Source organism: Oncorhynchus mykiss, chromosome 5, assembly GCF_057628025.1.
Source record: "Oncorhynchus mykiss isolate SJ-2025 chromosome 5, ASM5762802v1, whole genome shotgun sequence".
NCBI lineage: Eukaryota > Metazoa > Chordata > Actinopteri > Salmoniformes > Salmonidae > Oncorhynchus > Oncorhynchus mykiss.
Window position 1 is genome coordinate 42,742,277 of NC_143026.1, and position 60,948 is coordinate 42,803,224.

Consider the following 60,948-nt stretch of genomic DNA (forward strand, 5'->3'; position numbering starts at 1 on the left):
CTCCTTCCCAGTTCCCAACCCCTCTCTCCCACCTATGTATGTTTATGTATTTATTTCTCCCTCCCCCCATCATGGTCTGCTATGCTCTGCTGAGTTCTAGCTGTGAGATGTTGAGCTGCAGGGGAGCTCAGTCTGACTGGGGGCAGCTGAGCCGTGGAGTCTGCACACAGACAGACAGATTAAGAGTAAGGGGAGAAAGAGAGTAAACATTTGAGGGGTTTGTGGTGTTACCGTTTCCCTCTGATCATGTTCAGTTCCTACAGTACGTGTGCAGCCTGTCCCATCCTAGTCGTCCATCCTCCCTCCACTGGGAGCTCTGGACACACAGTACAGCATGGGGTTCACAAGGGCAGCACATAGGCATGGACCGTGTGTGAGTCTGCGTCTGTGTGTGTGTGTGTGTGTGCGCACGCGGATGCGTGCTGGGGGAGCCAGGCAGGCTGGCAGACCCATTATAAATGCAGCGCTGGGGAGCAGGCCAGGGATTCACAGTAATTAGATGACAAAACGGTGTCGGCTGGAGATGAGAGAGAGGGGGTCATACACACACACACACACACACACACACAGCTTCCACCGCAGGGCAATCTGTAAGTGTCAATCACCAGACTACCGCGGGAAAAGAGAGGGAGAGGGAGGGCAAGAGAGGGGAAGAGGGAGCCAGAGAAAGAGAACGTGAGTGGGACAGAAAGGGGAGAGAAAGTGAGGGGGAGGGAAGAGAGCAGGGGTGAAAGACAGAGGCAAAGAGGGGGGAGGCGGGGGGGTAGTAGGGAGTAAAAAAAAAGGTGAGAGAGGAGAGATGGAGAGAGAAAGAGGAGCATGGATGTAGAGTAAAGTTTAAGGCAGAGACAAAACGAGAAGACAGAACATAGATGTGGTGAAATCAGATAAGGAAACAGAGCTGAAGCCTGTACTAGTCAAGAATCAGGCCTTGTAATGTATTCTGCTTGTTTACTGTAGGATCACAATACAACACATAAAGCCATGCAGCATTACATCATCGTAATAATCATCATTGTCGTAATCACCATTGTTCCAAAGTTAGAATTCGCTTTCAAGATACCCAAGGACACCCAAAATATAAGAAAATAACAAATTATAAACATGACATCACTACAGCAAGTTCAAAAAGTAAATTACACAAGGAAAAATGATCACGCATACAGCAGGACAAAGAAATGATACCACCACCACCACCACATATAGTACTACTACTACCACTACTATTATCTACTTTCTAGGTCTAAATACATGTGGATACATTATGGTCACGTATGTGTTGGTGATGAAAGGTGAAGTGTGCTCCATTCCATCAGGTGATGGGAGAGGATCCTCAAAGTCTACCCACACAAACACAGTGAGGATATAATAATAATATGAAGGATATATTTAAGTGATAATACCCTCGAAGCCGGTGTTCGGCGGATATATTGGCACGGGTGTCGTTAGGCCTGAGATGAAGTCGTGGGGCGGCAAACCGTGCCAATATATCCTCCAAACAGCAGCTTCGAGGGCATTATCATTTTTATACAACGGGTTACCAACATATTCAAATAATGATTGACATATTTTCATTCAATGTTCCATTGCCATACTGGCTGGCAACGTTCTTATCCCTTGCTTGCTAGCTACGCAACTACGGCTACCTTACAGCCACATCAAAAAGTGCAGCAAGATTAACAGCAAAGTAGCTGCATTTGCCTTTAAGCGGTTTTCTAGTGACATTAATTTGGATACATCCATAACAATGGGATAATGAGGCGAGATTCCGCCTGGCATAGAATATGTGCTCATTCGTCAGGACACTGTAGTTCAGAGGAGCTAGCCAACAACACAGCTAACACAATTACTTCAAACTGAAGCTGGAAAGGCTGCAAACTAGCTGCACTTTGTTTCGTGGTGCGTTTTTTTTCAATTGGCATGTGTGTGTGTATATATATATATATCCATAAAAATGCTAGCTGATTCATAATTTCGATTGGCTGAGAAATGCTGCCTGTCTGTCTCCTCCCCCGATACGTTCACTACTATGGGACAGCTGGAGACGAATTTGAATATTGAAACAATGTTGCAAAAGTCTGCGAGACAGACCGTAAGGTTTATACAAATCTCCGCTGTTGAAAACTAAATGTTAGTCTAAAAGAAATGTGCGATAACGTCGAGATGCTTTTTATAGTGGAGATCACGTTTATAAACTACCTGGCTGGGCTGATGAGACAGTGGATTGCGCAGTCAGATGGAACATAGTAAATAGGCATTTTAACGTCATCGATTTAGCCGGTGGTAACTTGTGGAAGACACACCAATCAGCATTAGACCCACCCGGTGTATAAATGAAGGACATATTTCAGCCCATGTTTAGATTGTTGCTCGTTTTGTGAGTTGTAAGACTGAGTCTTGTTTTTCCTTTCCCCCAATTGTTTTCTCATTATCTGGGTTTACTGTTGGCCTTGTATATTTATTATGTTTTTTTACATTGTTGGCCTTGTAAATGTATTAGTCCATGATTGTTTTGTACACACCACGCAAGCACTCATGCACAGCTCAAACCAGAAGTAAAATAGGACTTGCAATAGCTCCTCCCTTATGATAAGAAACCTTCCTTTACATGATGTGTTTTCTTTTCACAATAGCAATGGCCGTTTCTTGTTACTTTTTGATAATGAGGCAAACAACTCCAGCCACAAAACATTCTATACATCATTTGAAGAGGCTGGTCCTTGGTCCTCTCTTCAGCCTCCTGTTGTTTAGCATCTGGCAACACATATAAAAGAGATATATTTAACAGACAGATAAGATGCAGTGCATCCTCATCAATCTACACACAATACAAATGACAAATAATAAAGAGTAATACCTTATTTACATAAATATTCAGACCCTTTGCTTTGAGACTCGAAATTGAGCTCAAGTGCATCCTGTTTCCATTGATCATCCTTAAGATGTTTCTACAACTTTAATAGAGTCCACCGGTGGTAAATTCAATTGATTGGACATGATTTGGAAAGGCTCACACCTGTCTATATATGGTCCCACAGTTGACAGTGCATGTCAGAGCAAAAACCAAGCCATGAGGTCAGAATTGTCCATAGAGCTCCAAGTCAGATTTGTGTCAAGACACAGATCTGGGAGTAAGGGTACCAAAAAAATTTGTGCAGCATTGAAGGTCCCCAAGAACACAGTTTGGAACCAAAAGTTTGGAACCACCAAGACTCTTCCTAGAGCTGGACGTCAAACCAAACTGAGCAATCAGGGAAGGGCTTTGGTGAGGGAGGTGACCAAGAACCTGTTGGTCACTCTGACAGAGCGCCAGAGTTCCCAGGTGGCGCAGCAGTCTAAGGAACTGCATCTCAGTGCTAGAGGCGTCACTACAGACCCTTGTTCAATTCCAGGCTGTATCACAACCGGCTATGATTGGGAAGGTCGTCTGGTTTAGGGTTTGGCCGGGGTAGGCCGTCATTGTAAATAAGAATGTTTTTAATTAACTTGCCTAGTAAAACAAAGGTTAAAAAAAACAATTTAAAAATAAATGGGAGAACCTTCCAGACTCTTTGACCTGAATGCTAAGTGTCACGTCTGGATCAAACCTGGCATCATCCCAACGGTGAAGCATGGTGATGGCAGTATCATGCTGTGAGGATGTTTTTCAGCGGCAGGAACTGGGAGACTAGTGAGGATCGAGGAAGACAAACGGAGCAAAGTACAGAGGATCTTTGATGAAAGCGCTCTGGAACAGGTTTAGGACGTCAGACTGGGGTGAAAGTTCACCTAACAGGACAACAACCCTAAGCACACAGCCAAGACGACGCAGGAATGGTTTCGGGACAAATCTCTGATTGTCCTCAAGTGGCCCAGCCAGAGCCCGGACTTGAAACCGATCGAACATCTCAGGAGAGACCTGAAAATAGCTACGCAGCGACGCTCCCCATCCAACCTGACAGAGCTTGAGAGGATCTGCAGAGAACTGGAGAAACTCCCCAAATACAGGTGTGCCAAACTTGTTGCTTAAAACCCAAGAAGACTTGAGGCTGAAAGATTTATGAGGAGATTTGAAGGAAAACAACTATTTAATAAATTTTAGAATAAGGCTGTCATGTACCAAAATGTAGAAAATTACAAAGGGTCTGAATACTTTCCGAAAGCACTGTAGATAGATAGAATTAGCAGAAACACACACACTAGACGTACTTTGCTGCAGGCGGTCAATGAACGGACTTGCTAACAGGACACCCAGCAGGGCGAACAAGGTCGTCAACACACTCAAGGTCGTCATTCTTTACTACAGCACATAGAAAACACAATTTTCATTCATTATCAATAAGACAGTGAATATTCAGATTTCAGATTCAGGCACCTGCCACATATCAGGTGGAGTAGACTATAGTTAAATTAAAAGGCAAACTTACCTCAAGAGTTTGAGGATGGAGGTTTCGGTTGATAGCTGACTAGGATGGAGTTTCTGAACCTTTACGGAGACCAAGTTGGATGTCTTCTACTTTATATAGTGGGGTTTCATCCTCCCTATCTGCAGCCAACTGCCACACCCCTTACACACACACACACACACACACACACACACCTCACGCTCGCTGTGTGTACTTACCTATACAAATATGTACTCAGGCTCATCATGTTGCATGCATCTTGTTATTTTTATTACAGTTGAAGGGAAAAACCGAACACTAGCATATATTTGTCATGTCTCCCATTGACATTTATGAATGATTAACATGAAAGTCAAGAGTTGTGCACGCTAATGTCAACTCTGAAGCGGCCCTTTAGGACCACATATCTGACCCAAACTAAATAACATGACTTGTTATTCTTGCCATAAAGGCCCAGTGCCATCAAACATATGATTTGCCCGTGTTTTATATATTTCCATACTATGAGGTTGGAATAAGACTGAAATTGTGAAAATTATGATAATGACATTTTAATGTACGAGCTGTTTGAAAAGACAGCCTGAAATTTCAGCGGGATGGAGTTTTGGCCTGCCTGGTGACATCCCCAGTTAGTTAATAGTTCCAAAACCTCGGCCAATAACAGCTAGTTTTCTGTTTTCCCCTCCCGGAACACCCCAGACAGTCCTAGCAAATTTCTTGCTTGAGAAATTGCTATTTTCTAAGAAGCTATTTTTGTTTATTATTGACAATTTTAATTGAAACCAAACCACAGTAAGGTACTTGATTGTTACCCAGAAATAATTTGATATTGAGATAAGACCTTCCTCTAACATGAACCCTAAATGAAACCATATGACAACCAAAGATTGACAGTCATGTCAATTATGTTATGACATTTTTTCAAATGTAGGCCAAAGTATCTTATGAAAAGAGCAAAATGTCAATAATGTGAAAGAAATCACAAGATCAGGTTTTGGTTCAACTTGCTCAACCAGTGGAGACTGCTCAGACAAAGGGGAGGACCATCCTCAGAGAATTTCATAAAAATATTGCGAAACATTAAAAAAGATAAAACAAAACAGCACTCTGTAGGGTAGCACCATGTTGTAGCCAGAGGACAGCTAGCTTCCGTCCTCCTCTTGGTACATTGACGTCAATACAAAACCTAGGAGGCTCATGGTTATCACCCCTTACATAGACTTACACAGTAATTCTAACAACTTCCGGAGGACGAGTCTCTATAATGCTCTTGCATTATAAACTGACATGTTGACCACCCATTCAAAGTAAATAAATCTGGTACTGAAAGCATAAGCTACAGTTAGCTAGCACTGCAGTGCAGTGCATAAAAATGTGGTGAGTAGACTCAAAGATAGACAATAGTTGAACAGTTTAAGAAATTAAGGAGAAGCGAGAGAGAGAGAGAGATCTAACTTTCACTTAGCTAGTGAATGCAGCTAGCTAGTTTAGCCTACTCAAACACAGGGATGCCATGTTAGCTAGCTGCCTATGGCTATCCAGCACTGGAACTTTTCTAAGTCAAGGTAAGCTTTGGTTTTATTCATTTATTGCCATCAGGGCCCGCCGGTGTAACTGCTAAACTGCTTGCTGTACACTGTACTGTATGATTGTAGAGGGTTTAGTAACGCATTAGTTCTAGTAGCTATGTTAACCATGACATCAGCTAATATGGTGACAATGATGTAGGCTGTGTGTAGCGGTTAGGGGTTATGATACGAAGGTTTGGCTTGGAAAGGTTCTCACCTGGTCAGACAGCTGATGTGTTGTGCACTGAAGTCCACAAGCGAAAGGAAAAATGGTGAGAGGAGAGCGCATAGATGCTAGAAGGAATTAATGAGCAAAGTGATCACAATGCTTATATGTGGCTGCTATGAAAGTGAACTGTGTTTGCGTGTGATCATGGGTGTGTTCATTCTGTCGATTCTGTTGAAAAACGTGTCTTAAAAAGGAGGCAAACGGAACAGTGAAAAACTTACCCGAGTTTGTCCTATAGCAACTTTTGTTTGCAATTGTTGGACTAATGATTACAGCCTAGATCAGCTAGTTGCCTTGTGCACCTACGTTGTAAACGTCCATTCATAGGCTAGGTTGTAGCAACGTTATGATGGGTTTAGGGAAAATGTTAGTATCATGTAGTAGCCTAAACCTATCGATATTACATTGAGCTGGATGAACAGAATATGAATGACTAATAGAAATAAGGCCAAGACCACAACAACAACAAAAAACAATCGTCCTCCCTCATCTTCAAATGGCACAGACCGCCACTGTGCTCAACATTTCTAAATATAAGAAAAGATTTAAAGATAAAAACAGTCGATCAGGTGAGTCTTCTCCTCTAACACAGGAGAAAATAAACAGAAACAGTTCCTGGTAGAGATCCCATCCCGTCAGGCTGTTCACCTATCAACCTCCTCCCAGATCCCCCTTGGCATGGAATAAGCCTACCAAATGGAAACGCGGAAGGAGTAATGGGTCCACAGTTTTCGATAACAATTAGATGTGACAATAAGTCAGTCAGCAGGAATGTGCAGTATTTTAGTCTGTTGGCTGTTCAGTATCCACACAGTGTAGAACCTGTATCGGATGCTTGAGGCCTGGGGCTGCATCTGAAATGGCACCCCTGCAGTATATAGTACACTACCTTTGTCCAGAACCCCATAGGCTCTGATCCAAAGTAGTGCACTATACTCCCTATGCATTGTATATGGACAGTGAAACATTTGTTAATTTGGCTCTATACTCCAGCATTTTGGATTTAAGATTTTTTTAAATTCATACGAGGCAACAGTACAGAATGACACTTTATTTACAGATATTTTTTTATACCCATCTGTTTTACTGCCTAGAAACGAAAGCACTTGATGTATCATGACATACGTAGGAAGACGTGTGCTGAAAGATTGGGGGGGAGGGGGGGGGGGGGGGGGGGGGGGGGGGGAAATAGGATACTAAATGTCAATTTTATTCCAAACCCCAATTTACAGCACTTCTGTAGAATGGCCCATAATAGGGAATAGTGTGCCATTTAGGACGCAGACGTAGGTATTCAAATACTACAGTGCCACCTGTTGATAAACGCATGACTAAGCAAAACTGGAAGTTAGGATTTTGCCCCAGAGTGATGTACCATGGGAGGAGGCCTGATACTGTAGGGGGCCCCGAGGGTTGGATCTCTACCAGGATCTCTAACAGTTGATTTTTTTCTTTGTTTGTGAGGAAACCTGATCTACCGTTTGTCTTCAAGTATTTAATTGTTAGGTGAAAAGCTAAAAAAAAAAAAATAAAAAAAAAAATAAAACTCTTGTTCTTACCCACAGTGTCTTCAAGAAGTAATCGTCCACCTTGATTTTTCCCACATTCTGTGTTACAAAGTGAGATTCACATTGTAGTATTCAATCCCCTGAGTCAACACATGTTAGAACCACCTTTGGCAGCAATTACAGCTGTGAGTATTTCAGAACTTTGCAAACCTGGATTGTACAATATTTGCCCATTATTTTTGAAATTCTTCAAGTTGGTTGTTGACCATTGCTAGAAAGCCATTTTCTAGTCTTGCCAGATATTTTCAAACTGATTCAAGTCAAAACTGTAACTAGGCCACTTAGGAACATACATGTCATCTTGGTAAGTAACTCCAGTGTATATTTGGCCTTGTGTTTTAGGTTATTGTCCTGCTAAAAGGTGGATTTGTCTCCCAGTGTGTTTGGAAACCAGACTGAAACAGGGTTTCCTCTGGGAAACCTTGCTGATGACAAGCATACCCATATTGCAGCCACCACCAAACTTGAACATTTTATTAAGAGTGGTACTCAGTGATGTTGTGTTGGATTTTCCTCAAACACAAAGTTTTGTATTCAGGACATAGTGTTAATTTCTTTGCCACATTTTTTGCAGTATTACTTTAGTGCCTTATTGCAAACAGGAGGCATGTTCTGGAATATTTGCATTCTGTACATGCTTCCTTCATTTAGGTTAGTATCGTGGAGTAACTTATGTTGTTGATCCATCCTCAACTTTCTTTCACAGTCATTTAACTCTAACTGGTTTAAAATCACTATTAGCCTCATGGTGAAATCTCTGAGAAGTTTCCTTCCTCTCCGGCAACTGAGTTACGAAGGACGCCTATATCTTTCTGAATACTTTCCGAAGGCCCTGTACCTTTTATAAAATAATCAAATGACCCATGTACTGTATATTGATTTCCAAAGTAGCGATTCTAACTAGTGGGTTTCTGCATGCATCTATCTGGTAGATCAGCATGGTTAGGTAGGCAGGCCTGTGTGTGTCTGTTCTATTGAGTGGGCACAATGTGGAGCTCTGTTGGCATTTCTCCAGCAAGCAGTGTGTGTGTGTGTGTGTAGGGACATGAGTCCAGACAATGAGTGAGCAGAGCTTCCCCGTGTTTGTGCACAGAGCCAACACACATTGAGCATGCTGACAAAACATAACCCTCTGTATGTACTGTAACACACAGACACAGGAGGTCAGGACAGGGACATACACTGCATTTCTCAAGAGGATACGATCCTGACAGACCGCTGTCTTGCATCATCTACGCACACACAGCATTCGTATCTAAATAGTACACGTCGTCTTTAAAAAAAATCTGTATTTTCCTTTAGTGCTGGTTAATTTGTTCTCCATAAAGAAGTGGATTATTGAAATGAACTATGAAACAAAGGAATTTAAAGGCTTCACAAGCTCATAAGTTTACCCTCTACTGCACCACAACTGAAAGTTTGTTACACACACACAATGTAAGGATATGGCAGACATACGCCCCCTTTGGAGAGATTGGGTACCCCTAGTAAACTGGAAAAAAAATCTGTCAAAAATTGTTAATATATGCAAATAAAAATTATTATTGGATAGAAAACACTCTAAAGATTCTAAAACCGTTGGAATTATGTCTGTAAGTATAGCAGAACTCACGGGGCAGGCATTCTTCCAAACTAGTTTTTGTGGCCATGAAAGTTGGAGCAACTTTGACGTCATGGCCCCCACCCTTCCCAACCAGCTATGATTCTGGGGACCCTTTCTATCTCTTCCGCTAGATGTCCTCTTTCATTAGAGCTTCAAAACGTTCAAATCCCGCGAGAATTGACCCTATGGGAGTGAAATTAGTGCGTGCCACGAGAGAATAGGCTGTGCGTATGGGCGCGAATTGGTCCCAGCCATTCCTTTGTTTCCAGCACTCAAGAGAAGGGCAGACGATGGCCGATTGAATTGAAGTTTGTTTTGCACGTCTCAAACATCATAAAGCTTGCTTTTGCACTTAGTTTGACCTGTTTAGTCGACATATAATGTGTAATTTTGAAGTTTTGATGCGCAACTTATCCGGACCAGAGGACGTTTTGGGTGCATTTCAGCTGATGTTATTAGCAGTAGCTAATACAAAGACGCAAGACTTGAAACCAAACGATGTATTGGGTAAGTATGAAGCCTTCCAGAACATTCTGAACGAAGACCATCGAAGGTAAGGGAATATTTATGCTTAAATCTGTGTTTCTGTTGACTCCAACATTACGTGGAAATGTAGCTTGGAACTGAGCGCTGTCTCAGCATATGGAATAGTGTGCGATTTCTGTAACGTTAAAAATAAATCTAACACAGCGGTTGCATAAAGAAGCAGTGTATCTTTCTAACTATATGTAGAACATGTATATTTAGTCAAAGTTTATGATGTCTATTTACGTTATCTTGCCGCGCTACATAGATTTCCTGCGGGCATTTTTGAGTAATTTCTGAAGGTGAACTCACTGTAAATGGACATTTATGGATATAAATGGCATATTATTGAAAAAAAAAAATATGTACTGTGTAATATGTCATATTACTGTCATCTGATGAAGATTTTCAAAAGGTTAGTGAGCGATTTATTTTTTAATCCTGCGTTTGTTGATTGCATGTTTTGGCTATTGAAATGAGCTGTGTCTGGTGGTGGTTTTACATATATATGTGCTATGTTTTCGCCGTAAAACATTTTAGAAATCTGTCTTGCTGGCTAGATGAACAAGATGTTTATCTTTCATTTGAGCTATTGGACTTGTTAATGTGTGGAGGTTAAATATTTTTAAGAATATTTTTGCGTTCCATGCGCCACCGTTTCAGCTGAACGTGGGAGGGTTGATTCCCAATTGGGAACCAGTATCGTAGACAGGTTAAATCCCACAAAAGGCAAATTTATAAAATATCACTCAGGTAATTGAACATGCACACTCACTCGTATGCACTCACACCCTTTGAAAGGTATTTTAATTGGAAAGTCAAATTCTACTCGCTATCCTACCTTCCACAAACAGTAATCCACGGAACACAGTATATAAAGGTGGATAAAGTCAGACGGTGACAAACAGACACCTTCTTTACGTGACATTCAAGCAAATTCTAAATCCAAACGAGGCAGGCAGCTAGGTGCCACATTACTGGAAAAACACACGCTTGTGTGTATGTGTGCAACCTGACAGCCCGCCACACGGCAGGGGTCTCAGTGAGTGTGAACTCTGTGTACACCACAGCTGCAGACAGCAGACGGAACCAACAGCTTCCTGCTAATAAAGAGAATAAATAAATACTGCTTAAGACGGCGTGTTTACCCCGCCAGTCCACGTTTATCGATGCTCTCCGATCGAAAGCTGCAAATGAGCTCCAATGTCACTGATGAGGAGACAGAGTTTGAGTAAGGGTAGAGGTGTGTAACCCCAAAACCACACAAGGGTCATTCGAGACTCAATAGTACCTTAGCCCACTGAACTGATTCCCAGGCATTAGCTCTGGTAGAGCTAACACAAATCTAAGGTGAAGTTACTCAACACCAAAACGTTGTTCACCAAACCCTCTTGCTTATACATTGGCTATACTGGTCACTCCCTAGCAGTGAACAGAACACATTAGCAACAAGATTGTCAGATTAGCATTTGTTTATTCTTCCCTGTCATATTAACCATATTGCTGTGAGTGAAGTCAAATCAATCACTGATAGTTATCAATAAGTCTAAATACCTAAGAGTTTCTCTATAGAGCATTATTTCAAGATAATGTATGCCTCACGGTTTAGATAAAACAAGAAGTTCTAGAGAGAGAGAAACAACTGTGGCAATAACACTGTGTGTGTGTGTGTGTGTGTGTGTGTGAGTCTCGAACAGGTTCCGAAGGTCGAGACAAACGACAGAGAGAGGAGGATGAGGGATGGGTGGTGGGTTTGGATGAGAGTGGGGCCAGAGAGGGGAGGAGAGAGAGTGAAAATAAAGATAGAAGGGGAGGGGGGGGTAAAGAGATGGAGAGAGACTGCCTGCATACACTGTCAAGACAGTTAATATAAGGTTTGGAGATAAGGTCCTGCAGACAAACATTGACCAAATCAGCCATTTCAGTGTGCGAGCCTGAACTGCCAGTCACAATGACAGACAACGCAACAATCAGCACTCACTCTCCGATAAGAGCTCCACTGGGCGCGTGCAGCAAACAGCCAATCTACTGCGTGCCTGGCAAGGAGGGCGATAGAGAGAGGGAGGAGGGAGGGAGAGCAGACAGCAAGAGAGAGAGATGGGCAATAAATCTACAGAGAAGATGTGGACAAAGAATGAACAGCACAGTGAAGGAGGGAAGAATAGCAGAGAAAGAGAGAGAATGAAAAGGCAAAGAAGATCTTTCCAACAACCCCCCCCCCCCCACACACACAGAGAGAGCGAAAGAGAGAGGGAAAATAAAATAGGTGATAGGTAAAACAGGAACGGTGTGAGATCGGATCTTAAAATAGGGCCTCTCCTTGGTCTCTCGTTACCTGGGCATAGCAGACATTTATGATCATATAGTTGACTTGTTCATTCTTTAATAATCAAGTCTGCTTTGCCGTACACAATGGCATCATTTTATTGCCTCAACTGATTAATGGTGCGTGCACGTGTGTGTGTGTGTGCGGAAGGGTGGGATAACACTCCCTATCTATTGATAGTCTCATACAGTATGCCAGAGAAATCCACACATAAAATAAACACATATTGAATGCCAGGGTGGATGCCTGAGTGGAAGCCAAGCTAACTACCCACTGGGTTGTGTTGTGTTCTGGGACCTTGGAACCACACTGGCCCCTTCTGGTTGGAGCAGGAACTACAGCTGAGACCACCACAGAGGGTTGGGAAACACTCCTAGTCATTTACCTCCGTCAGACACACTTAGACTCAGTCGAGCAAAACAGTGGACAATAGCTACCGCTGCCTGGAAGAACTATCGGTGTTCCCTTCGAGTCAGAGAGAGCGAGCGAGAGGGGCCTCGGTGTCTCAATCACACACACCTAATATGCTATTTTTCTGTCTACTGATAACAGTACAAGAAAACAACATATTGATGTTACTACCATCGTGTGTGCGTGGTGAGAGAAAGACAAAAAATAAAGGAGAATGAAAGAAGTGCGTGAATTTGTATACTGCATGCGTGTGTGTGTGTGTGTGTGTGTGTGTGTATAGAGTGGTAGGTTAAAGGGTTAAGTCCTGTCCCAGGCTGCATGCAGCTTTCCCTTGCTGTGTCAAGCCCCATTAAACCAGCTACACCACAGCAATATGGTGCTATCAATTACACACACCAGACCAGCAATGAAGAGAGAGCGGCTGGGAGAGGGGGAAGAGGAGTCGGTGAGAGAGGCAGGAACACACAAACAGGAGAAAACAGCCACATAGAAGACCTGCAGCTTGGCTCGCACACATCCCGTACACACCAGTGGAGGCTGCTGAGGGGAGGATGGGCTCATAATGTCTGGAACGAAGCGAATGGAATGGCATCAAAAACACACGTGTTTGATACCATTCCACCTATTCCACTCCAGCCAGTACCAATGAGCCAGTCCTCCCCAATTAAGGTGCCACCAACCTCCTGTGGCACACACGGACATCCCTCTCGCTGCTGCACTCCAGACAGCTGACGATAAGGCTCTGCTGGGCTTATCTGATGGCAAACACACACAGGGCTGTGCTCCAGTGGGGAATAGGACAGGCTGCGGGGAGAGGAAGCTGAGATCACTCAGAGAGATGTGGGTCCAACACTACAGGGACAAGGCAGATCTGGAGCCATCACTCTGGCACACACATTTTTTATTTTACACAGGCCTCTCTACAAGGTTTACTTGATATACAGATACAATCAAGTGATGCATGCATTCAATAAAAAAACAAAGGGGGAAAAGGTAAGTGTTTGCCACTAGATACACACCGAGCAAATCCAAAGTGTAATTTCAGAAAAATTAAGAATTATATTAATAATATTAAGAAGAAGGAAATCAAAAATGGAAATATGTTCTGCAAGATATAAGATGAAGAGTAGCCTGTGGTAATACAGCTGAGAAACCAACAGGTCCAGTAACATCACAAGAGGCAGATTATGTGGAAGTGACAAGATGCAGGAATGAGCTGTAATCTATTATAACTCAGCGAATTCAGGTGATTTGAAATCCTACTTATTAGTTGAAAAATATCACATGTAAAACTGATTGGGGGGAGGGGGGGGGGGGGGGCACACATTTCTTTGTTTTGAAATAGACATCTTTCCAATTCATTTACATGTGGATTCATCTCCTGAATTGGGACCCTGATCGTACCCGTGACTAAACATAGGTGTGGGCGGTGAAACGGTTAATCTCGCCAACCACAAACGGTACACGTTACAGCGCAAACTAAATCAACAGAACACGACCCTAAAGGGCACCCTGTTCTCCCTTTGACCAGTGCCAATAGGGCTTTGGTCAAAAGCGTGCACTATATAGGGCATAATTTACCATTCAGGACAGTCTAAAGTCTATTGGTTGCGAATGAGGCCAATAAGGATGACTGATTTAGAGAAGTACGAGGTACATTCAGGAAGGTGCAATGTTCTGAACGTTGCAAATAAGGAGCGTCTTGTACCCGGCTAACAAACCATTTCTGACGTTGCACCCTACTGAACACGGACCCTTGGGGCAAGCCAGCCTTCATTTTTGGAGAGCACCAGCACAAACCCAGTCAGACATATCTACGAAGCATGCATGTATAAAACCACCAGACAGAGGGAACCACAGCAGCTGAATGTGGCAGAATGTGAGTGCCACCAAGTGGTGGACTTCCATTTTCAACTCAAATCTGAAAACGCTACAACAGGGTCAAGACAGGCTATATACACACTATACTCGACGCTGCAGCTCAACGACACCTACTCTGGCTCCCTCTGCTGTTGCAGCATATCCAGAACACATTCCAACAGAAAACGAACAGAACTAACATGGCTGTGTAATATTCTGTACATCAGTTTCATGGCATCACAATAAGCCTTTAAAACACTTTGGGGGAACCAGAATAGAGTAGCAACAAGACGTAATGGAACCCATCCAGTATAGCAGTGGTTGAAAGAACGGGTATTTCAGCAACCAGCACATGGTGAGCATCTCAAGAGTACAGAGTGGCATCCTCTCCTCGCCTCCTTTCCTTCCCCTGCACTGATCTGGAAGTGGAGAGGTGAAAGCAAAATCCCCTGGTAGGTTTCTGCCACATTGCCTTCACTTACCCCTAGTTCTCAGACCAGTGCAGATTAAGGAGAGGAAGCCGCTCCACCAGGTGTCGTACGCTGTAGCTCCTTGTATGTGACATATCCTGGACACAGCGAACACACATCAGTCATACAGAAATGGATATATTTCTGCCTTTTACAATAGATGTTATGAAGGCAATGAGATTAACAATAGAGGCAGCGTTGGTGTTTTGTTTTTTTTGCAGTAGGGAGAAACCAAAAACTCATGTCACCCAAAACACCATCTGTGAGACTGACATTCTGACATCAAGGTTTACATTATAGAAACATAATTACTAGAATGGGGAGACCCTATTTCAAGTCAATGACTAATTATATACACGCCTACGGTTTCCATCAAAACAGTTGCATTGACACGATCTGCCAAGGCTAGAACAGGTTTCCTTCCATACAGAGGGAAAACACCCTTACAGTCAATGCAACTGCCTAGAACCATCTCGTAAACGCTGGGGAGCACCATCCAATCCTTTAGCACGGGTCATATTCATTAGTGCACAGTGGAGTGTTTTTATTTTATTGAACAAGTTCAGGTTGTCCGTTTGGTGCCTAGTGAATACGGCCCTAGTTAAGGTTCTATATATTGACCTATAACCATGGTACATCAATAGCCCATTTGATGCATTCTGCTTCACGTCTTTGGCTCAATGTGCCCTCTACTAGTGAATCAACACTCAATGACGGCATACAATTCACATTGTATTAACGGAATTTGGGTTGCAACATTTTTTTTCTCCCAATAGTGAAAGTTGTCATTTTACAAAATGTTTATATCAAAAATATCGATGGTACATAAACTCAGTTACTTCAAAATGCTGGTATGATCTAGTTATTGTAATATACATATCTTATCCAATTTCAATTAAACACGCTATGAATTATATTACAAAGTATCAATCGCCATCTTAAATTATGAATGGGAAAGACTATTAGGATATCAGAAACATTTATTTTATTGCTAAATTAAGATCAATAATGTCCAAATCGATTGTTCCTATTCAAAACACATTCTATGGATACATTCACTATAGTATGTGTGTATACATATCAATATGCATGTGTGTGCATGTGCGTGAGTACGTGCCGTGCAACCTAAAGATCATGATTTGACGTTCATTCACAGCTTTTCGAAAGGCGCATCGGAAAATATCATTTCATCACTCCAAGAACATGGAACTGGGTTTGATCGTGAAAATCTTTGAGTGACAATCACATTCAAACCACAACAGGCCTGTTAAACTCAATATCAGTCAGTTCCTATAGAACAAGGCAGTAAAAACAAGATTACCATGACATATGAACAACATTAAAAGACTTCACATTGACGAATTACAACAGCGAGTGCTGCGTTTTCCTGTTCAAACACTTTTTTGGTCGTTTTCTGTAAAGATAAATGAACTACCTAAAGTAAATGCATCTAAACATCATACTGAGATAATACAAGTAAACTTTAGACCCCTTACAAACCCTAAAACCAGACAGAAAACATCACTGTGTGTGTGTGTGTTGTGCATGCCTGGTGTGTTTAGATCTTGCCGTGTCGTTTCCCTCTGGCTTTATTTGGAGTCTGGACCGGTCGGCTCTTCCTTCTCAATGCCCTCTGATCAATCACTTGTGGCTTCTCCTCTTCCTTCACCTCTTCCTCAGCCCAACTCTTCTCTACAGCCTCTTCTTCCTCCTCCTCTGTAGTTGTAGCTTTCTCCTCCTCTTCCACTGTGACCTCTGGCTGCTCCCTGTCCTGCTCGATGACCACTCTGTTCAGTCTCTTAGATTTACGTTCAGGCGCCGCCGGGCCACTGCCCCCAACTCTCCTCCAAAGGGCCTGACTCTTGCCTCCCTCGTCTGAGCTCTCACTTCTCTCCTCGAACTCCTCTGTAGTCGTAGCATTCTCCATCTCCTCTACCCCTTTATTTTCCTCATTCGCGACCAGGACCTCTTCCTTCGCCGCCTCCTCCTCCTCCTCCTCCTCTCCTTCCTCCAGAGGCTGGTAGGACAGGTCTCCTTCCAGCACCTGGACCACCGTTTCCTGGCTACTGCTGTCCACCGCAATGACCTCCACCAATTTCTTCTTCACCTCTGGTTCCTCCATTGCGCGCTCCTCCACCTCTTCTCTCTTTACCTCCTCTCCTTCCATGGGCGAGGGGGCCTCCTCTGGAGCGGAGGCCGGCTCTTTTACAAACGGGAGAGGAGCCTCCTTCTCCACATCCTCCACCACAGCCAACCCCTCCGACGCCACGGGAGTTGCTACTACAGTGTCCTGCGCCGTAGAGGACAAAAAGAGAACAATTAGCATTTGTTAAAAACGTATTCCCAAATTCCCTTTGTACACAGTACAAATCCACTGCTTTCCCCACCTTTCCTCCCTCTACCTCCCCTCCTTCCATGGGTGTAGCCTCCTCACGCACATCCCCAGAGAGTGAGGGCTCTGCTGGGGGTGGTTCTGCAGGCGAGGGGGCCTCCTCTGAAACAGACGCTGGACCGTCTACTAACGGGAGAGGATCCTGCTCCTCCACAGCTTCAGCCAACCCCTCTGGCGCCACAGGAGCTGCTTCTAATATGTCCTGCAGGGGACAAAAAAAGACAGAAAAAAGGTGCATTTGTTAAAAACTACCCAATTCCCTTTCTAACACATACCATAGAAAGAAACATGTCCACGGTGCAAAAATTAAACTGTCCAACAATGAAAGGCTCCCATTGTCTCATCTGTGAACCCCTTGCTCCAATAATGGCCTCATCCCACACATTCCAACTGTCATACAAGGTTAATCCTCTTGAGGAATTGAACCACATACTTCAGCCTCGATGGACTCTTCCTCCTCTGCTGCCGCCTCCTCCACGTCTTCCTCTGTCGTTCTATTCTCCAGTACAGCCTCTCCCTCCACCTCCACTCCATCCTTTACCTCCTCCCTCTGGCCATCAGTCAGTTCTCCGTTCATCTTGACTATCTGTGTTTCCCATGTCTGAATCTGTTATTCAATGTGTTTTTATGGGATAATTGAATTAAAGCCAAATCAATGCGGTCTGAAACGAGACCCTATTCACTATATAGTGCACTACTTTTGGCCAGGGGCCATAGGGAATAGGGGGTGCCATTTGACACAACAAGTGTGACAATCTATGAGTGACCGGTTATTCTCTAACAGTAACCATAGTAACACAACGATGACAATCAAAACAGAACAGCCAAATGAACCGTTGTTTTCTAATGCTGTATTCATATATTGACCCCCCCTCCCCCATATCTTCTCACCTGAGCTTTGGTCGTCGTCATCTCCATCTCCTCCTGGGCCACAGCAGCCTCTGCCTCTCCAGACTCCTCCCCCGCTCTTCCTTCCGCCTCCTCCTGTCCTCCGTCCTCTACAGCCGTGTTGGTGGGCTCGGACTTTGCATCCTCCATTCTAAAACGCACAATAGACCAGTGGTATTATTATAATTTAGAGCCAAAAGGAAGCTTTCATACTTGAAAACCATATATAGGTTGGGTTACAACCTGAAACAAAAGGTCACATTACAGTGTTGAAAATACTATGGGTATGAGTCTTGATTGACTGACTTGACTGATTGACTGCCTGATGAGTAAAATAGTCACTGAATTTATGAGAATTAAGGAGCACTTCTGCCCTGGAAAAAAAATACTGTATACATTGAATTCTACACGTGTCATTAATACTTTAATGTAGGTTTCTATTTCACTGAGACTCCGTGTCTAACCTGTTCATCTTCAGAGGCTGGCTCTCCTCCGTGGAGTCTGTCTCTTCTCTGCCACGCTTTTTATGTCCGCTACTCCTGCTACGCGTTGACACGGGTGAGCCATCCAGCGCTAGAGAAAGAGTAGCCATTTTCATTCCAATGTGTAGTCACACAAAACTTTTCTTCTTCTCTGTATTCAGAAAATCTCTAATTGTTCTTATTGGTTATTTATTTCAGGACTCCATGGAGATCCTAAAGACTTCTCTGAGCTACTTACCTTCTATTAACTTCAGGGGAGTATTTACCACCAAAACATCCTCCTATAAAACAAGAAATGAAGACCAAAATCAACTCCTCAAATCAACTCCTCTTTACTTATAATGTCCCTACACTACAGAACTGAGGTTGGAAGATATTCTTAAATTATAAACAAATACATTCAAAAAGCTGTGGGAGGAGACCCAAAGAGAAAGCATAGCAAAGGAGGAGATTTTTTTTTAAAAGAGAAAGAAACAAGAGACCAAGTTGGATAGATAAGAGAGAGAGAGCCGGAGACGTACGGTGATGTCCAGAAAGTTGTCCTCCTCCATGCTGACGTCTGTGTGGTCCAGGGAGGCTGCTCGTCGGTCTCCGTTAGAAGTCGCCGCGTGGAGCACCGCTTTATGGGAATCGGCACGACAATCATAAGTCAATTAGCTGCCCGTCATGTGAGTCTGACCACTGTCTGTCTGATGTCACCAAGTCCCCAGCCCACATCACAGCGGAGCTAATCTGGTTCTCCTGCCATCATCCTGCTATGGTCCCGATGGATCAACTGGGTTGTATTCAGTGAGGTCGCAGATAGAAATGTAGCTGGATAGAAATGCGACTGAATAGAGCTGACGTCGCGATTCGCTACTCTATATGACGATCATATCGGTTCTACATTGCAAATATCTATCTGAAGGTACTGTAACTTCACATCTTCCTGAACAGGCCGTTGGTGTTAGAGCATGGTGTTGAAAGTGCATCCCTGTATACCTCCTGCCACTGTACCAGTACCTTTCAGTGCTAGGGCTTTCATCTTGCTGGCCACATTCTCTCTCTGGTAAGGTCCTCCCACTCCCTCTACCACCCACAGCAGATCCTGGTCAGCTGGGTACCGACACAGGTACCGGCCACACACTGCAGGTCAGGGAGAGATGACACACTGATTGACCGGTTTATTTTGGGGACGGAAAGTTGTACAGCTCTAGAGTGTAGTGGAGAAATACTACCACCCTGTATACCTGTTTAGAGAGAAACTACTACCACCACTCTGTATACCTGTTTAGAGAGAGAGACGACTACCACCCCCCTGTGTACCGGATTAGAGAGAGACTACTACTACCCTGTATACCTGGTTAGAGAGAGAGTAATACTACTATCCTTTATACCTGTTTAGAGAGAGAGAGAGTAATACTACTATCCTTTATACCTGTTTAGAGAGAGAGAGTAATACTACTATCCTTTATACCTGTTTAGAGAGAGAGAGTAATACTACTATCCTTTATACCTGTTTAGAGAGAGAAATACTACTATCCTTTATACCTGTTTAGAGAGAGAGAGTAATACTACTATCCTTTATACCTGTTTAGAGAGAGTAATACTACTATCCTTTATACCTGTTTAGAGAGAGAGAGAAATACTACTATCCTTTATACCTGTTGAGAGAGAGAGAGTAATACTACTATCCTTTATACCTGTTGAGAGAGAGAGAGTAATACTACTATCCTTTATACCTGTTGAGAGAGAGAGTAATACTACTATCCTTTATACCTGTTTAGAGAGAGTAATACTACTATCCTTCATACCTGTTGAGAGAGAGAGAGTAATACTACTATCCTTTATACCTGTTGAGAGAGAGAGAGTAATACTACTATCCTTTATACCTGTTTAGAGAGAGAGAGAGAAATACTACCACCCTTTATACCTGTTTAGAGAGAGAGAGTAATACTACTATCCTTTATACCTGTTTAGAGAGAGAGAGAGTAATACTACTATCCTTTATACCTGTTTAGAGAGAGAGAGTAATAGTATTATCCTTTATACCTGTTGAGACAGAGAGAAATACTACTATCCTTTATACCTGGTTAGAGAGAGAGAGTAATACTACTATCCTTTATACCTGTTTAGAGAGAGAGTAATACTACTATCCTTTATACCTGTTGAGAGAGAGAGAGAGAGAGAGAAATACTACTATCCTTTATACCTGTTTAGAGAGAGAGAGTAATACTACTATCCTTTATACCTGTTGAGAGAGAGAGAGAGAGAGTAATACTACTATCCTTTATACCTGGTTAGAGAGAGAGTAATACTACTATCCTTTATACCTGTTTAGAGAGAGAGAGTAATACTACTATCCTTTATACCTGTTGAGAGAGAGAAAGTAATACTACTATCCTTTATACCTGGTTAGAGAGAAACTACTACCACCACTCTGTATACCTGTTTAGAGAGAGACGACTACCACCCCCCTGTGTACCTGATTAGAGAGAGACTACTACCACCCTTTATACCTGGTTAGAGAGACTACTACTACCACCCTGTGTACCTGTTTAGAGAGAAACTACTACCACCACCCTTTATACCTGTTAAGAGAGACTACTACCACCACCCTTTATACCTGTTTAGAGAGAGACTACTAATACCACCCTTATTACCTGGTTAGAGAGACTACTACCACCCTTTATACCTGTTTAGAGAGAGAGAGTAATACTACTATCCTTTATACCTGTTTAGAGAGAGAGAGTAATACTATCCTTTATACCTGTTTAGAGAGAGAGTAATACTACTATCCATTATACCTGTTTAGAGAGAGTAATACTACCATCCTTTATACCTGTTTAGAGAGAGAGAAATACTACCACCCTTTATACCTGTTTAGAGAGAGCCTACTACTACCACCCTTTATACCTGTTTAGAGAGAGCCTACTACTACCACCCTTTATACCTGTTTAGAAAGATACTACTACTACCACCCTGTATACCTGGTTAGAGACTAATACCACCCTTTATACCTGGTTAGAGAGACTACTACCACCACCCTTTATACCTGTTTAGAGAGAGAGTAATACATGGTTAGAGAGTACAACTACTACCACCAACCTTTATACATGGTTATAGAAAGAGACTACTACGACCCTTTATAGACGGTTAAAGAAAGAGAGTACTACTACTACCAACCTTTATACATGGTTAGAGAGAGAGGGTACTTCAGGCCAAGCTGGTTGTCTTTGAAAGAGTCCACAAAGTCCTCCAGCATCTGCAGGCCATGGCCGTTTCCACGGTGACACTTCCTGACAAACATGGAGTCCATGACAGGAAGCTGGTAGCGCTGGGTCACAAAGTTATTACACAAGCTGTCTGGAGAGTGAGAGGTAGAGAGATTTACTGTTAGTTCATGTCTGTAAGGTATGCTATAATTGATTGATACATTATTGATTGTCATATAAAACACAGGATAATCAAACGAGACATTGCAAGAGATCAAAACTGAAGTCTGTACTTGCTCAAAAAGCTGGGCTCTTAATGTTGACTAATATACTGACACGGTTTTACAAATCTTTTATTGAGAGTATTTTAACTTTTTGTATTGTTTGTTGGTTTGGCAATGTCACTGTCAGCCAGATAAATATGTTGAGAAGGATTGTCACCACAGCAAGCAAGGTACTTGGAGTCAAACAGACAGGCCTGGATGAGATTTTTAAGGTCAGGGCCCTCCGCAAGGCTCACAAAATCATTTTAGACCCAAGCCACCCCATGTACCCGAACTTTGAACTCCTCCCCTTGGCAGGAAAAAAATAACTAAATCATTTGTGCCAGGTGTGATATCCCTCCGAAATAGCTTGGGCTAAATGTTCCTATCGACCCAGGAAGGACAGCAGGCTAGTCTCTTTTTATTGGTATGTAACCGTTATGGAAGTTGTGTTAACAAATTTGTTTTTGTATTTAAAACGTGTACATGACACTGCAACAAGATGTCCCCATGGGGACAATAAAGTCAGTAAAGTGAAGTCTGGATTCTTAATACACTGCTGGAACACTTCTCCGTTTTAGAGAACATTAAAGTCAAACAAAAGTGGAAAAACATCTTCTGGCGATCTGCCCGTCTCAATGTGGATCTAATGAAAACGTTGGACAAACTCATTCCAGCTCATCGGTTGTACTACGATGTCCTGCTCTGCAGTGGTCCTGTGTCTTCACTGAGCAACACTAAAAACAGTTTAACCTGTTAGAGCTCTAGGGGCGCTATTTCATTTTTGGATAAAAAACGTTCCCGTTTTAAGCGCGATATTTTGTCACGAAAAGATGCTCGACAGTTTTGGAAAGAAAACTCTGAAGTTTCAGAATCTGCAAAGATTTTGTCTGTAAGTGCCCCAGAACTCATTCTACAGGCGAAACCAAGATGATGCATCACCCAGGAATTAGCAGAATTTCTGAAGCTCTGTTTTCCATTCTCTCCTTATATGGCTGTGATTGCGCAACGAATGAGCCTACACTTTCTGTCGTTCGCCCAAGGTCTTAGCAGCATTGTGACGTATTTGTAGGCATATCATTGGAAGATTGACCATAAGAGACTACATTTTCCAAGTGTCCGCCTGGTGTCCTGCGTCGAATTCGGTGCGCAATTGCCAGCTGCTTCTACTTTACCATTTGATTCAGGGGAGAAAGCATGTGTCCAAGAACGATGTATCAATGAAGAGATATGTGAAAAACACCTTGATGACTGATTCTAAACAACGTTTGCCATGTTTTCAGTCGATATTATGGAGTTAATTTGGAAAAAAGTTCGCGTTTTGAGGACTGAATTTTCGGATTTGTTTTGGTAGCCAAATGTGATGTATAAAACGGAGCTATTTCTAATACACAAGGAATCTTTTTGGAAAAACTGAGCATCTGCTATCTAACTGAGAGTATCCTCATTGAAAACATCAGAAGTTCTTCAAAGGTAAATTATTTTATTTGAAGGCTTTTATGTTTTTGTTAATGTTGCGTGCTGGATGCTAACGCTAATGCTAACGCTAAATGCTAACGCGAAATGCTAACGCTAGCTAGCTACTTTTACACAAATGATTGTTTTCCTATGGTTGAGAAGCATATTTTGAAAATCTGAGATGACAGTGTTGTTTACAAAAGGCTAAGCTTGAGAGATGGCATATTTATTTCATTTCATTTGCGATTTTCATAAATAGTTAACGTTGTGTTATGCTAATGAGCTTGCTGATAGATTTACACAATCCTGGATACAGGGTTTTTTTCATAGCTAAACGTGACGCAGAAAACGGAGCGATTTGTCCTAAACAAATAATCTTTCAGGAAAAACTGAACATTTGCTATCTGAGAGTCTCCTCATTGAAAACATCTGAAGTTCTTCAAAGGTAAATGATTTTATTTGAATGCTTTTCTGTTTTTTTGTGTAAATGTTGCCAGCTGAATGCTAATGCTAAATGCTACGTTAGCCATCAATACTGTTACACAAATGCTTGTTTTGCAATGGTTGAGAAGCATATTTTGAAAATCTGAGATGACAGTGTTGTTAACAAAAGGCTAAGCTTGAGAGCTAGCATATTTATTTCATTTGCGATTTTCATGAATAGTTAACGTTGCGTTATGGTAATGAGCTTGAGTCTGTATTCACGATCCCGGATCCGGGATGGGGAGATCAGAAAGGTTAAAAACACAGGGAACGATACTTTGTACCAATAATACTGAACGTTGTGATGGGTTCTGACTTCTATAAAAAAAATAAAAAAAACAGAACAATTTAAAAACTATGTGCAACTATATTTCTGGTATAGTATAAAGTCTATATCTTGGCCATTACAGAAATCATCTTCAGGAGATTGAAGCTAACGAATAGCCTTGTGTAAGTTGGGGATACTGTCCAGTCTCCACTAACTAGCTAACGTCACTGATCAAATAAGAGCGGTTTTGGTTTAAACAAAAACTGGACAGTTTGACCAGACAGAGATCGCTCACCTTTGGGTTTGACTGAGTAGAACCCAACAGCGTTTCCGTCCTTCCAGAGGAGCTTGGCGAAGTCGTGCTGGCCGTGGCACAGGAAGGGCACCTCAGGTTTGTCCATCTCACCCACGCGGTACACGATACGGTTCAGAATGTACAGGACGATCCGCTCACCAAGACTCCTCACCTGGGGTGGGGACAGAGAGACAGAATGACACTTAACAAAAAAGGTAGCACACACACCCAGGAGTTTAACAGCAACAATGCACAATCCTCACTACTCAATCTACATACACTGTAGGACAAGATTCAGAAGGGACTTGGTTCAGTACACGGCATTATCGTCTTTCACCTCCCACTAAAATGGTTGTGACAGAATTTACTGCTCCGCAGCTCTGCTAACCCCTTGTAAACATAGAAATAACTTAACTGTAGGGTTTAAATTGTGGCCCTGAACAGTGTACTGCTCCTAGTTTCAAATGTGTGTGTGTGTCTCTCTTAGAGGTTAAGACAGCATCGTCTATCGAGGATGATTGACAGGCATTGTCGACGGTGACGACATCGTGACATAGATAGTTGCCAGTCATGTTCAAATAGGCTAGGCTAAGTAAATAGCGGAGTTGGGCAGTGCACAGCAGGGCCATGTTGAGAGGCCTATTCCTTTGCAATAGCCTGCATAACATTATATATATATATATATATATATATATATATATATATATATATATATATATATATATTATAAACCATTTACAGAATGCACACGAACAATGTAGACGGAGAGAGATTCACCAATGCGGAGCAAAATGTCAAGTCAGGATTTTTTTTGTTTTTCTCCCTTGACTATCGGAGTTTCTGGGCCTAAAAGCCAAATACAAGTTATTTTTTATAGCAGACACACACGGTCTAATTGTTATTGAAGCCTACCTTCCTCTTTTCTCTCCATTTGATAGGAGAATGACTTGACATATCAAGCTTCTATTTTAGGTTATGCACCCTGGATTTCTCCAATCTATTTCCTGATTAAACAATTACGTTAATCTAACAGAATTTAAAATAGTCTAAAAGTTCTCAGTTGTTTTTGAATGACCTTTAACTTGGTAGGCCCGAGGTAATAACGAGCAAGATAAGAAAAAAAAAAACTAGTAGTTTGAACAAACCTTACAGTTGAGCAAAGCTTAGGCTTTTATGAGACAAGAAAATCCTCTGTGCCGTTACAACACAAAAACGGCCAAAAGCATAGACTAATCCTACTGAAATATCATAAAAGAGACGAGAGAGTTATGAGTATTTCCCATATATTACAAGAATTTGTCAAATGTTTTTAAGTTTAAAAAAATAAATAATAATTGGTCTGGCCACATTGTCTAATGTGCGATTTTATAAGTATAGAATCACACTAGAACAGTTGATTTTGCCCAACCCTAGTGTGTGTGTGTGTGTGTGCGCGCACGCACACTGTGTGTTTCTCCATTGTTCCATGCTAATCATAACAAGTTGCAGGGTAAAGCCAGGCAGCGAGCCATGAGTTTATTCTGACTGGTGTCTTTGTGCTCGGTCCTCTACACAAACACACCAGAAATGCAGTGCTTGGCATTCTGTCCAAAACAACGTTATTATGCATCTGATGGGGTAGATAAACATGCCAAGGGTAATGTGTGTGTGTCATCCATCATGTTGTTGTAGTATCCCGTGTAGGGCTGAACCCAAGTACAGTCGTGGCCAAAAGTTGAGAATGACACAAATATTAATTTTCACAGAGTCTGCTGCCTGAGTTTGTATGATGGCAATTTGCATATAGTCCAGAATGTTATGAAGAGTGATGCAATTAATTGCAAAGTCCCTCTTTGCCATGCAAATGAACTGAATCCCAAAAAAAACATTTCCACTGCATTTCTGCCCTGCCACAAAAGGACCAGCTGACATCATGTTGTTAACACAGGTGTGAGTGTTGACGAGGACAAGGCTGGAGATCACTGTCATGCTGATTAAGTTCAAATAACAGACTGGAAGCTTTAAAAGGAGAGCGGTGCTTGGAATCATTCTCCTTCCTCTGTCAACCATGGTTACCTGCAAGGAAACACGTGCAGTCATCATAGCTTTGCAGAAAAAGGGCTTCACAGGCAAGGATATTGATGCCAGTAAGATTGCACCTAAGTCAACCATTTATCAGATCATCAAGAACTTCAAGGAGAGTGGTTAAATTGTTGTGAAGAAGGCGTCGGGGCGACCACAAAAGTCCAGCAAGCGCCAGGACCGTCTCCTAAAGTTGATTCCGGATTGGGGCACCACCAGTACAGGGCTTGCTCAGGAATGGCAGCAGGCAGGTGTGAGTGCATCTGCACGCACAGTGAGTCAAAGACTTTTGGAGGATGGCCTGGTGTCAAGAAGGGCAGCAAAAAAGCCACTTCTCTCCAGGAAAAACATCAGGGACAGACTGATATTCTGCAAAAGGTACAGGGGTAAAGTCATTCTCTGATGAAAAGCATCCTGGGACCATTCATGTGTGGGGTTGCTTCTCAGCCAAGGGAGTGGGCTCACTCACAATTTTGCTTAAGAACACAGCCATGAACAAAGAATTGTACCAACACATCCTCCGAGAGCAACTTCTCACAACCATCCAGGAACAGTTTGGTGACGAACAATGCCTTTTCCAGCATGATGGAGCACCTTGTCTTAAGGCAAAAGTGATAACTAAGTGGCTTGGGGAACAAAACATCAATATTTTGGGTCCATGGCCAGGAAACTCCCCAGACCTTAATCTCATTGAGAACTTGGTCAATCCTCAAGAGGTGGGTGGACAAATAAAAACCCACAAATTCTGACAAACTCCAAGCATTGATAATGCAAGAATGGGCTGCCATCAGTCAGGATGTGGCCCAGAAGTTAATTGACAGCAGGCCAGGGCGGATTGCAGAGGTATGGGGGGAAAAAAGGGTCAACACTGCAAATATTGACTCTTTGCATCAACTTCATGAAATTGTCAATAAAAGCATTTGTCACTTATGAAATGCTTATTATAATTATACTTCAGTATTCCATAGTAACATCTGACAAAAATATCTAAAGACACCGAAGCAGCAAACTTTGTGGAAATTAATATGTGTGTAATTCTCAAAACTTTTGGCCACGACTGTATTTGACTGGTCGATTGTTTGATTGATAGGCTGTAGGTCAACTGATTATTTTTGAGCAGTAGCATATATATATATATATATATATATATATATATATATATATATATATATATATATATATATATATATATATATATATATATATATATATATATATATATATATATATACACACACCAGGAATTGTGAAACTTAGTTTAAATGTATTTGGCTAAGGTGTATGTAAACTTCTGACTTCAACTGTGTGTGTGTAATATATATATATATATATATATATATATATCCATCCAAATGTCCTTGAGTGGCCCAGCCAGAGCCCAGACCTGAACCCAATCAAACCTCTCTGAAGAGACCTGAAAATAGCTGTGCAGCAACACTCCCCATCCAACCTGACAGAGCTTGAGAGGATCTGCAGAGAAGAATGGGAGAAACTCCCCAAATACAGGTGTTCCTAGCTTGTAGTGTCATACCCAAGAAGACTCAAGGCTGTAATCGCTACAAAAAGGTGCATCTACAAATTACTGAGTAAAGGGTCTGAATACTTCATTAAATTTGATATTTTTTGGGGCAAACATTTCTAAAAACCTGTTTTTGGCTTGTCATTATGGGATATCGTGTGTACATGGATGAGGAAAAAAACAATGTTATCCATTTTAGAATAAGACTAACGTAAGAAAATGTGGAAGAGGTCAAGGGGCCTGAATACCTTCCGAAAGCACTGTACGACCTGTCAATTTAGCGCTCCTGTCAATTAATTAACAACACGCGCATAATTATGGATAGAATTAGGCCTATAGGCTACCTGGCCTGCATATAAAAATGTGCTTATTGGGGATCTGATAGTATTTTGAATTGGTTTAACGCACCACCACTAATGAGCTGTGGGGCTTCAAAGTAATGTTTTCTTCCCATCAAACAAACTAAGTCCGTTTTACATCCATTGAGAATAACAATAGTTCCTCAATGCGTTTGAAAATAACCATTTCCATAACCCCCCAGCGTGAAAGGGAAAAATGTCATGCTCCGATTCAGTGGAAACATCATAAAAAAAGACCTACCTGATGATTTCTTATCCCTTCCGCAAATAGCCTACAGCTGTGTGGCACAGGGAACGGAGTTTTGTTATTTAGACCAATTGATTGGACAGACGACTTTCGGTCGACCAAGGTTTTTTTTGGGGGGGGGGTTTCAATGTGCTAGCTTTACATTAATCTTGTGTTGTAGTGTGTGTGTGTGTGTGTGTGTGTGTGTGTACCTTGACCAGGCCAGTTCTGGAGGGGTCGGAGGTTCTGAGGATGTCCTCTACTGACCACCACTGTCCTGCCAGGTACAGAGCTACCGCTGGAGACATTGAGAATAGAGCTCGATGAGTATGACATATGGTTAGAATCAAAACTTACGCTGTAGGAAATATAAACCCCCAGGCCATAACCTAAACTCCAGTAGATCTGAATGGATCGGCTGTGTGTATGCTGGTCGTTTCAAACAAAATAGCTTACACCTACAGTATCTATGTGGTGGAAACTATCAGCTTACACTGACTGTGTCAAAGGATAGGGAAAGGGGGGCTCGGGATGGGTTTTCAGACTGTGTTGAGGTTGTGTGTAAAAGTGTTGTGTGTACCTGTGAGCTGATCATCTGGGGAGAACAGGGCCATAACCTTGTGCTTCAGGTCTCCTCCATAGATGGGAACAAAACCAACGTTACACAGACCGATACTGATCTGAGAGGGAGAGAGAGAGAGCGAGAAAGTGTGACATGGTGTTAGAGTTGACTAAACTAACAGTGCGTGCGTGTGTGCGTGCGTGCGTGTACACCTTTCTGTGGTTGGGCAGGGTAAAGCTCTCGGTCTTGTCGGGGCTGACATATCGTAGCTGGGTCATGTAGCCCTCTGCTGCCTGCTCCACCTCCTCTTGCCTCACTGAATCCAACACGTCCACAGGGAACTCCATCCCTACAGGTCAGGAGTCACAGGTTAGAGGGTCACTCATGCCAAATAAAATATGTAATGTCTGGTCCCGTTGATGAACACACTGGGAACGGATTATTTTAAAACAAGCCTAACTTTACACCTGTATTCTGTCTTCCCCTAGCCCAAAGTAAAACCACCTTCTCTTCATATCCAAAATAAACCCAAATCAATGAAAATGGAGTCGCACAATGTATAAAGTGCTGAAATACTAACTCTGTGGCTCAGTCATCAGACAAGGCCTGCACAATAAAAGCCATGCTATTCTGATGTTACCATGACATCAACAATTGTTATTTTATTCGTCACATGCATCGTAAAACGGGTGTAACCTAACAGTGAAATGCTTACTTCAGTGACACACTTCCAATGCTGCCCCCCCTTGAAGGACGAAACATCCCCACCTATAAAACACCTATGTATAGAGCCCTCAACATGGACAACAATAGAGAACAGGCTACTTCCATCTGGCCACTACACAACCAACCACATGCACACTGAAGAGGATGGGAGGAAAAACGCTGACATTTTGTCAGCAAATTAATCGTACTGTTTATAGTATTTAGAAATTACAGTCACCACGGTCTCATTGCAGAAAGGTCCCTCACATGATAATTATTAATATGATGTTATGTTATAGATGAATAGTCAGCTATTGAATTAAGGGACAAACAAAATAACATTCAAATAATCAGATATGGAAATTGAAAACAAAAGGGTCCATTGTGCTAAATGTTATGAGGCAATACTTTCCCTTCAGGATAAGTTAGATAATACTGCAAAGTATGTTTTACGAGCAAAAGAGAGAGGGTGTGTGTGTGTGTGTGTGTGTGTGTATGCTTTCTACCGATGCTGGTTCACTGGTTTCTTATTAGACACTGGAAGGACCACGTCCCCGGAGGAGACTTTACAGTGGGACTCAGGGCCTGTTCCGTGAGCCGAAGCAGACACAGATCAACACTAATGAAAACCAGTTCATGTCTGTGACGCTGGCCTGTTGCCAGTTTACAGACTGACCTCTCTCACACACACACCGTCACAACTCAGACACACACGCGCGCACACACACCAGAGACACACGCGCACACCAGAGACACACGCGCACACCAGAGACACACGCGCAGACAACCACACAAATTAGTGAACAGGAAAACTCTCGGATGCACGTACACGAGTCTACACACAGGTTCCGCCCGTCCCAGAGAGTTGGCATTAGTCCCAGCCATCCTGAGATGTTCTGTGACTGTCTGTCACCCCCGATCTGCGTCAGCCTCACACCACCAGGACGACAGAGAAACAACAGAAAAAGAGGACAGAAGACTGAGAACTAAAAGGAGGGGGGGGTCACACAACCAACAGGCTACTATAACCCCCATTCAGACACACTTTGTTGCCTGAGTCAGGTTCCCCCCCACCCCACAAATTTCATTTAGTTTTTCCATGTTTTTGTTTCCCCCAGTTTTTTTCAGGTTCAGTCAACAAATATCACTGCTGCTAGACACCTAATTGACCTGAGTGCTTTCATACCTTAAGGGAACATTGACATTCGCCATATGGTTAGTGAGAAAGTCCATATTGCAAATGTACGGTCCCTTACTAAACGTCCGAAAACGAAGGCGTCGGGCCGTGCGGCAGGGCCGGATCTACCGGGAAGACAAACGAACTCTCGGACATTCGGTTTCCGTTTGATAAAATAATCAAATTTTGGTCATTTTTCCGCTGTCCCGATAAATCCCACAAGAGGGCGAATGGAATCATATTGCAAATGTACAAAACATCACGAATCACGACGTGGCCTTATCTCCAAAACGGAAAAGACTTCGAAGATCTTTTCAAAACTTCATGTGTGTGATTAGGCAACCCCCATGAACTGTAAGTCAGTCATTTCTCCCAACAGATGTCAAAGAAAAGCTCTCTCACACACCACACACACACACACACACAGCAAGGATGGAGTGACAAAGTGCGGTGCTTAAAACTTCTTAGGGATAAGTGAGACATCTGCGTCAAACCTAGCCAACAGGAAATGGAAATGCGCAACGCCAAATGCTAATAGTACTCGCTAAAACTCAAACTTTCATTAAAACACACATGCAAGGTACTGAATTAAAGCTACACTTGTTGTGAATCTAGCCAACAAGTCAGATTTTTAAAATGATTTTCGGCGAAAGCATGAGAAGCTATTATCTGATAGGATGCAACACCCCGAAATACCTGAAGGGGACGTAAACAAAATAATTAGCATAGCCGGCGCTACACAAAACGCAGAAATAAAATATAAAACATTCATTACCTTTGACGAGCTTCATTGTTGGCACTCCTATATGTCCCATAATCACACATTTTTCTGATTAAATCCGTCCATGTATACCCAAAATGTCCATTTATGAAGCCCGTCTGATCCAGGAAAAAAACGTATTTACAAAACGCAACATCATTTTTTAAAATTAACAAAGTTGCCTATAAAGTTGCCTTTGACAAAACACTTCAAACTACTTTTGTAATCCAACTTTAGGTATTAGTAAACGTTAATAAATCGATCAAATTGATTGCGGGGCGATGTGTATTCAATAGCTCCACGTCTTGAAATGGTCGATAATTCTCTCTTCCAAAATATCCTGTCGTGTACCGGATGAAAGCAAGCGTCTCTTCTTCGTTTGACCAAGGAATAACTTCAAGGAAATTGCCAAGACTGGTGACATCGTGTGGAAGCTGTAGGACTTGTAAACTGGGAGGTATATATTTTCGCAGGCCATAGACAATACAGCCAACTGGCGGATTGATCTTTTTTTCTTTCTTTTTTTTTTTTGGGGTGAACAGTTTTCCTTGGGGTTTCGCATGTTAAACACGTAATCATATGCATATACTATATTCCTGGCATGAGTAGCAGGACATTGAAATTTTGCGTGATTTTTAACAAAATGTTGAAAAAAATAGTCCCGAGCTCTAAGAGGTTAAAGAAACACAGAGCCTGCAATGGCATTTCCATATTCTCTAGGCCGTGCCGAGTTCAACGAGATGCCCCGCATGACCGTAGCTCGCTCTGAGTGCAGCGACCGTGAAAAAAAAGCAGGCCCAAAATGAAGCCTGGCCCTAAATGGTCATTTGCTTTTGGGTGACAGTGAGAGAACCGTTAGGGTGAGAAGCACAATTCGACCTCAGATACGATCCTGAGGTCCTCCCGATCTGTGCAAGCCTAACCTTGACCGTGTGGCATTAACCCTTAAGAGGAAATCAGGGTTTTTTGTTCTCACAGATTACAATGACTTCTCTCCCCATAGGAATACATTGCCTACACCCCTAAATTCAACCTGAAGCCTATGTGGGTTATGAATGCCGTATGAACCGGTCTTCGGTGACAGTCCATCAGGCCACTATGAGGTCTACCTGTGTTGATTCTAAGCTTCCTGGAGCAAACGGAAGTGGTTAAAATCACCCTAAAAGTGTATATCCATACCCTACCTGCAGTTTGATAGAAATAGTGCATTCAACCCTGTGTAAATCAGTCAGTTCTTAACGTAAAGACTTAAAACTCAGGATTTCGTAAAAACATACCCCAATGAGGATATGTGTTTACTTAAAGCTTCCTGAGCCAACCGGAAGTGCCATAATTGGTGTCACATGGGCTGTTTCAAAGGGTTCTTTCCAAAACTTACTGTGTGAGATTAGGCAACCCCCATGAACTGTAAATCAGTCATTTCTCCCATAAAATTTCAAAGAAAACTAAATCACACACACACACACACACACAGCTTGGAAGGAGGGACACATTGGGGTGCGTAGAGACATACACTGCCTGCATTAGTTAACCTTGTTTGAACTATTAAAAGAACCATCAGACCTAGAGTTCTGAAACTTTAGAAACCTGTTCTAGACCTCAGGTCGATGGTGCGTGGTGAGTTACGTGGCTCTATAGAAGGTTCTCGGACCGAGAAACAGCCTCGTACATTTGCAATAACTTCAATTCATTTTTGCATCATGAAAATGACAACATTTAGAAATGTCCCAGAGTCGCAAGACTAGGTGCATTGCGACCGTCTCGGCCCATATAGACGGACCCCAACGTTTCTGTCCGATAGCTCATTCAAGGACCCCGTAGCAAGGCATGGAAAATAGTGGATTTTCAGCACCAATTAGGGTCTTGCTCGGGCACCAAATGACCTATCGAGCCGAAACTTGGGATTCGGGGTCGCCTCAGCTAGGCCTACACATAACATCAGAACTGGACCCGCAACTAGAACGTAACTACGTGTTTTACATTTTTATTATGGTTTGAACAGAAGGCATTGTGAATTTTGGGCCAGCTCTGAAGTATGAGATAGTTGGCTACTAAAGGGATATCCTTGTCTCATCGCGCGCTAGCGACTCCTGTGGCGGGCCGGGCGCAGTGCACACTGACCAGGTCGCCAAGTGTACAGTGTTTCCTCCGACACATTGGTGCGGCTGGCTTCCGGGTTGGATGTGCATTGTGTCAAGAAGCAGTGCAGCTTTGTTGGGTTGTGTTTCGGAGGACACATGGGTCTCGACCGTCGCCTCTCCCGAGTCCGTACAGGAGTTGCAGCGATGAGACAAGACTAACTACTACCAATTGGATACCATGAAATTGTGGAGAAAAAAGGGGTAACATTTAAAAAAATGGGTAAAAAATAAATAAAAGCAGACATTGAATATCCCTTTGAGCATGGTGAAGTTATTAATTACACTTTGGATGGTGTATCAATACAACCAGTCACTACAAAGATACAGGTGTCCTCCCTAACTCAGTTGATGTAGAAGGAAGACGCACAGGGATTTCACTGAAAGAGGCAAACAGTGATTTGAAACCAGTTAGAGTTAAATGGCTGTGATAGTTTTCTGAGGATGGATCAACATTGTAGTTACTCCACAAATACTAACCTAAACGGACAGGGTGAAAAGAAGGAAGCCTGAACAGAACACAAATATTCCAAAATATGCACTAACAGCACTAAAGTGATAATTTCTTTGCAGTAACTTTTTGTCATGAATACAAAGCATTATGTTTGGGGCAAATCCAACACGTCACCGAGTACCACGCCCCATATTTTTAAGCATGATGGTGACTACATCATGTTATGGGTATGCTTGTCATCAGCAAGGACTAGAGTCAAAAATAAAAAGAAAAGCGCTAAGCACAGGCAAAGTCCTAAAGGAAAACCTGGTTCAGTCTGGTTTCCAGACACTGGGAGACAAATTCACCTTCCAGCAGGACAATAACCTAAAACACAAGGTCAAATATACACTGGGGTTACTTACCAAGACAACATTGAACGTTCCTGAGTGGTCTAGTTCGTGTTTACTTAAATCTACTTGAAAATCTATGGCAAGTCTTAAATGGTTGTCTAGCAATGATCGACAACTTGACAGAGCTTGAAGTTTGCAAAATTTTTAAAAACCTCACAGCTGTAATTTCTGCCAAAAGGTGGTACTAACATGTATTGACACAGGGGGTTTAAAACGTATCAAATAAAGTGTTAAAAAAAAATGTAGTCTGTTGACAAAAGTGAATATTAAATCGCTTTTAATTCCACTTTGTAACAACAAATTGTGGAAAAAGTCAAGGGGTGTGAACACTTTCTGAAGGCCCTGTATGAGCGACTATTTACCAGCGGTTCACTCATTCTCAGAGACTTTTTGTTTGGGGGATGTCTGTAGACCGGCGGCGACTCGTCAAATTTGTATGTTGTGTGTGTGTGTGGGGGGGGGGGGGGGGGGCTTGCCTGTTTTACATGTTATTTTGGAAATTATAGGTGTTACAGATCAGTTTGCAAACAATGTAGAAAAATATATCATTAAGTTAATAAAGCCATACTCAAGAAAAAGAGAACACGTTTGTAAGGCAGCTCTAAAATGCAGGTGTTTCAGCCTGGCTCAGTGCTTTTTTTTGTGGTGGTTTGGGCCAGCCAGCAGAAAATAGAGCGCTGCACCATGATTGGCTCAGTGTTCTGTCACTCATGGGGACACTACGTCACTGCCAAGTCCAAGGGAAGAGCTAGAACATTCAAGCCCCTTGGGTGCTGCCTTAGAGTTACATCATTTTATGTCTACAGTAGCTTTGATTGGACTGATCATGTTCAAGAGAGCACAGCAAGGTGAGCCCAAAAATGTATTGTATGCTGCTTTATAAATGATATAATCTGCCAGGGAGATATGTATACTGAAGCTAAGAAAGTAATACTCAGTCTGTTGTGCAGTAAGATGTTAGTAGCCCATGTGCCTATAACATGTAGCCTATATCGTTTTAGGGAAATGTAATCCATGAGCTTTCATTGTATGCTTATTCGCCACCCTTTATTCATCCTTGGGGTACAGGGAGAACAGTAAGAACGGCCCATTATTTTGGTGTATATTTCAAAAGGTCTAAAATAGTTGACTACGTCCATCCTAGCTCACTCATTCATGTCTTAAATCGAAATTACGGATTGCCTCTTATTCGCTTGCTGTCCCCTTATGCAATAGTTTGTACATCTCAATTGCCATTAGAAAGCACATTTGTTTAAGCAAGTCAGCCATATCAGCTGTTTACTATAAATAAATAAAAAAGGTAGTAAATGAGGCTGAATGAACTGTTTCGCTGCCAGACAAGGCTCTGCTGATAGCCAGGTGTAGCAGTGTTAAGATGTTGGGACAGCTTTATGTAGGCAGTTTGTGGGCACCGCTCGTCACCGTTATAGTGCAATTAATGTATTGTTTAGTGTTGTGGCTTTGCTGGCATGCATCCCACAACTCTACAGCAGTGCTGAAATCGCCACTGCTGTAGACACTGCAGGAGTCGTGGGACAGTTTTAAAATTGCCTTTTGTCTGGCATCTCGCCAACAGACTGTCAGCAGCGTCTCTAGTTGCCCAATTGAGCCATCCCGAGCTGGGTTAGTTTGTTTCATGTCTCAGGCACTCGGCCTGTGCCACGAGAGAGCAGAGTTAGCGGTTTGGGAGAATGGTGAATGTGCTGCTAAGGCAAATCCGGGGGATGCAGGTGAGCAAACCACTGTTCATGATTCTACTCATTAAGCAAAGAGGCAGACACGATTAAAACTCAGTCCGATCAAGAATATAAGCTTTCTGAGTTTTGATCCACTCTGGGTGTAATATTTTTAGATGTTGACCTGTAATTGATTGTGTGTCCACATTAATCCTTTTCTTCTCAAATTTGAAAAAAAAAATAAAATGACAGAGGTCCGGACCTTGGGGTCCTCATGTAATTACAGCCCTTATGACATGTTCGTTACTTTGGGTGAGTGTGTTTCCCTACAGGCATCTCTCAACTTGAGGCAGCCCCCTACTGTCTTTCTTGCAGCTAGCACTACAACTGTGCTCCCCCTCACATGCTGACCACAACGCTCGCATTGCAAAATACATTTACACATACATGTTATTCAATCATTGCACGGGGCAGCCAACAACGGCGTGGACAGGCGCTAAAATAGAACTTGGTTCCATTTGTGACGCTCCACGCGCTGCAAGTCCAGCCTCTCCAATCTCCTCATTGGTTTTTAGGAGCATATACCCACGTGTGTGATTGAAAGAAACTGAGGTCCACACTCCAGTCGGTTGTGGTAATGCACCTAAAGTTGGTTGCCAACCGCCATATAAAGTCCAAAATAAGAAGATGAGGCCTGAAGGACAGAGGAGAGACCTTGTGCATTTCAGGTAAAATAACAACCCAATGTTTATATCCCAGGACAAGTGAGCTAGCAACAGCAAGCTAGCTAAATAGGACAAATGAGCTAGCAACAGCAAGCTAGCTGGCTAAATTGCCATATTGGTTTAATGCTTTTCAACCTGTCACCAAATTAATACAATTGGTTCAGAGTTTGTTTTGATACTTCAACCTGCGTGTCCTGATGTGGGTGGACAAAATCAACTTGCGTGCAGTCTGGTCAGCATGTTAGCCCTTTTCTTGACCAGAATGATTTGGTTCCAACTGGTTTCAGCCGAACATGTTGGGGTTGCGCTGACACGGGTCACTACACCTATAACCTTAGGGGCTCAGCGCCCCGCCAACATGGGGCAGCAGGTAGCCTAGTGGTTAGAGCACTGGGCCAGGAACCGAAAGTTTGCTGGATCGAATCCCCGAGCTGACATGGTAAAAATCTGTCGTTCTGCCCCTAAACAAGCCTGTTAACCCACTGTTCCCCGGTAGGCCATCAATGTAACTAAGAATTTGTTCTTAACTGACTTGCCTAGTTAAATAAAGGTTAAATAAAAATATGATCCAGGTTTGGGGTAGGTCTTTCGCACAGACACACACATCAACCCTCTCCCCAACATCAGAAACCCACACTCTGAATAGCCCCCCCACCCGCATAACTTTACCATGGCATTCCAGAGCTTTGCTGTGTGCTCCATTAGGCCAGGGTGGGGGTGTGGTGTTAAAAAAATCTGCCCTGTTCCCTGCTGACATTTTGTGCTGCTCCTGTGAACCATGCTCACGTTACACACTGTCACACTGGGGAAATGGGAGTTAATAAGCAGGGGGATATAATATCAGCGTAACTATAGTAGGTTATTAATTTCTGAATATTTTGAGGAAAACCTACTGCTGTTCTTGCTTGGAAATGGAGAAGTCTGTGTGTAAGTGATCTTATGTAGTGTCTGTGCAGTGGAGATGTGAATTCACGTTAAACTGTCATCTCCACTAAACACCTCTCTGCAACTGGATCCTGGACTTCCTGACGGGCCACCCCCATGTGGTAAGGGTAGGTAACAACTGATTGAATTTTCCCGGAAATTTTCCATGGGAAGTTAAGACCGGGAATTTTGCTTAAATTCATAAAAAAAAAAGGTTAGCTTATAACAGTGAACCTTTTTTTGAGAGACACAAATCAATTCTAGGTCTTGTGGGGTATTTTGGTTAAACTATCCCCAATTCAATGGAATTGCAACCCTCTGCATGCACAGTGCATTCTTTCATCACATGTACAGCTGAATCTCAAGATCTTGCACACTAATGAGATGCTATGGAGTCCACACTGTCTGAGCCAAGGATACATGCTTTCTGGTAAGTTGATTACAATACTGGGTGGGGTGAATATATTTTATATGACATGATTTCTTGTTAACTAGTAAATAGTAGCCTACAGCAAAGTCTGTTTAAAATCATTTCTAACAATTTCTGCTAGTTAGTTTTTGCTACCATGTGGGTTTTTAGCTTGCTTGAGCCTGCTAACTGAGCAGTGTTAATTCACCTGTTTCCATACACGTTTCATTTAAAAACATTTCTTACAAAAGTTGTTAATCTAACTGCTTAACTATTTCTGTACATGGAACTGTATTTGTTTTTACTCTTCTAATCTTTACAGGAAAATGCCACAGGCACTATCTGATGTGTGGAGACATTTCACTGCAGCTAATGTAGAAGGAAGAGCTGTGTAGATTTGCAAATACTATGCCAAATCATGTGTGAAGAATGCAACAAAGATGCAGCATCATCTGGCCAAGTGCATAAAGTTCCCTAAGCACACAAGCAACCTCTGACAAAAGTCCCTATACTTCTATTCGAGGTGAAAATTATGAATCAGACACCTTATCGATAGTAACAGCTCATGGTCCTCCTGGAATCATACGGTTCTTTTTGACTCAATGGAGGAACGTAGTCAGAGAAATGCTGATGAATGTCTTGCTCAAGCTGTGTATGCAACTGGTTCACCTCTGATGCTCACAGGCAATGAGTATTGGAAAATATTTCTTAACGTTCTTTGCCCAGCATACACCCCTTCAACCAGACATGTTTTATCTACTAATTTGCTGGATGCAGAGTTCAACAGAGTTCATGTAAAAGTCAAGCAAATCATAGAGAAAGCAGACTGTATTGCAATCATCTCCGATGGGTGGTCGAATGTTCGTGGGCAAGGAATAATTAACTACATCTCCACCCCTCAACCAGTATTCTACAAGAGCACAGACAAGGGAAAACAGACACACCGGTCTCTACAATGCAGATGAGCTGAAGGCAGTCATCAATGACCATGGACCACAGAAGCTACAGTTGAAGTCAAAAGTACACCTTAGCCAAATACATTTAAACTCAGTTTAACAATTCTTGACATTTAATCCTAGTAAAAATTCCCAGTCTTAGGTCAGGTAGGATCACCACTTTATTTTAAGAATTTGGATGTCAGAATAATTGTAGAGAGAATGATATTTCACCTTTATTTTCTTTCATCACATTCCCAGTTGGTCAGAAGTTTACATGCTACCAAATACTAATTGAGTGTATTGCCTTTAAATTGTTTAACTTGACCCATTCCTCTTGACAGAGCTGGTGTAACTGAGTCAGGGTTGTAGCCCTCCTTGCTCGCACACGCTTTTTCAGTTCTGCCCACAAATGTTCTATAGGCTTGAGGTCAGGGCGTTGTGATGGCCACTCCAATACCTTGACTTTGTCCTTAAGCCATTTTGCCACAACTTTGGAAGTATGCATGGGGTCATTGTCCATTTGGAAAAACCCATTTGCAACCAAGCTTGAACTTCCTGACTGATGTCTTGAGATGTTACTTCAATATGTCCACATAATTTCCCCCCCTCATGATGCCATCTATTTTGTGAAGTGCACCAGTCCCTCCTGCAGCAAAGCACCCCCACAACATGATGCTGCCACCCCCTTGCTTCACGGATGGGATGGTGTTCTTCGGCTTGCAAGCCACCCCCTTTTTCCTCCAAATGTAACGATGGTTATTATGGCCAAACAGTTCTATTTTTGTGTCATCAGACCAGAGGACATTTCTCCAAAAAGTACAATCATTGTCCCCATGTGCAGTTGCAAACTGTAGTCTGATTTTTGTAATGGCGGTTTTGGAGCAGTGGCTTCTTCCTTGCAGACGGGCCTTTCAGGTTATGTCCATATAGGACTCGTTTTACTGTGGATATAGATACTCTGTACCCGTTTCCTGCAGCATCTTCACAAGGTCCTTTGCTGTTGTTCTGGGATTGATTTGCACTTTTCTTACCAAAGTATGTTCATCTCTAGGAGACAAAACACATCTCCTTCCTGAGCGGTTTCACGGCTACGTGGTCCCATGGTGTTTATACTTGCATACTATTGTTTGTACAGATGAACGTGGTACCTTCAGGCATTTGGAAATTGCTCCCAAGGATGAACCAGACTTGTGGAGGTCTACATTGTTTTCCATGAGGTCTTGGCTGATTTATTTTGATTTTCCCATGATGTCAAGCAAAGAGGCACTGAGTTTGAAGGTAGGCCTTGAAATACATCCACAGGTACATCTCCAATTGACTCAAATTATGTCAATTAGCCTATCAGAAGCTTCTAAAGCCATTACATAATTTTCTGGAATTTTCCAAGCTGTTTAAAGGCACAGTCATCTTAGTTTATGTAAACTTCTGACCCACTGGAATTGTGATACAGTGAATTATAAGTGAAATAATCTGTCTGTAAACAATTGTTGTAAAAATTACTTGTGCTTTGCACAAAGTAGATGTCCTAATCGACTTGCCAAAACTAACAAGAAATTTGTGGAGTGGTTGAAAAACAAATTTTAAATGATTCCAACCTAAGTGTATGTAAACTTCCGACTTCAACTGTACATGTTGGGCCCCAAGTATGCTGGCAAAAGCATCCTGTCTGGTGCAGAGATCAACAAGGCCTATGGTGTCATCACTACCGTGTCTCGCCACGTTGGCCTGGATGAGGGCAAGGTTCTTGGCAGTCTGGTGAAGTCCACTTCCAAGCAAGGGCTTTGGGATGGAGATGCAATATGGCAGTCGTGCTAACATATCTCATCAGTCACCTGGTGGAAGGGACTTTGTGGCTCCGAGGCTCTTTCCCCTGTGGCCTCCATCATCCTCCAAATCCCACCAACATCAGCCACCTCAGAGTGCAACTGGTCCTTGTTTTGGAACACACACACACACACACACACGCAACAGGCTGACCAATACAAGGGTTGAAAAATTGCCATCCGGGCAAATTTGAGGCTTTTTGAGCCTGACAAAAAGCGATCCTCAACAAGATTGGAAAGTGACAGTAAAGATGAGGCCTCAGAGTCTGATGTTCAAGAGGTGGACATTGAGGTCCAGGGAGAAGACATGGAAGCCTGAGGAAGACAACCAAAGCTTTAGTTTCTAGATTATCATTTTACAGATGCATGTTGAAAACATTTTGGGAGATGTGATGGATCATTGGGGGATCATTCAATTTTCCCTTTTGTCCCTTCAGTGAAATCATCCCATGTGAAGAGTGAACTCATTTAATTAAAGTTCAATCTGTAACTAAATAGTTTTTTTATTACCTATTTGGGAAGGATTTCATAATTTGCAATTATGTCTAATTATGATAAGGTAAAAGGTTCGTTTCTGTCTCCATATGATATGGTGAATATATTCAATGCAAAAAACATTACATTTAAATGGTGTTAATATTAATTCCCATATATTCCCACAGAGTTTCCACCTCTGAATATAAGAAAAGGGCAACCCAAGTAACACATCCGCCATGCTGATCCTCAACACAGGTGCCCCTCAGGGGTGCGTGCTCAGTCCCTTCCTGTACTCCCTGATCACTCATGACTGCATGGCCAGGCACAACTCCAATCCCATCATTAAGTTCACTGATGACAACAGTGGTAGGCCTGATCACCGAAATCAATGAGGGAGCCTATAGGGAGGAGGTCAGAGACCTGGCAGTGTGGTGCCAGGACAACAACCTCTCCCTCAATGTGAGCAAGACAAAGGAGACAATTGTGGTCTGCAGGAAAAGGAGGACCGAGCACTCCCCCATTCTCATCGATGGGGCTGTAGTGGAGGAGGTTGAGAGCTTCTAGTTCATTGGTGTCCACATCACCATCAAACTATCATGGTCCAAGCACACCAAGACAGTCGTGAAGAGGGCACAACAAAACCTTTTCCCCCTCAGGAGACTGAACAGATTTGGCATGGGTCCCCAGATCCTCAAAAGGTTCAACAGCTGCACCATAAAAAGAAACATATGACTGGTTGCATCACTGCCTGGTATGACAACTGCTCGGCCTCCGACCGCAAGGCACTACAGAGGTTAGTGCGTACGACCCAGGACATTTATGGGGCCAAGCTTCCTGCCATCCTGGACCTCTATACCAGGTGGTGTCAGAGAAAGGCCCAAAACAATTGTCCAAGACTCCAGCCACCCTAGTCAGACTGTTCTCTACTGCACGACAAACGGTACTGGAGCACCAAGTCTAGGTCCAAAAGGCAGTTCTCAACAGCTTCTACCTCCAAGCCATAAGACTCCTGAACATCTAATCAAATGACTACCCAGACTATTTACATTGCCTGCCTACCCCTCCCTCTTTTATGCTGCTGCTATTCTGTTTATTTATGCACAGTCACTTTAACTCTACCTACATGAATATTTTACCTCGACTAATCTGTGACCCTGTACCCCCCTGTATATAGCCTCACTATTGTTATTTTACTGCTGCTCTTTAATTGTTACTTTTATTTCTTATCACGCATTTGTCTTACAAGCCCTTAATGAAATAATGCAGTTAAGTAAGCATTTCACTGTAAGGTCTACACCTATTGTATTCGGAGCATGTTACAAATACTATTTTATTTGACAAAGGCCAAAAGAGCTCCACACTAATTGCACTAAAAACATCTACTCCAAACTGAACATCAAACAACCAAATAGAAACAAAAGCACAACCTACACCTATCCACTGCACACAGTAAATACCTGATGTAGTTAACTCTCGACTGCACGTTTGAGTGCATGCCCGGCTGTGCACTTGTGTGTAGCATGTTACATAACACTGGTCTATAGGGGCAGAGGAAACAGACACCCAGTCGGGGCCTCAGAGCTTGCTCATAGGTACATATGGGATGTCACACAGCAGATGTAGCCCTATAGCCACCACACAAAGTTAATAGTGTGTGCACTCATACAAATAACAATGTCGAAGTGGAAAATCTTGAGCAGTTTTGCTTGTTTTAACACACACGTTATAGAAACATTGTTTTGCTCGCTGTAACATAATGGATTGCTTTCCTTACATACCCTCACACATCCCCTCTCTCTGGGAGATTGTTATATAAAAACACACCTCTGAAGTTACATAACATTCCTTAACCAGACCTTCACTCTGTGTTCACGTTTCTAAGTAGCCTAGCCCTAGCTGGTGGCAATAATGTGAAACGTCAGAAGACGGACCTATCTCCTATACTATAATTTAGCCTTGGTGAACGAGAAGAGTACAATACACACACGCACATCAACTTTACGATCTCTTGTAAGTTATAGGAGAGGCGTGGCAGTGTTAGGGCCGATTCAGCAAAAACGAGCCACTATGTAGGCATATCGAAGTTCATCAAACACTATGCGAAATGCAATTAGAGCTAGTAACCCAGGTGAACGAACAATAACTTCGGACCTAATCTTCTGCGAATCCTGATTTCCCACAGCACGTCACCTGATACTTAAGATTCCATTTCCAAATTCCTTACAGTGCTCTTGGATGCCGCCCCTTGAGAAAACACCGGCCCTATCCAAACGTATCCATCCAGCACAGTTCTAAATTCAAAATCACCCCATACGTACATTTAAAATTCGAAAACGGTAGCTGTTCTCAGTGAGCCATTCTGTAATCATGTCTAAAGTGATGCTTCCCCTCATCAGCAGGGCCGAAACAGCGGCCACACCAACCATCTCATCCCAGCGCGTTTCAGGACTCCAAACACTCCCGCAACAATCTACAAATGTCTCCAATTTAAAATACATTGTGTTGTTCGTGAAATAATCGGAAACCCACCTTAATCCTGCCGATGACACGTTGGCAGTTTCTTCTACTTCTATTGCACCAACTACACGGTTTATTTCTTGAATGTTTTTTAAACCCACGAACGCCTCGGGTGCTAATAGCTTGTAGCCTGCGCCACAGTGCGTACGCTCCCCATGATGCGCGCGTTCCGTTCTTTGGCTGCTGGGACTGATGTCTCAAATATTTATTTAAAACATTATAAGAGCAAAGTGCAAGATTGTTTTTTATAGTGGCCTATATCCTCTAAATTCTTTCCAAGTTAGAACTTGATTTTCACTGTTTCTCTATCATAAAAGCATTTATTTGAAGTAATCCTAGACTAGGCGACATATTAATATATTCACAACATGTGTGTGTGATACTGGTGCTTTACAATTACACAGAGATGATGTGAAAAGATCGGATGTGATTGGTCGAAATACCAATTAGTGGATTAAAAAAGATCAGAATTGGGCTGCCTGTGTAGACGCAGCCTTTGAACAGTAGATGGAGTCAAATCATTGAGAGATGCTTCTCTTTTCAGCCCAGCAACAAGCATGGGCATAGTAGGCTGCATTTACACAGCCAGACAGATCATATCAGATCTTTTCACGTCAAAGCTCTTTTTCAGAGCTGATCTGATTGGTCGAAAGACCAATTAGTGACAAAATATCCGAATTGGCTGCCTGTGTAAACCAGGGTCCTCTTTTATAACCAATGCGTAGCCTACATTTCACACTAAATATCTGTGTGTGCCATTTCTGAATAAAACTGCGCAAATTCAAAAATATTGAGATTTATCTACTTGGGGCACACCACACATAAGCATGTTTTCTGTTATAAATCTAAAAAAACGGCCATTATTCACCTTTTATACTGAACAAAAATATAAACGCAACATTTAAAGTGTTGGTCCCATTTTTCATGAGCTGAAATAAAATATCACAGAAATGCTTTTTTTCTCTCATATTCTGTGCACAAATTTGTTTACAACCCTGTTAGTGAGCATTTCTCAATCCATCCACCTGACAAGTGTGGCATATCAAGAAGCTGATTAAACAGCATTACACAGGTGCACCTTGTGCTGGTGAAAATAAAAGGACACTAATATGTGCCATTTTGTCACACAACGCAATGCCACTGATGTCTCAAGTTCTGAGGGAATGTGCAATTGGCATGCTGACAGCAGGGATGTCCAACAGAGAATCCACCCCAGTGGGTGGGCCTAGCCCTCCCATGGCTGCGCCCCTGCCCTGTGAAATCTATAGATTAGGGCCCAATGAATTTATTTCAATTGACTGATTTCCTTCTATGAAATGTAATTCAGTACAATCTTTAAAATTGTTGCATGTTGCGTTTGCATTTTTGTTCAGCATGTTGACAATAAAGCCCCTATTTGTTGTATACTTTGGAAGTATTGGAATTAGGGCAAGACGGTTTCTAAAGGAAATAGCAATTGCGAACTTGATCAAATGTCTCTGGAGGTGTTGGCAGAATGTTTTTAACTTTTAAAGTGACATTTGCTGTAGCTTATCTGACCATTTCTGGAGAAACAAAATATTGCAAATTGTTGTGGAACTGTAAACAGATAGTTTGAATTCAATTGCGTTTTTTATTAACTTTTTCCCGAACCTAAATATGCTGCATTGCCCACGAATTTTGAAAACGTATCTAGTATGTCTATAAAAAAAATTGTAAACTACAGTGGTTGCTAGCCTAAAAACTTCAAAGCAAAAGATAAACTGCCTCTTCATCTGTTCAATTCTACTGTATGTTATAAACCTTACTCGCTTTCTGATGCATAGAGCTAAATATTTGAAATAATAGCCATTCTAATAAGCCCAATTTAATGAGAAATAGTAATTTGTTGAAGGCTAAAGATTCTTCGGGAATATGAGCCCATCATGACCAGAAAAGGTGGCAAGGAATTTATTCAGCAATGGTTATAAAAATATGTATTATGTTTATATTAAATATTGTTTACGTGCGACAATTACAATTACAGGAAGCTATTCAGGCGCATATATATTCAATAGCAAAAAAAAAAAAAACGTAAATGGATCTGACCACAGAGCAAAATACTTTAAATAGTTTATCTATTTACTATTGTAAAGTGGGTCCAATTAAATGAGAGATGGGATGTTGTAGGCCTATAGGCTACTTTGTGAGCATGAAACCATCACAGTCAGACAAGGTGAGGAATTTATTCTGAAATGATAATGGAAATGAATTAGGAAATAGCCCAGCTAGCGGATAACATTCTAAGGACCATGAGTTTTGTGAGAGCATGATTGTCCCATGGTTATTTTGTATACAACCTTCCCACAACATTCTGGGAATGGTGCATGATAGATGCTTGGCTTTGGAACATTCTCAGCACAAGGAACTTGAAAAAATATATATATATTAGTATTAAAAAATATGTAATTACTTTAGCAGAATGTTTCGTAAGAGTTCAAACATGGTTACATTTCATTTCAATTTTGGTAATTTTCTAGGAACATTCTTCAACTGATTTGACATTGGGAATGTTCTCAAATAGTTCAGAGAACGCTAAGAAACAACATTATTCTGTGGGAATTTGTCACGACTTCTGCCGAAGTTGGTCCCTCTCCTTGTTCAGGCGGCGTTCGGCGGTCGAAGTCACCAACTTTCTAGCCATCGCTGATCCTCTTTTCATTTTCCTTTGGTTTTGTCTCGTCTTCCATCACACCTGGTTCCAATCCCATCATTACATGTTGTGTATTTAACCCTCTGTTTCCTCTCTTGTCCTTGTCGGTGATTGTTTATTGTAAATGCTTGTGCACGGCTGTCCTGGTGTGCGGTGGGTTATGTACCCATTTGTTTTATTATTCTGTTTTCCGGTGGGTTTTGTTAAATAAACTGCGCCGTTGGAAACACAGTTATTTCTCTCCTGCGTCTGACTTCTCTGCCGCCAGTTCGCACCCCTTACAGAATTTCAGTACTTCAGTGTAACAGTTCTTACAGGTTTCCTCATGGTTCTATTTATATTCATGTTCTCAAATTAATCCCAGAACATGGTGGCACGGTGGACTAATTCCGTGGATAGAGAACAGACGATTATAGGGTTGAATGTTACTGATGCTGTCGCAATAAATAAATCAATATGTTTGCATGATTAATGCCCAAGGAAATGCATTTCCATGTGTACTATCTGTGCTTGGAGTTTAAAGAAAAGTGAATCAAAATAAGATAGTAGTGTTAGTAAAAGTCTTATTGAAAGTCTTAAGGAAATTATTAAAGGGATGGGCAACTGGCGGCCTGCAGATTAATTTCACATTTTGTTTTAAATAATAATTCAGTCTCAATTTACTGTTGATTGTTAGAATAATAGAATGAATGCACAAGGTGCAATTTCGAAATTCGGTTGTGCATCAGCAGTCATTCAATTAGCCCATGACAGCTAAATATTTTTAGATTGGTAAATTAGTCTCGTGGCTTGCTGTCTAAACTTAGTGAGCATGGTTGAATTACTGACCGGGGTGGGGCCCATTGATCATCAGTTATCATATTACAAACTGCAAACATTTGCCTCCACGCTATGGCAGAATGAGTATAATTGCAGAACATTTGTGGTAAAACTGCACCATTTTTCTCTACGCCCCACGGCAAAATGAGTAGAATTGCATGAAATGTGTTATGAAATGGCAAAATGTTAAGAATGTTAAGAATTGCAGCAAACTTACTTAAAAACTGCAACATTTTCTCTCCACCCCATGGCAAAATGTTAAGAATTGCAGCAAACTTACTTAAAAACTGCAACATTTTCTCTATGCCCAATGACAAAATGTGCAGAATTGCAGGAAACTTTAAAACTTCGCTGTCACAAGGGGTGCCGCTAAAATATGTTGCTCATGAGCCACTACAGGCACCACTTGAGATTCAGTTTTTATGTTGCCCCCACCCCCATCAAAGTTGCCCATCCCTGTTCTAACTATTTCGAATGCAAAGATGCAAAACTTCTTTAACTTCATTCTTCTCACCAATAGCAAATGATCTTTTCAACTGTCTTTGTGCTCGTCTCCACCCCCCTCCAGATGTCACCCATCTTCCCCATTATCCCCTGTGTATTTATACCTGTCTTCTCTGTTTGTCTGTTGCTAGTTCGTTTTGTTTCGTGAAACCTACCAGCATTTGTTACCCTGCTCCTGTCTGAATTTGCTCCTGTTTTCTAGTCCTAGACAGTTTTGACCATTCTGCCTGCCCTGATCCTGAGCCTGCCTGCCGTTTTGGACCCTTTGCACCCTCTTTGTATTCCTGACCTTTGCCTGCCTTTGACCTGTTGTTTGTCTGCCCTTGTATTAGAAATAAACTTTTGTTTCTTCGACACTGTCTGCATCTGGTTGATACCTGAAACCAAATAAAATGATCATATCTGGTTATTATATTTATGTTTAGTCTTTTTTATGAATAAGTGTGTCATCATGTCACCCATTTGCACAAACACAATACTAGGCTACTTCCCTAATTGAAATGCAGAACTTTAACCACTCGAAACTAGAAATCACAAGGTCTAAAGTTTGTGAAAAGCTAAGCACATTCTCATGTCAAGTTCAGTTTTTATAAATGCCAAATTTGTGAAAACTGGTGCGCGCATGTTTTAGCAGATATTTTGTACTTACACAACGTTTATAAATGAGGCCACTGGTACATGCAACTGTAAAAGCCAAATAAAAGTGGTTCTGAAAGACACACACACACAACCCCCCTTCCCCCCCCCCCCAAATACACACACCCCAACCTATACCTTCTCCCAACCACAAAATAAAGAATGAACTGCTACCCTAACCCCACACTCCACCACATCGTCACATTACCCAGCCAGCCAGACAATCAAGAGTGTTGTGTTCGGTCTTCCTTAATTACTTAAATCTCTTCCAGGAGTGAGGAGCAGCGACAGAGGCCAGGACTTAATAATATCAGCGCTAATATGATACGGAGGTGCTCACAAACACCCTAGTGTGTAGGCCAAAGACAGGACAGAGAGGTGGACTGACAGGGTTGTGTTGCAAGGTGGCCGGCATGTCTAGTGTACAATGGTATTATCGTAGTGTTTTTCGGGCTGGGGCCTCCTAACTCTCAGCCAGGGTAAATCTATCTGAATTACTCTGCAGATTCCAGAGGAGACTCTCCACCTTCACTGCATTTACTGGAAGAAATTTAATTAAGTGATAAGAGCAAGGAGATACCTAAGGGAGTCCAATATCAACATGCACAGGGCTTTCGGAAAGTATTCAGATCACATGACTTTTTCCCCCAAAAAATTACGTTACAGCCTTATTCTAAAATATATTAAATATTTTTTACTCTCATCAATCTTAACACACTAACCCATAATTACAAAGCAACACATTTGTTTTTTTTTTTCGTATAAAATTATGTATAAAAAATAACAATATCACATTTACATAAGTATTCAGACCCTTTACTCACTTGAAGCACCTTTGGCAATGATTACAGTCTCGAGTCTTCTTGGGTATGACGCTAAAAGTTTGGTACACCTGTATTTGGGGAGATTCTTCAATTCTTCTCTGCAGATCCTCTCAAACTCTGTCAGGTTGGATGGGGAGCATCACTGCACAGCTATTTTCAGGTCTCTCCAGAGATGTTTGATCGGGTTCAAGTCCGGGCTCTGGTTGGGCCACTCAAGGACATTGTCCCAATGCCAGTCCTGCATTGTCTTGGCTGTGTGCTTAGGGTCGTTGTCCTGTTGGAAGGTGAACCTTTGCCCCAGTCTGATGTCCTGAGCGCTCTGGAGCAGGTTTTCATCAATGATCTCTCTTCATCTTTCCCTCGATCCTAACTAGTCTCCCAGTCCTTGCAGCTGAAAAACATCCCTGCAGCAAAATGCATCCTCCAGATGTGACGCTTGGTATTCAGGCCAAAGAGTTCAACCTTGGTTTCGTCAGACCAGAGACTCTTGTTTCTCATGGTCTGAGAGTCCTTTAGGTGCCTTTTGGCAAACTCAGGAAGGTGACCAACACCCATTGGGTTCTTGGTCACCTCCCTGACCAAGGCCCTTCTCCCCCGATTTCTCAGTTTGGCTGGGCAGCCAGCTCTAGTAAGAATGTTGGTGGTTCCAAACTTCTTCCATTTAAGAATGATGGAGGCCACTGTGTTCTTTGAGAATTAAACCATTTTGAAAACGCAATTAAGGGAATTAACTGGAATGATATCTTGTCCTATACAGGCGTGGAAGCTGATAGTCAGGTTTTTCTATCCACAATCCAGACTACAATAAATGGTTTCCGAAAGAAAATCAAATCCAAACCTGGCCAAAAGAGCCCTCTTCCTTGGCTAAATGGAGAAATCTGGAAATTGATGAAAGAACTAGATGATGCTCTAAAAATAGCCCTAAGATCCAAATTGGAGCATGACAGACGTAGGTTTAACATGTTGAGAAATAAGGTGATGAAAGAAATCAGACAGGCCAAGGCAAACTTTTTATTAACATAATTGGTGAAGCAAAGGGAAATTCTAAATTGATTTGGGAGAATCTAAAAAAGTTAACAGGGAAAGACCATAGTAACACTGCAAAAAGACAAGAAATCATGGTGAATAACAATCTAACATAGGATGCAGTCGAAATAGCAATAGCCTTCAATTCCTACTTTATTGACTCTGTCAGGGTATTGACACAGAACCCCTCCACTGGTTTCTTGGGCTCAGTGCTAGTGAATGACGCTCAACCTGTCTTCATCATAAGGAAGGTTTCTGAGTCAAAGGTGAAGGTGATTAGCTCACTAAAGAACCGTAAAGCCAAAGATGTGTTTGGGCTGGACTCTACCTTTCTTAAAAACTACAAAGAGTCACTCATTGGCCCCATTACTAAGGTCACCAACATATCTATTGGTCTCGGGGTGTTTCCAAGGGTATGGAAGTCGGCCAAAGTAACGGCCATCTTTAAATCGGGCGACCCTGCTGACGTGAGTACTACAGGCCCATTAGTATACTACCTGTGGTGTCAAAGGTTGTTGAAAAGTGTGTAGTAGAACAACTGATTGCCCACCTCAACAACAGCCCCTTCACATTACACTCCATGCAGTTTGGCTTCAGAGCGAAACACTCCACAGAAACGGCCAACTTTCTTCTTCTGGAAAATGTGAAGTCCAAGATGGACAAAGGGGGCGTTGTTGGGGCTGTGTTTCTGGACCTAAGGAAGGCTTTTGATACTGTTAACCATGAGATTCTCATCACAAAATTGTCCAAGTTCAACTTTTCCCCCAATGCCTTGAGATGGATGAAATCATACCTTGAAGGCAGAACTCAGTGTGTCAGAGTGAGCAATGAGCTGTCTCCCACTCTTAGCTATGATGTGGGCGTGCACCAAGGGTCAATACTGGGGCCCCTCCTGTTCAGCCTGTACATTAATGATCTGCCTTCTGTCTGTGCTGGGTCTGAAGTTCAAATGTATGCAGATGAAACAGTGATATATGTGCATGCAAAGAGCAAACAACAAGCTGCACAAGAACTCACTACTGTAACGGTCCAGGTTACAAAGTGGCTCAGTGACTCGTGTTTGCATCTCAATGGGAAAAAAACTGTTTGCATGTTCTTCACAAAGAAGGCAACAGATGCTACTGAGCCAGATGTCTATGTGTCAGGGGAGAAGCTCCAGGTGGTGTCTGATTTTAAGTACCTATGCATCATACTTGATTCCAACCTCTCTTTTAAAAAGCATGTTAAAAAGGTAATTCAGATAAGCAAATTTAACCTAGCTAATTTTGAATTTATAAGAAATTGTTTGACTACAGAGGTAGCAAAACTGTACTTCAAATCTATGATACTCCCCCACTTAACATACTGCTTGACTAGTTGGGCCCAAGCTTGCTGTACAACACTAAAACCTATTCAGTCTGTCGACAAACAGGCTCTCAAAGTGCTTGATAGGAAGCCCAATAGCCATCATCACTGTTACATCCTCAGAAAGCATGAGCTCCTGAGTTGAGAAAATCTTGTGCAATACACCGACGCATGTCTTGTATTCAAGATCCTATATGGCCTGGCTCCCCCTCCACTCAGTATTTTTGTTAAACAGAAAACCCAAACATATGGCAGCAGATCCACAAGGTCTGCCATGAGAGGTGACTGTATAGTGCCCTTAAGGATAAGCACCTTTTAGTAAATCCACTTTCTCTGTGAGAGCTTCCCATGACTGGAATACACTGCCTTCAGACACACATAACTGCACCACCTATCACACTTTCACAAAATGTATGAATACATGGCTAAAGGTCAATCAGATTTGTGATCCTAATCCCTAGCTGTGTATTGCCGCTTTCCATGTTGTCTGTTGTCTGTAGCTTGTGAGGTGTGGAAACACTTTGTTGCTTTTATGAATTTTGTCTTGCTGCTTTTTGTTCTATGTTGCTCAGTCTGTATGCTATGTCTTGCTTGTCCCACGTTGCTCTGCGTGTGCTCACTGCTCAATGATTGTCTATATTGTAATTGTTTTTAATAACCTGCCCAGGGACTGCAGTTGAAAATGAGCCGGCGCTTTTACAGAAACGTTGATTAATGTGCACTGTCCCTGTAAAAATCAACTCAAACTCAAACTCAAACCTTCAATGCTGTAGAATTGTTTTGGGGTTCCCGTCCTCTGATCTGTGCCTCGAGATAATCATGTCTCGAAGCTCTAAGGACAATTCCTTTGACCTCGTGGCTTGGTTTTTGTTCTGACATGCACTGTCAACTGTTGGACTTTATATAGACAGGCGTGTGCCTTTCCAAATCATTTCCAATCAATGGAATTTACCGCAGGTGGACTCCAATCAAGTTGTAGAAACATCTCAAGAGTGATCAATGGAAACAGGATGCACCTGAGCTCAATTTCGAGTCTCATACAAAGGGTCTGAATACTTATGTAAATAAGGTTGACCTTTTTTATATACAGTACCAGTCAAAAGTTTGGGCACGCCTTCAATGGTTTTTCTTCATTTGTACTATTTTTTACATTGTACAATACCTAAGGGAGTCCAATATCAACATGCACAGGGCTTTCGGAAAGTATTCAGATCACATGACTTTTTCCCCAAAAAAATTACGTTACAGCCTTATTCTAAAATATATTAAATATTTTTTACTCTCATCAATCTTAACACACTAACCCATAATTACAAAGCAACAAATATTTTTTTTTATTATTTCGTATAAAATTATGTATAAAAAATAACAATATCACATTTACATAAGTATTCAGACCCTTTACTCACTTGAAGCACCTTTGGCAATGATTACAGTCTTGAGTCTTCTTGGGTATGACGCTAAAAGTTTGGTACACCTGTATTTGGGGAGATTCTTCAATTCTTCTCTGCAGATCCTCTCAAACTCTGTCAGGTTGGATGGGGAGCATCACTGCACAGCTATTTTCAGGTCTCTCCAGAGATGTTTGATCGGGTTCAAGTCCGGGCTCTGGTTGGGCCACTCAAGGACATTGTCCCAATGCCAGTCCTGCATTGTCTTGGCTGTGTGCTTAGGGTCGTTGTCCTGTTGGAAGGTGAACCTTTGCCCCAGTCTGATGTCCTGAGCGCTCTGGAGCAGGTTTTCATCAATGATCTCTCTTCATCTTTCCCTCGATCCTAACTAGTCTCCCAGTCCTTGCAGCTGAAAAACATCCCTGCAGCAAAATGCATCCTCCAGATGTGACGCTTGGTATTCAGGCCAAAGAGTTCAACCTTGGTTTCGTCAGACCAGAGACTCTTGTTTCTCATGGTCTGAGAGTCCTTTAGGTGCCTTTTGGCAAACTCAGGAAGGTGACCAACACCCATTGGGTTCTTGGTCACCTCCCTGACCAAGGCCCTTCTCCCCCGATTTCTCAGTTTGGCTGGGCAGCCAGCTCTAGTAAGAATGTTGGTGGTTCCAAACTTCTTCCATTTAAGAATGATGGAGGCCACTGTGTTCTTTGAGAATTAAACAATTTTGAAAACGCAATTAAGGGAATTAACTGGAATGATATCTTGTCCTATACAGGCGTGGAAGCTGATAGTCAGGTTTTTCTATCCACAATCCAGACTACAATAAATGGTTTCCGAAAGAAAATCAAATCCAAACCTGGCCAAAAGAGCCCTCTTCCTTGGCTAAATGGAGAAATCTGGAAATTGATGAAAGAACTAGATGATGCTCTAAAAATAGCCCTAAGATCCAAATTGGAGCATGACAGACGTAGGTTTAACATGTTGAGAAATAAGGTGATGAAAGAAATCAGACAGGCCAAGGCAAACTTTTTATTAACATAATTGGTGAAGCAAAGGGAAATTCTAAATTGATTTGGGAGAATCTAAAAAAGTTAACAGGGAAAGACCATAGTAACACTGCAAAAAGACAAGAAATCATGGTGAATAACAATCTAACATAGGATGCAGTCGAAATAGCAATAGCCTTCAATTCCTACTTTATTGACTCTGTCAGGGTATTGACACAGAACCCCTCCACTGGTTTCTTGGGCTCAGTGCTAGTGAATGACGCTCAACCTGTCTTCATCATAAGGAAGGTTTCTGAGTCAAAGGTGAAGGTGATTAGCTCACTAAAGAACCGTAAAGCCAAAGATGTGTTTGGGCTGGACTCTACCTTTCTTAAAAACTACAAAGAGTCACTCATTGGCCCCATTACTAAGGTCACCAACATATCTATTGGTCTCGGGGTGTTTCCAAGGGTATGGAAGTCGGCCAAAGTAACGGCCATCTTTAAATCGGGCGACCCTGCTGACGTGAGTACTACAGGCCCATTAGTATACTACCTGTGGTGTCAAAGGTTGTTGAAAAGTGTGTAGTAGAACAACTGATTGCCCACCTCAACAACAGCCCCTTCACATTACACTCCATGCAGTTTGGCTTCAGAGCGAAACACTCCACAGAAACGGCCAACTTTCTTCTTCTGGAAAATGTGAAGTCCAAGATGGACAAAGGGGGCGTTGTTGGGGCTGTGTTTCTGGACCTAAGGAAGGCTTTTGATACTGTTAACCATGAGATTCTCATCACAAAATTGTCCAAGTTCAACTTTTCCCCCAATGCCTTGAGATGGATGAAATCATACCTTGAAGGCAGAACTCAGTGTGTCAGAGTGAGCAATGAGCTGTCTCCCACTCTTAGCTATGATGTGGGCGTGCACCAAGGGTCAATACTGGGGCCCCTCCTGTTCAGCCTGTACATTAATGATCTGCCTTCTGTCTGTGCTGGGTCTGAAGTTCAAATGTATGCAGATGAAACAGTGATATATGTGCATGCAAAGAGCAAACAACAAGCTGCACAAGAACTCACTACTGTAACGGTCCAGGTTACAAAGTGGCTCAGTGACTCGTGTTTGCATCTCAATGGGAAAAAAACTGTTTGCATGTTCTTCACAAAGAAGGCAACAGATGCTACTGAGCCAGATGTCTATGTGTCAGGGGAGAAGCTCCAGGTGGTGTCTGATTTTAAGTACCTATGCATCATACTTGATTCCAACCTCTCTTTTAAAAAGCATGTTAAAAAGGTAATTCAGATAAGCAAATTTAACCTAGCTAATTTTGAATTTATAAGAAATTGTTTGACTACAGAGGTAGCAAAACTGTACTTCAAATCTATGATACTCCCCCACTTAACATACTGCTTGACTAGTTGGGCCCAAGCTTGCTGTACAACACTAAAACCTATTCAGTCTGTCGACAAACAGGCTCTCAAAGTGCTTGATAGGAAGCCCAATAGCCATCATCACTGTTACATCCTCAGAAAGCATGAGCTCCTGAGTTGAGAAAATCTTGTGCAATACACCGACGCATGTCTTGTATTCAAGATCCTATATGGCCTGGCTCCCCCTCCACTCAGTATTTTTGTTAAACAGAAAACCCAAACATATGGCAGCAGATCCACAAGGTCTGCCATGAGAGGTGACTGTATAGTGCCCTTAAGGATAAGCACCTTTTAGTAAATCCACTTTCTCTGTGAGAGCTTCCCATGACTGGAATACACTGCCTTCAGACACACATAACTGCACCACCTATCACACTTTCACAAAATGTATGAATACATGGCTAAAGGTCAATCAGATTTGTGATCCTAATCCCTAGCTGTGTATTGCCGCTTTCCATGTTGTCTGTTGTCTGTAGCTTGTGAGGTGTGGAAACACTTTGTTGCTTTTATGAATTTTGTCTTGCTGCTTTTTGTTCTATGTTGCTCAGTCTGTATGCTATGTCTTGCTTGTCCCACGTTGCTCTGCGTGTGCTCACTGCTCAATGATTGTCTATATTGTAATTGTTTTTAATAACCTGCCCAGGGACTGCAGTTGAAAATGAGCCGGCGCTTTTACAGAAACGTTGATTAATGTGCACTGTCCCTGTAAAAATCAACTCAAACTCAAACTCAAACCTTCAATGCTGTAGAATTGTTTTGGGGTTCCCGTCCTCTGATCTGTGCCTCGAGATAATCATGTCTCGAAGCTCTAAGGACAATTCCTTTGACCTCGTGGCTTGGTTTTTGTTCTGACATGCACTGTCAACTGTTGGACTTTATATAGACAGGCGTGTGCCTTTCCAAATCATTTCCAATCAATGGAATTTACCGCAGGTGGACTCCAATCAAGTTGTAGAAACATCTCAAGAGTGATCAATGGAAACAGGATGCACCTGAGCTCAATTTCGAGTCTCATACAAAGGGTCTGAATACTTATGTAAATAAGGTTGACCTTTTTTATATACAGTACCAGTCAAAAGTTTGGGCACGCCTTCAATGGTTTTTCTTCATTTGTACTATTTTTTACATTGTACAATACCTAATGGAGTCCAATATCAACATGCACAGGGCTTTCGGAAAGTATTCAGATCACATGACTTTTTCCCCCAAAAAATTACGTTACAGCCTTATTCTAAAATATATTAAATATTTTTTACTCTCATCAATCTTAACACACTAACCCATAATTACAAAGCAACAAATATTTTTTTTTATTATTTCGTATAAAATTATGTATAAAAAATAACAATATCACATTTACATAAGTATTCAGACCCTTTACTCACTTGAAGCACCTTTGGCAATGATTACAGTCTTGAGTCTTCTTGGGTATGACGCTAAAAGTTTGGTACACCTGTATTTGGGGAGATTCTTCAATTCTTCTCTGCAGATCCTCTCAAACTCTGTCAGGTTGGATGGGGAGCATCACTGCACAGCTATTTTCAGGTCTCTCCAGAGATGTTTGATCGGGTTCAAGTCCGGGCTCTGGTTGGGCCACTCAAGGACATTGTCCCAATGCCAGTCCTGCATTGTCTTGGCTGTGTGCTTAGGGTCGTTGTCCTGTTGGAAGGTGAACCTTTGCCCCAGTCTGATGTCCTGAGCGCTCTGGAGCAGGTTTTCATCAATGATCTCTCTTCATCTTTCCCTCGATCCTAACTAGTCTCCCAGTCCTTGCAGCTGAAAAACATCCCTGCAGCAAAATGCATCCTCCAGATGTGACGCTTGGTATTCAGGCCAAAGAGTTCAACCTTGGTTTCGTCAGACCAGAGACTCTTGTTTCTCATGGTCTGAGAGTCCTTTAGGTGCCTTTTGGCAAACTCAGGAAGGTGACCAACACCCATTGGGTTCTTGGTCACCTCCCTGACCAAGGCCCTTCTCCCCCGATTTCTCAGTTTGGCTGGGCAGCCAGCTCTAGTAAGAATGTTGGTGGTTCCAAACTTCTTCCATTTAAGAATGATGGAGGCCACTGTGTTCTTTGAGAATTAAACAATTTTGAAAACGCAATTAAGGGAATTAACTGGAATGATATCTTGTCCTATACAGGCGTGGAAGCTGATAGTCAGGTTTTTCTATCCACAATCCAGACTACAATAAATGGTTTCCGAAAGAAAATCAAATCCAAACCTGGCCAAAAGAGCCCTCTTCCTTGGCTAAATGGAGAAATCTGGAAATTGATGAAAGAACTAGATGATGCTCTAAAAATAGCCCTAAGATCCAAATTGGAGCATGACAGACGTAGGTTTAACATGTTGAGAAATAAGGTGATGAAAGAAATCAGACAGGCCAAGGCAAACTTTTTATTAACATAATTGGTGAAGCAAAGGGAAATTCTAAATTGATTTGGGAGAATCTAAAAAAGTTAACAGGGAAAGACCATAGTAACACTGCAAAAAGACAAGAAATCATGGTGAATAACAATCTAACATAGGATGCAGTCGAAATAGCAATAGCCTTCAATTCCTACTTTATTGACTCTGTCAGGGTATTGACACAGAACCCCTCCACTGGTTTCTTGGGCTCAGTGCTAGTGAATGACGCTCAACCTGTCTTCATCATAAGGAAGGTTTCTGAGTCAAAGGTGAAGGTGATTAGCTCACTAAAGAACCGTAAAGCCAAAGATGTGTTTGGGCTGGACTCTACCTTTCTTAAAAACTACAAAGAGTCACTCATTGGCCCCATTACTAAGGTCACCAACATATCTATTGGTCTCGGGGTGTTTCCAAGGGTATGGAAGTCGGCCAAAGTAACGGCCATCTTTAAATCGGGCGACCCTGCTGACGTGAGTACTACAGGCCCATTAGTATACTACCTGTGGTGTCAAAGGTTGTTGAAAAGTGTGTAGTAGAACAACTGATTGCCCACCTCAACAACAGCCCCTTCACATTACACTCCATGCAGTTTGGCTTCAGAGCGAAACACTCCACAGAAACGGCCAACTTTCTTCTTCTGGAAAATGTGAAGTCCAAGATGGACAAAGGGGGCGTTGTTGGGGCTGTGTTTCTGGACCTAAGGAAGGCTTTTGATACTGTTAACCATGAGATTCTCATCACAAAATTGTCCAAGTTCAACTTTTCCCCCAATGCCTTGAGATGGATGAAATCATACCTTGAAGGCAGAACTCAGTGTGTCAGAGTGAGCAATGAGCTGTCTCCCACTCTTAGCTATGATGTGGGCGTGCACCAAGGGTCAATACTGGGGCCCCTCCTGTTCAGCCTGTACATTAATGATCTGCCTTCTGTCTGTGCTGGGTCTGAAGTTCAAATGTATGCAGATGAAACAGTGATATATGTGCATGCAAAGAGCAAACAACAAGCTGCACAAGAACTCACTACTGTAACGGTCCAGGTTACAAAGTGGCTCAGTGACTCGTGTTTGCATCTCAATGGGAAAAAAACTGTTTGCATGTTCTTCACAAAGAAGGCAACAGATGCTACTGAGCCAGATGTCTATGTGTCGGGGGAGAAGCTCCAGGTGGTGTCTGATTTTAAGTACCTATGCATCATACTTGATTCCAACCTCTCTTTTAAAAAGCATGTTAAAAAGGTAATTCAGATAAGCAAATTTAACCTAGCTAATTTTGAATTTATAAGAAATTGTTTGACTACAGAGGTAGCAAAACTGTACTTCAAATCTATGATACTCCCCCACTTAACATACTGCTTGACTAGTTGGGCCCAAGCTTGCTGTACAACACTAAAACCTATTCAGTCTGTCGACAAACAGGCTCTCAAAGTGCTTGATAGGAAGCCCAATAGCCATCATCACTGTTACATCCTCAGAAAGCATGAGCTCCTGAGTTGAGAAAATCTTGTGCAATACACCGACGCATGTCTTGTATTCAAGATCCTATATGGCCTGGCTCCCCCTCCACTCAGTATTTTTGTTAAACAGAAAACCCAAACATATGGCAGCAGATCCACAAGGTCTGCCATGAGAGGTGACTGTATAGTGCCCTTAAGGATAAGCACCTTTTAGTAAATCCACTTTCTCTGTGAGAGCTTCCCATGACTGGAATACACTGCCTTCAGACACACATAACTGCACCACCTATCACACTTTCACAAAATGTATGAATACATGGCTAAAGGTCAATCAGATTTGTGATCCTAATCCCTAGCTGTGTATTGCCGCTTTCCATGTTGTCTGTTGTCTGTAGCTTGTGAGGTGTGGAAACACTTTGTTGCTTTTATGAATTTTGTCTTGCTGCTTTTTGTTCTATGTTGCTCAGTCTGTATGCTATGTCTTGCTTGTCCCACGTTGCTCTGCGTGTGCTCACTGCTCAATGATTGTCTATATTGTAATTGTTTTTAATAACCTGCCCAGGGACTGCAGTTGAAAATGAGCCGGCGCTTTTACAGAAACGTTGATTAATGTGCACTGTCCCTGTAAAAATCAACTCAAACTCAAACTCAAACCTTCAATGCTGTAGAATTGTTTTGGGGTTCCCGTCCTCTGATCTGTGCCTCGAGATAATCATGTCTCGAAGCTCTAAGGACAATTCCTTTGACCTCGTGGCTTGGTTTTTGTTCTGACATGCACTGTCAACTGTTGGACTTTATATAGACAGGCGTGTGCCTTTCCAAATCATTTCCAATCAATGGAATTTACCGCAGGTGGACTCCAATCAAGTTGTAGAAACATCTCAAGAGTGATCAATGGAAACAGGATGCACCTGAGCTCAATTTCGAGTCTCATACAAAGGGTCTGAATAC

At 42.2% G+C, this 60,948-nt stretch overlaps 1 protein-coding gene and 1 long non-coding RNA gene across 4 annotated transcripts; both read right to left on the reverse strand.

Moving 5' to 3' along the window:
• Window positions 1–931: 931 nt before the first annotated feature.
• On the reverse strand, window positions 932–4,494 carry LOC110523871 (uncharacterized). The gene is made up of 3 exons (XR_002473503.3): window positions 4,407–4,494; window positions 4,189–4,279; window positions 932–2,754 (listed from the first exon to the last, which is right to left on the reverse strand). It is a non-coding gene; the product is annotated as an uncharacterized LOC110523871 (long non-coding RNA).
• An 8,993-nt stretch (window positions 4,495–13,487) lies between these two features.
• On the reverse strand, window positions 13,488–44,688 carry LOC110523872 (uncharacterized). Of its 3 annotated transcripts, none has more exons than XM_021602973.3 (14): window positions 44,523–44,688; window positions 29,608–29,744; window positions 29,414–29,513; window positions 29,046–29,131; window positions 24,669–24,840; window positions 21,873–22,052; window positions 19,710–19,832; window positions 19,229–19,326; window positions 18,946–18,988; window positions 18,690–18,798; window positions 18,229–18,376; window positions 17,771–17,944; window positions 17,333–17,539; window positions 13,488–17,235 (listed from the first exon to the last, which is right to left on the reverse strand). In XM_021602973.3, exons 2-14 carry the CDS (start codon window positions 29,740–29,742, stop codon window positions 16,504–16,506), a joined length of 2,307 nt encoding a protein of 768 aa, XP_021458648.3. In that variant the 5' UTR covers window positions 29,743–29,744; window positions 44,523–44,688; the 3' UTR covers window positions 13,488–16,503. The 3 variants fall into 3 exon arrangements, with proteins under 3 accessions (XP_021458648.3, XP_036833479.2, XP_090091043.1); XM_036977584.2 differs by having other exon boundaries at window positions 17,771–17,923; window positions 44,523–44,654; XM_090234917.1 differs by lacking the exon at window positions 17,771–17,944 and having other exon boundaries at window positions 44,523–44,666.
• Window positions 44,689–60,948: the final 16,260 nt, after the last annotated feature.

Coding starts and splice junctions, on each gene's coding strand:
- LOC110523872 (XM_021602973.3), bottom strand. CDS start 29,742: ATGGAGTTCCCTGTGGACGTGTTGGATTCAGTGAGGCAAGAGGAGGTG. Junction 29,514..29,607: donor CCCTGCCCAACCACAGAAAG/GTGTACACGCAC, acceptor TCTCCCTCTCAG/ATCAGTATCGGTCTGTGTAA. Junction 19,327..19,709: donor GAAAGCCCTAGCACTGAAAG/GTACTGGTACAG, acceptor ATTCCCATAAAG/CGGTGCTCCACGCGGCGACT.